The 56,285-nt window shown below is 43.3% G+C and overlaps 2 protein-coding genes, 1 long non-coding RNA gene and 1 other non-coding gene across 11 annotated transcripts in view; 3 read left to right on the forward strand and 1 right to left on the reverse strand.

Moving 5' to 3' along the window:
• LOC115178530 (uncharacterized) overlaps positions 1-2,207 on the reverse strand; it is a 10,776-nt gene extending 8,569 nt beyond the window's left edge. Inside the window, exon 1 of the long non-coding RNA XR_003872643.1 lies at positions 1,954-2,207. This is a non-coding gene — a long non-coding RNA (uncharacterized LOC115178530). The remainder of the gene's footprint in view (positions 1-1,953) is intronic.
• Positions 2,208-5,708: 3,501 nt separating this feature from the next.
• LOC115178526 (homeobox protein MSH-C) lies at positions 5,709-8,566 on the forward strand. The gene is made up of 2 exons (XM_029739773.1): positions 5,709-6,366; positions 7,010-8,566. The coding sequence occupies exons 1-2, from the start codon at positions 5,931-5,933 to the stop codon at positions 7,423-7,425; spliced, it is 852 nt and encodes a 283-aa protein (XP_029595633.1). The 5' UTR covers positions 5,709-5,930; the 3' UTR covers positions 7,426-8,566.
• A 405-nt stretch (positions 8,567-8,971) lies between these two features.
• Positions 8,972-9,044, forward strand: trnaa-ugc (transfer RNA alanine (anticodon UGC)). The gene has a single exon. It is a non-coding gene; the product is annotated as a tRNA-Ala (tRNA).
• An 8,127-nt stretch (positions 9,045-17,171) lies between these two features.
• Positions 17,172-54,241, forward strand: LOC115178520 (neuropathy target esterase-like). 8 transcript variants are annotated; one of them, XM_029739751.1, is made up of 36 exons: positions 17,172-17,191; positions 25,075-25,172; positions 26,691-26,744; positions 26,900-26,987; positions 32,651-32,733; positions 32,848-32,939; positions 33,080-33,220; positions 33,513-33,672; positions 34,305-34,385; positions 35,188-35,316; positions 35,414-35,494; positions 35,817-36,024; positions 36,269-36,369; positions 36,652-36,831; positions 37,295-37,372; positions 37,793-37,998; positions 38,645-38,776; positions 39,051-39,174; positions 39,430-39,619; positions 39,762-39,911; positions 40,159-40,222; positions 40,312-40,480; positions 40,760-40,942; positions 41,089-41,130; positions 41,567-41,685; positions 42,031-42,187; positions 42,454-42,570; positions 42,805-42,874; positions 46,796-46,912; positions 49,156-49,272; positions 51,218-51,366; positions 51,455-51,607; positions 51,923-52,042; positions 52,302-52,404; positions 53,100-53,269; positions 53,367-54,241. In XM_029739751.1, the coding sequence occupies exons 2-36, from the start codon at positions 25,116-25,118 to the stop codon at positions 53,442-53,444; spliced, it is 4,263 nt and encodes a 1,420-aa protein (XP_029595611.1). In that variant the 5' UTR covers positions 17,172-17,191; positions 25,075-25,115; the 3' UTR covers positions 53,445-54,241. The 8 variants fall into 8 exon arrangements, with proteins under 8 accessions (XP_029595611.1, XP_029595610.1, XP_029595613.1 ...); XM_029739750.1 differs by lacking the exon at positions 17,172-17,191 and adding an exon at positions 19,720-19,812; XM_029739753.1 differs by lacking the exon at positions 17,172-17,191 and adding an exon at positions 19,720-19,812 and having other exon boundaries at positions 41,095-41,130.
• The last annotated feature ends 2,044 nt before the right edge of the window (positions 54,242-56,285 follow it).

Consider the following 56,285-nt stretch of genomic DNA (forward strand, 5'->3'; position numbering starts at 1 on the left):
TTGTAGTTGGAGTAGCAGTAGTACTGTTATCATTGTTGTTGTACACTGCTAGATCAAATGATGCTGTATAGAACCTAAAAGGATTCAATGGCTCATTTAATTTATGGTGCTCAGAAATGTCATAGAAGTAATGGTAGAAAAGCCAGACTAGTTCATTTCACTTTTGTGCATTCTGCGACAACATTGATCTTATTACCCAGCATGCATTCAGCGACCAGGACCAGTTCTCACTGACTGATGCCACTGTTGCCACAAGGAGGGAAGTGGCTTTGGCATAAAAATGTTAACCAGCATTTAACTGCAAGCTTGAAGCCGGTCTGATGTGGATAGATTCGACTTGTTAAGTCAAATGAAAGGTCAAGAGATTTTCCACGGATATCCTGCAACCCAAGGCAATGCTATTTAAACCACTTTAATTTAAATGGGAGAGAACTCTTGCCTGGCTTCCTGATGTTAGAGTTAAATGAAGATGGATGCAAATGAAGCAAGGCAAGGAACTTTTAAGATAAAAACACACTCAAAATATTTTCTCATAGTTATGTGAAATGTATGAGGATGCCTCTCAATTCTGCTCACGTACTGTTTAAGCCATGCAGTTCTTGGTCCCTATCTCTGACACGTAATAAGAATTGATAAAACTGAAGACTAAGTAACTGACTTTGGCAGATCCACCCCCAAAATCCCTCTCTAGTGTGTACTTAATTTGCATGATCAGAATCCACACCATTCTGGACGGCTGATTCTCCACTTCTCTCCTCATACAGACTCATGTGAGAGCAGAGCGGTGAGAGAGTGGCGTGATTGGATGGCGATGGCCAACGAATGTGTCCCCTCGCTCCATCCTCCTGTGTGGTGTCAGCAAGTGTGTCCGTCTCCCTCTGTTTCATTACCCATCAGCCATTGTGTTTCTGTCTGTCAAGCCCATCTCACACGTATTGGGTTCCAGTTGTCCCTCACTTTCTAAATGATCGGTTTGTTTGTCACTGTACAGGGCCTCACCACGGCACGGACACCACCACATCAGGGAATTCACAGTTCACTGGTTGACAGCTCAGCTCTGCACCTTTCACCCCAGGTTGAAATTCAGCTTTGCTGTACAGTGCACAACGCTTACGGCGAATGCGGTTGTAGTGATCAACTGCTAAGTGATCATATAGTCATCTAAGGATGTAATCACTGTCTGCTGAGTGCACTGTATTAGATTGGAATTCCCAAATTCTCTGTCTGGTTCCAAGCTATACAGCTGCAGTACCTTCCTTGTCTAACACACAAATCCAACTGCGCATGAAATCTAATTTGATTTTGATTGTGTTTAATTACTTTTATGGGTTTCCTTAGTCATTATATAGGGTCAGGGGTCATTCCAACTGTCTGTGAGAGAAATAGGCCTAAGTCACGCTTTCATTCAGCAGTAAAAACCTATTAATTGAGCTAGGAGTTAGATTAGGGGTCATCTACTATATAGGTTTCCATAACACTCATTTTGAACCTTATATAGATGATCTAACTTAGTCTTCTCACATTGTCTAAATTCGCTGCCCAAACTTGGCCCCTGCTTTTACGAACAGGCTGAGTGGTTCCATCGAAGCATGAGAATGTTGGAAAAGACCCCATATGAGAGTCCTAAATGGCACCCTATTCCCTTCGTGGAAGTAGAGCACTACATAGGGAATAGGGTGCCATTTGTGACAAAGACAAAGTTCTCATTTCAGGTGCCGAAGGAAAGTGTTTCCCATCGAACGTGTCGACCTTGGGGGACAGATCTGCTTTCAAACTCGGTAATGACATCTGACACAGTTCACTCGCCTGCATGCTGTTACAGAAATTCATTTTGGGGATCTAGGAGAGAAGGGCTCTGAAAGTCTGAAACCAAAGACCCCGGCCGTACATCAGGGGCAAAAGTTTTACTGTAACTTGGTGTAAATTCACGTGTAGATTTATTATGGGTAGTACCTGTATCGGGTGAATCTCTGCATGGATTTGTGTTGCTCTATGATTCGCCTCTCATCCTCGTCTAGCACGACAGTTGGGAGATTAGATTGACTGAAGGGTACATGGTTGCTGGGATCTCAAACCTAAAACAGCTGGGCTAGGAGATTGTGGAGAGTGCCTGTTGAGTCAGAGAGAGAGGAGACAGAGAGGCAGATTGTTAGATATGAAAATGCAGGGGTGGACTCCCAAATTAGGCCCTGATTTTTTTTTAAATGAGAAACTGTCACAGTGGTTCAGATATTGATAATGACAGACTCATTTGGAAGGAGTGTAAATGATTGTAACTATTCATTCAGGTATTTTGAAATGTATTTGAATGATATGTGAGATTGGAAGCCTAGATATCCAGGCACTTTGAAATGACTAAAAAAATCTAGAACCCTACATAGGGTTCTAGATAAAAAACACTTTTTTCCCAGACTCAGATTAAGCCTAGTCCTTGACGAAATAACATTCTCAATGGAGAATTTCCATTGAAAGTCCAGGATTAGGTTTAATCTGAGTCTGGAAAAAAAGTGGTTTTATCTATAACCCTCTATGTAGGGTTCTTCAAAGAACCCCCTACCTACAAGAACCACTTCCAAGAGGTTCTACCAAGAACCACTTTATCATCGAAAGGTTCTTCCTAGAATGTCTATGAAGGGTTCTACTGAGAACCCGTTTATCTTTGGACGGTTCTTCCTAGAACCCTCGATGAACAATATATTACATATATCATAAGGCCTTTCTTTGAGGGCCAAGTTACTCACAAACACAGTGGTGTTAGGAATATCCTGGTTTACAGGCCACATCAGGCCTTCAAGTCACATTATGCTTGCAAAGTGATGTGTAATTCCTATTGGAATCCAGCCAGAGTTAGGATTTCCATCAAGTGGAATTGTTAATCACCTGCAACCTGCATTCAGAATGACTGCCAGGGTAGGGAAGATTGAATACTGAGACTACCAAAATCATCTAAACTGGAACAACCATCTCAGTAACGGGTACAATAAATCCAACAGATTGGGTGTTTAGAAAACTGTATGTTATTTATCTTTGTGTAGCATAAAATGTATCAACCAATCAATGTACATGCAAAAGCACAGATAAAGTAAAACAAACAATTCTGAAAATCTCCCTTCAACAGAGCATGCTGGGAAATATTATATATGGTTCTATGTAGAACCCTTCTTGCCTTCCAAAGAATCATCAAAGAATCTTTTCTTCCTTAGGATGTTAAAGGTTCAAGGTAGAACACTTTGCCTTACAAAGAACCCTTGTGTGAAAGCGAAGTCGTGCATCTCGCTCATCGCAATATCTGCAGTGCTGCTCGAGGCAACGTCATTTCGCTGAGTTAACCAATCAATCAATCTTTCTTGTCCTTGTGTAGCTTTGAGAAAAAGCCTGATTGCCCACAGAACTACGTCAGTTTGGTAAGTTGTCCAACCATGACAGTCATGTAATTTGACATAAATCATGTAAGGTCATAAACCAAATATGACTTGTTGTCAAATGAAGTGGACCAATTACACTTAATGTGTGACACAAGTTCATTCATAGTGTGACTTAAAGATGCACTCCGGGATCTTAAGCACAACAAATTCAAATCATATTGCACTAATTGGATTTGTAACATATCACACAAATTGCAAAAATCATACGATATCATAAAAATTGCTACATTCGTAACATATCACACAAAATGGATGAGGTAGTACACAATTGGATGACGAAGCACACAAAAAACGGGGACCACTTTTGGCTCGTGAGCCCCACTTTCAAAACTAGTGGCTGAAATGATACAACATTTTGAGAGTGCATCTTTAAGGAGTTAAGGACACATAAGGTCATAAACCAAATATGACTGACTGGCAGTCAAGTAATGTGAACCAATCACACGTGCCTTCTCATGAATGGCCAGATTCAAATATGGATTTATTCACCCTTTAATCCGACTAAACTGTTAATTGAAGTGTGAAGAGTAACAAAGACAATCCAGAGAGGGCTGAGTGGGTCTCCAGTGTATTGGAGTGACCATGCACTCTCTCTAAGTGTCTTCCTTGCCAGAATATTAACCTAAGAGCGATGGTGCTAAGGCAATTCAATTAAGACAACACCCCCCCCCCCCCCCCCCCACACACTTGTGGCCTACTAGGCGGCCATTTTGCACTTTACCAAGTCTTAATTGTGTATTTGATCATGCTGATGACTGTTGGAAGTCAAACAGGCTTTCAGTGGGGTCCTGAGATAGGTGGGGTTGGCCATGCCAGGGAGGCCATCTTGGATTATATGGTGTTATTTACTGTGGTATCATGTTGGGAGTGCAGAAGGGCAACGCTTTGGGATGATACACGCCATGAAAGATAGTTGACATCAATGACACTGGGGCGAAGTGATGATTTTAGTGAAGGAGAATGTCAGAGAATCCTTATGTTACAAAGCCCCTGAAGGAAATGAGAGACTAAACTTTAAGAGCTTATTTTGCGTACTGCTGACACTTCAATCAAAGGCATTAATGTTAAAATAATATGTGGTCACATAAGGCCTATGCTGCCACTTTAAAGTGCTACCAAATGATGTTTTGTGATAAAAGATAACTAGGTCTACACATATGAAATCAGGCCATGACACCACAGATATTCCAAACTGTCAAGTAAATGTTTTATTTTTTATAATATTTAAAGTATTTTTAAAAAGCTGTTAATTGTCCCTTTAAAATGTATGTTTTTTTAACTTTACTTTGTGGAAGGTATTTGATGGCAAATGCCAAATATTCCACATTTGTTATAAAGATTAATAGGCTTTATTTTATTTTTTTAATCGAAATCAATATTCATTGCATTGTCTTTTTTACCTGATGTTTTGTATTTTAGTTTTTATTCCTCATTGTTCATTTGACCATTTTAATGTCAATGTTGCTCGATGTGTATTCTTTCTGTGGAAATATGATCATTTTCAAAAACATTTTTGAAATACTGCCCCTCTTATCATCCGATCAAGTTGTTTGTTCTCTTCTTCCAAGAAGTGAAACAGGCTAACCGTCTTTAATGCCAGTGGCTGTGCCTCCTTCCTGCAGCTATGCACTGGACTATGAAATATTCCGAGTACAATTGGTTAAGTGGAGTTAACCGTTCCCTTTTCTCCCCGAGGTAGCTTCCTTTTTGATCCCGCCGAGGCTGGCGCCTTCCAAAACACAACTTGTCTGGCTTATTAAATAGTTTGACCTGAAGAAAAAACGCCTGTTGCTTCTCAACCGAGCCTATTGTAAACTTTAAAAAGTCCATGACAGCATTTAAATTGGCGTAATGCTGTGTGACCAACAATCATAGCATCTCGATTTATTTATTCAATATGTCTCTTCATAAATTTTTACATGACTTTTAATATTCGAGTTTCAATTCCTTTGTGTATTTTCATATTTTTTGTCCTTTCTATTGTTTTATTTTAGCCTATTTAATACTTGAGAAGGATTCCTGTATAACCTTGCATTCTTCTACATCTTATCACAGCGTTCTCGGGTGTGAAATGTATTAATTAAAAGGTTCCAATAAGTGCTCAACTAATGGATGTAAATACTCATGAGGCCTCCCCACTGGTTAATTGCGCTAAAATTGGTCTACTTTGTGTTCCGCGGAGACAAAACCCCCTTGAGCTATCAATGCACCAGCTCCGCACGGGGTCTGTATGATTAAAACTTCTCGTCGCTTTCAAAGGGCCTCTTGATGTCTCTTGGAAGGCAGAGGGCCAATGAGGACGGAGGAAAGGAGCGCTGGGGACGTCACGATGCCGAGTTGAGACGATGATTGGACGGCGCGGAGAGGGGAACAGTTACTGCCCTTTTATAGACGACCCCATCTAGTGAGTTGAGCTACTGGGCAATATTCTGACAGCGAGGACAGCACAAGACTCTATACTCTCGATCGCGATTCGATTTTCCTGAGCTGGCCAGGCGGAGGTGTATGGCCCCGTACCCCTTTGAGATGAATCCCGTTGGCCTATCGGGGTCTCCGTCCCACGAGATTAAACTCCACCAGAAAGAAGAGTCGGATACGGAGTGTGAAGAGCTGCAACCCAAAGATATGACAACCGACAAAGGATACAAAAGTAAGACGAGCAGTCTTCCATTCAGCGTCGAATCATTGATTTCCAAGAAAACAACCTGCAGGACTTACTATTCTTCTCCCTCCTCGGATTCGGGTCTCGTTCAACCGAAGCCTGTGGCGGCGGCGGTGCAGATCACGGAACCGTTTTCTCCAAGGAATTTTTACGTGGAGAGGAAAGTTTCCCCGGAAAGCTCGCAGAGCGTGTCGGACTGTCAGAATGACGACAATCAAGATTTTTGTGAGAAAGACCAGAGCACTTGGTTCCAGACTACATCTTTCTCGACTCCCCCTCGTAAGTCCCCGCTTCCAGAGTTATTGGCTGTCTAAATGTTGGTCAACTAATTAGGCCAACTATTCCCTATTGTTTGTCTATTATAATAATAATAATAACAATAATAATAATAATAACAATAATAAAGTAGTAGTAGTCATATTATTAGCAGTAGTATTATTTCTAGTTTGTCTATTATTAGTCTGTTATTGATGTTATCGTATTTATGAGATCGTTATTACCTCACATAAAAGATCGTCATAAGCCTACCTCACATATGTTGTCATCACTGTGGTCGCGCCTGTCTATCCAAAATCGACAGAATTTGCCTCGAAATGTCCCTATATCAGTCTAATAATACAATGTTATTTCAGAGTAGCCCGATTGTCTAATTGTGCACAGTTTAGACCTAAGTTTCTGTATGTTCCCGAAGTTTGTCATAGGCCTATTTTGGAATTGGGAAATTGGTAGGCCTATCCATTAAAAGCCACGGTGCAGGAATAAACCTTATGCTAATGTCCTTAAATGCATACCTTGTTTGGTGAGACTAATTATGACTAATTTATTGTCACATAGGCGCAGTGAAATGTGTTGTTTTAAAGGGTCAGCCGTTCTTGAGTTTTCCATTTAATAACAATACCTTTTCATTTATTTGTCCCTCCAGGAAGCTTAAGTCCACCTCCATGTCCTTTAAGGAAACATAAAAACAACAGAAAACCTCGAACGCCCTTCACTACCTCCCAGCTGCTCGCTCTGGAAAGGAAGTTCCGACAAAAGCAGTACCTCTCCATTGCGGAGCGAGCCGAATTCTCCAACTCCCTCAATTTGACCGAGACCCAGGTCAAAATCTGGTTCCAAAACAGGAGGGCTAAAGCCAAGAGACTTCAGGAGGCCGAGTTGGAAAAGTACAAACTGGCGTCGAAACCCATGCTACCTGCCTTTGCTCTGCCATTCCCCCTGGGAGCGCACATGGGCTCTCCATCTCTCTACGGACATTCTAACGCCTACCCCAGGCCCACTTTACCTGTTCCGGGACTCTTCGGTGGACCTGTCACCTATGGAATGTATTATTTGTCTTGACTTAGATTGTGCATTTACATTTCAGATAAAAAATTATATGTCATTTATATGTCTTCAAACATGGTTGCAACATTTAACTTTATCCCCGGTCTGAAACATGGATATATTTTTCCAGAAAGCCATCATTTCCCAGAAACCCCATAGGCCTATATTTGTCTACGCGACATAGATCATTTTTAGATATATGTTGTATATGCTCATTAAAGTCAAATAGGCCAATACTTGTGGGACATGTTCTCATGCCTAGATATTCTTAGCCAAATGTTGGCCACATTGTTGATTGCAAGATCATTTTCTTTCAAAGGCCTATAGGCCTTATTTTGTATATTTCTAATAGCGATTTCTGATAGTTGAGCAGTTATCATTGGCCAAGTTGTTAATTAATGCACGTGAGGCCTTAAAACACAACCCGTTTGCCACTTGCAACTAACAGCGTGTGTAATTGATCACTAGACCTATACATTTTTGTATCCATTTCGATTATACACAAAGGGGGGCATTAACATTAAGTTTATGTAATTTAACAGGCCTAGACAACGTCAATATCCTCGTGCGTAATATATAGCCCTGTGCGCCATGCAACGAAAAAGTACTTAAAACAGCCTTATTGAAAGTGCCTTAAAATACCAACTAGGCCTATTTTGAGCTCTCGAAAAGCTTACTTGAACTGTAAAATGTCTGTCATTTGTTCAATATTGACGATTTTTCACATTCAATTGTCCGTCCACACAATTATGGAAAATCATGACCAACAGAATTATGCATGTGTACATTTGCCGAATTTCTTTCCAGTTGCAAGCTCTGTAAATCCGGTTTCTTTTCATGGAGTGAAATATTACTTTAGAAAACAAATGTGCATAAATAATTTGTACTTTTTTTACTATGAGAGGCCTTAAGACCAATTACAAATGGGATATTTGTATGATAAAAAAATTGATTTTATTTTCAAGAAATATAAATAATATCATTGTAAATAATAGTGTTCACGTGTCCTGCAACTCTGATGGAAGAAGACGCAGGAATATTGATATTTATTAAATATCTCTGTATCTGTACTGTGTACATGCATGGTCTTATTTTAATTATTCACTCATACCTGTAAAAACTGAGCTCAGTAAATAAACATTATAATTTAAACTTCTGTTGAAATGTTTTTGTCTCGTCAATGAACACAGATGACACGTATTACACCACACGGGGAACATCAAGATTGAAAGGGGAAATGGTCTTGACAGGAACCAATGTAGGCCTACATTTTCTCTTCATTAGAAATGTAAAAACAATTTCTAATTTCAAGGTTCAGTATTTAACCTCCATCTATTCTGAATAATAGTTGTATAAGTCGTTCATCTACGACGACTGGAATGGTAAATTGCTGCAACAAAAACTGCAAATGTTTTCTTGATACTTGCAATTTTTAAACGAAAAATATCCTTAGGCTATATATGTTTCTTAACAATTTAATAGTTGTGCGAATTAGGCCTACTTTGACAAGAAAAACTGAATTTATAGGCTACCTTGACAAGACTAGACTTGTGCGGCTCTCGTCCGTGTGGCTCAGTTGGTAGAGCATGGTGTTTGCAACGCCAGGGTTGTGGGTTCGATTCCCACGGGGGACCAGTATGGGAAAAAAAAATCTGAAATGTATGCATTCACTACTGTAAGTCGCTCTGGATAAGAGCGTCTGCTAAATGACTAAAATGTAAAAACATGTAATATGCCCATCACTACCACTAATAGCCGTACTCCTAATGATGCATATTTATTAAAATGTTAATAATAATTATGATCATGCACTTTCATAAGATTTTCCCTTGATATATTGTTTTATTTGTGTCTTGTTGTTAAGCTAAACGGTAGTTGAAACGACCACTGACGTTTGGATGCTATGATTTGGATTTATTAATCTCTGTCATATTAAACACAAAAACAGTAGATTTCAACCAGTATTATTCAATCTATCTAGTAATTTCTTAATTCCACATGAACCGTTTGTATCATCCATCACCAAGCGTTTCGTATAGGCCTACTCAACAAGTAACAATGTGTCTTCATTTCTCCCATGGTTGTTTAGGCTACAGTTTTGGAATGATATGGCATTTTTCACCACCAAGTAGCCTAGGGAGCTTTAGCGTAATTGGGAGGATGTTCAGTATTTTTGAAATATGACAATCTCCAAGAAACCCGTCTTGATTTTGGAGTGGTGCGCAAGGGTCCTCATGTTAGAACCACTTCACACTCCAACACCGTAGTGGGCGATATACACTCATTATTTGTTTCCCGACCAATGGATGCACCAAAGAAATAGAAGCACTTCCGCAGTTGCGCAGTGTGGGTAAAAGTTTGGACGTAACGAGGTATTTTGTCAATTAAAGTTTTGTAAGTAAAACGTTTTGGTAGCCATGTCAGTTATGGAAATATTATACAATGCAACGTGTGCTTGTCCTGCACATGCACGGCATATAGTTATTATTGTTACCCTTCCCACACGTAGGCGTTCGTCTGAAATCTCATGTGTTTTGCATTCCGACCTTGGCTGTAATATTGGTGCTAACAACTTGCAAGGTTGTCAAACGTTTAGTTTGCAGAGTTAGCATTAAAAAATGCAGTTAAGTTTTACATTAGTGCTTGCAATGATTAAACAGCGTTTTGCTCATCTGCAGAAGCAAAGTAGAAGCATTGGCATGCTTGCATAATTCAAGACATGTGACTGTTTCAAGTGTCACCACATTGTTTCTTGACAGCAGGGATGAAATGGCAGTTTAGCAAACCCAATAGCAATACCCAAGTGCATCCATCATGTGTCTTGGCATTTCTCCTGGGTAAATCCATTTGAATTCAATCACTTTTTGACAGCATCCCTTGATTTAAACAAAACTTTCCATACATGTTTGTCCATGGAAGACTTGGTCAGAAAGTGACTTTTTGGACCTGAATGCCAAAACAGTCACGAGATAAAGGTGCTCAAAGTTGACTCATTTTGCATACCCTACCAAAAATATAAACGGTTGAGTTTAATATAATTTAAAAGCTTGCAAACAGGGTTGACATATTTTAACCTTCAAAACACCAGTCTCAAAGTCAACAGTGAAGAGGTGACTCCGGGATGCTGGCCTTCTATGCAGAGTTCCTCTGTCCAGTGTCTGTGTTCTTTTGCCTATCTTAATCTTTTCTTTTTATTGGCCAGTCTGAGATATGGATTTTTCTTTGCAACTCTGCCTAGAAGGCCAACATCCCGGAGTTCTCTTCACTGTTGACGTTGAGACTGGTGTTTTGCCGGTACTATTTAATGAAGCTGCCAGTTGAGGACTCGTGAGCAGGGGCGAAAATCTGATATCAACTTTGGGGGGGACAATTACGTGAAATTTTCTCAAGAGCAATTCCTGAGGGGGACACCAAAAGTATTGCTGTAACACATAGCCTACATTGTAATATGGTAAATGTATATTGAGGAACCAAAGAAATAAGGTGTTTGCCGTACTCCTAACTACCGGTACCCAAAACTACACAACTACTCACAACAGCAATACCATTGCCTTTAACAAATCTTAGTTCAGTCACCAGTTTAAGTTGAGAGTGGGGGTATCCATGGCATTCACATCAATCATCTCCAATCCAAAGTTAAATCTAGAATTGGCTTCCTATTTCGCAACAAAGCATCCTTCACTCATGCTGCCAAACTTACCCTCGTAAAACTGACCATCCTACCAATCCTCGACTTCGGCGATGTCATTTACAAAATAGCCTCCAATACCCTACTCAACAAGCTGGATGCAGTCTATCACAGTACCATCCGTTTTGTCACCAAAGCCCCATATACTACCCACCACTGCGACCTGTACGCTCTCGTTGGCTGGCCTTCGCTTCATAATCGTCGCCAAATACATTGGCTCCAGGTCATCTACAAGACCCTGCTAGGTAAAGTCCCCCCTTATCTCCGCTCTCTGGTCACCATAGCAGCACCCACCTGTAGCACGCGCTCCAGCAGGTATATCTCTCTGGTCACCCCTAAAGCCAACTCTTCCTTTGGTCGTCTCTCCTTCCAGTTCTCTGCTGCCAATGACTGGAACGAACTACAAAAATCTCTGAAACTGAAAACACTTATCTCCCTCACTAGCTTTAAGCACCAGCTATCAGAGCAACTCCCAGATCACTGCACCTGTACATAGCCCATCTATAATTTAGCCCAAACTACTACCTCATCCCCTACTTTATTTATTTTATTTATTTTGCTCCTTTGCACCATATTATTTATATTTTAACTTTGAACTTTCTTCAAATAACAAATCTACCATTCCAGTGTTTTACTTGCTATACTTTATTTACTCTGCCACCATGGCCTTTTTTGTCTTTACCTCCCTTATCTCACATCATTTGCTCACATTGTATATAGTCTTATTTTTTTCTACTGTATCATTGATTGTGTTGTTTTACTCCATGTGTAACTCTGTGTTTTTGTATGTTGTCGAACTGCTTTGCTTTATCTTGGCCAGGTCGCAATTGTAAATGAGAACTTGTTCTCAACTTGCCTACCTGGTTAAATAAAGGTGAAATAAATAAATAAAATAAATTTTCCAATTATGTTCCTATTTTACAAGTCCAAAAAATTGAGAACCTTTCATAATGTTGCCAAACAAAGACTCAACAAACTTACCTGAGACTCCGTCTCTGCCAGTCTGTCCCTGCATATCTGTCCCCAACTCTGCTGTCTGTGTGCCATCTGTTGCCTGCTCTGCCTAATGACATCATTGTGAAACATTTTTTTACATTTTACATTTTAGTCATTTAGCAGACACTCTTATCCAGAGCGACTTACAGTAGTGAATGCATACATTTCATTTCATAAATTATTATTATTATTTTTTTCTGTGCTGAATTTTCTTTCTTTTTCTTTCTTATGAACATTTTATCAACTAGTCTTTGCGACATTAGGCTACTAGGGTTCTTACTTTGCGTTTTGGTGTACTGAAAAATACTCTGATGTCCGTCTTTTATTTTTCTGCCATTTTTCTACCTGGCTGGCTGGCTACACACACACACAGTGTGTAGGTTATTTACAGTAGGAGATGGGCTTCTATCATCTTATCTTTTATCATTCTATTTGGGCTTCGATCTAAAAGGTAGCTAGCAAATGTGAAACGGATTAAAATGACAAGAGTTGACAGCTGTATGAGTTCACCATTTACACAATATATGCTGCAACCTTTTGTAATTTTAATAGTTTGTTTCATATTGGCTGGCTTCCAACAATAGCTGAATTTGCAAAGCAAGCGAGCACCAATTCCGTTTCAGTGGTGTTTGCTATAATCTTTGCTACCCGGGTTAAATAAAATAAATAAAAGTTCCCTTGCGACAATTTAGCTTTTGCAACGAGACCATTAAATATATTTAAGACAATGGTAGAAGAGAGTGTAGTTCTGTTCAGTTTGGACTTCAGTTTATCGCTAACCTTATCACAGGGACTTTGAAGCACTAACTTACATCATCTGCATGCTGATCTCGGAATAAATTGACGATAGCAAAGATTCCATCTTTGACGAGGCCACATAAATGGAATAGGTACTAGCTAGCCTAATAGTTAATATTTGCGCGCTAGCTCTGCATATTCAGCTAGTGTGTGTGCGCGATTGACTGGATTAACCTCACGTCAGTTACGTTCATTGAGTGCCTTTCAGACAGTAGAGACGACCTCTCTGTTACCTTGCCAGTGGATCAAACCATTGTGAGGCAAAGAGTGGGGGGGTCGCAATCTTTTGAAACTTAAAAATGCGCTATTAAGTGTCTATAATCAGTACAATTGCTTTCATTGCGTATTATTAATATTATTTAAATTACATAGTTATGTTTCAGTGATATATTGGGGGGGACAAATCATGTTTTTCCCAGGATGGGGGGGTCGTGTCCCCCTCGTCCCCCCCGGGATTTCCGCCCCTGCTTGTGAGGCGTCTGTTTCTCAAACTAGACACTAATGTACTTGTCCTCTTGCTCAGTCGTGCACCGGGGCCTCCCGCTCCTCTTTCTATTCTGGTTAGAGCCAGTTTGCGCTGTTCTGTGAAGGGAGTAGTACTCAGCGTTGAACAAGATCTACAGTTTCTTGGCAATTTCTCACATGGAATAGCCTTCATTTCTCAGAACAAGAATAGACTGACAAGTTTTTTGTTTCTGGCCATTTTGAGCCTGTAATCGAACCCACAAATGTTGACGTTCCAGATACTCAACTAGTCTAAAGAAGGCCAGTTTTATTGTTTCTTTAAATCAGGACAAAAGTTTTCAGCTGTGCTAACATAATTGCAAAAGGGTTTTCTAATATCAATTAGCCTTTTAAAATGATCAACTTGGATTAGCTAACACAATGTGCCATTGGAACACAGGAGTGATGGTTGCTGATAATGGCCCTCTGTATGCCTATGTAGATATTCCATTAAAAATCAGCCGTTTCCAGCTACAATTGTCATTTACAACATTAACAATGTCTACACTGTATTTCTGATCAATTTGATGTTATTTTAATGGACAAAAAATGTGCTTTTCTTTCAAGGACATTTCTAAGTGACTCCAAACTTTTGAACGATAGTGTACATGTACATATTACCGCAATTACCTCGAATAACATGTGCCCCCGCACATTAACTCTGTACCGGTACCCCTTGTAGATCGTCTCGCTACTGTTATTTTACTGCTGCTCTTTAATTATTTGTTATTTCATTTTTTACTTAACACTTATTTTTCTTAACTGCATTGTTGGTTAAAATTAAGGGGTGGTAAGTAAGCATTTCACTGTAAGTTCTACACACCTGTTGTATTCGGCGCATGTGACAAATACAATTGCATTTGATTTGACTCTCATAGTCATCACACCAAAGCCAGTGTTGCCAATATCAGACCTCTGCGCTATAGGAGCATGTCTGGAAAAAGCTATTTCCTTATCACTGGTGCAGAGGAATGGAATGGTGTGACAAACCATATATCCATTCCTACGCTAGGGAGTTTTAAGATTAACCTTGAGAAATGGTTTATGGGCAAAATGCTTATAACTGCACAGGCTTAAAGAAAGTATAATTGTTTTCAATAAATGTTACATGGTCATCTATTTAACTAATTTGACAGTTTCCTCCTATTGATGAGATGTATTTTGTTTCCATGTTATAATCTTGTTTATTTATTTTATTTTAATTTCACCTTTATTTAACCAGGTAGGCTAGTTGAGAACAAGTTCTCATTTGCAACTGCGACCTGGCCAAGATAAAGCATAGCTGTTCGACACATACAACAACACAGAGTTACACATGGAAGAAACAAAACTTACAGTCAATAATACAGTAGAACAAAAGAAAACAAAAAGTCTATATACAGTGAGTGCAAATGAGGTTAAGTTAAGGCAATAAATAGGCCATGGTGGCGAAGTAATGACAATATAGCAATTAAACACTGGAATGGTAGATGTGCAGAAGATGAATGTGCAAGTAGAGATACTGGGGTGCAAAGGAGCAAAATAAATAAATAAATACAGTATGGGGATGAGGTAGGTAGATAGATGGGCTGTTTACAGATGGGCTATGTACAAGTGCAGTGATCTGTGAGCTGCTCTGACAGCTGGTGCTTAAAGCTAGTAAGGGAGATATGAGTCTCCAGCTTCAGAGATGTTTGCAGTTTGTTCCAGTCATTGGCAGCAGAGAACTGGAAGGAAAGACGACCAAAGGAGGAATTGGCTTTGGGGGGTGACCAGAGAGATATACCTGCTGGAGCACGTGCTACGAGTGGGTGCTGCTATGGTGACCAGTGATTATAATCTTGTGTATATTTTGTTTTCATGTATTTTCATGAGGACCACAATGGAAATACGTTTTCAAACTGTTTGTCATCCTCAATGATTTTAATGGCATGGTACTGTATCTACATGTGTGGTTGTATTGTGTTTTAAATACATCAATGGGAAAATATGTATGGACGGTTTCGTTCAAATTAAAAGGGGTGCGGGCAAAAAGTCGAATGGATTTACCCTCCTTTGAAGATTGCGTAGTTTAGATCGAGAACATTGAGTTATTACTTCTCTGTAATGTCTACGCTGCTGCAAATCTTTTTTTATTATCGATGCATTTCCACTTTAATAACTCTACCTACGTGTACATAATTACCTCAATTATCTCGATTGACACATTTACTCTGTACGGGCACACCCTGTATGTAGCCCCGCTATTGTCATTTACTGCTGCTCTTTAATTATTTGTTATTCTTATCTCTTACCTTTTTTTAGGTATTTTCTTAAAACTGCATTGTTGGTTAAGAGCTTGTAAGTAAGCATTTCACTGTAAGGTCTACACCTGTTGTATTCTGCGCATGTGACAAATAACATTTGATTTGATTTGAAGACGCGTAGCGATGCCATCTCTGCCAAGTCAGTGGCACTCATTTACCAAATACTTTCAAATACAATCTTTGACAAAGAATATCAACTCCCGCAATGATAAACTTTATACATGATCTAATAGCAATATATTTCATTTAATAGCAATATTGGACCAATGGGGCAATGGTGACTGGCTTGTAGGATCCGTCTGATTTCTCTCTATGTCTGTGTTCACGTAGGCTAAACTCTCTGCCAGAGAAGCCTGTTGTCATCGACTGGAGTTACTACAAGACTTCAGTGGCCAGCCAGAGCAGGGATGGTGGATGAGTTTGAGAAGAAGATGGAACCCTTCAGAAAATAGGGTTTTGCCAATGTGCACACGTGATGTGCTAATGTGATTGGTTCGTTGGATATAACTGCACTCATTTAGATGTTGCTTCCCCCCTACAGTTCAGAGCCTTGACTATTCCAGTGCCATCGATGCTCAGGAAGCAGAAGCAGTGAGTTACAAGTCATATGGGTAGGGTTAGGAGTTTTTTTCTGGGCAGGTTAGTACCATGAGAATGATAGAGGACTACTTTGTATCTGTTCCATTATGGCATCTGTGAGCGCACAGTCAATGTCATTGAGTCCACCTCCGTTTGAAGTTGTCCATTTTCTTCTACTACTTCTATGAGTTGGTAAACAAACAGAAAGGGTGCATACTGCCACCTGGATGTGTTGTTTGAACAGGTATAATGCCAAGGTTGGCGATTTACTGCCACCTGCAGTTATGGAATGTTTGCTAATGAGTAAAATTCATGGGCTGATTCCTCTTGATGACCCAGATGGAATTATGTGAGCCTTCCTTAACCCATAGGATGTTCCACCCAGTTAACTACTTCAAGATGTTGAAAGTCCTCAGTGGTGATGCCCAGGCTAAAACAGGATTTTGAGCACTAGAGTCCTCTATCTATGGGCAGTGCATGGTCAGGAAAAACTCATAGCCCTAAATGTTAGGCATATTTGACTTTATTTGACTCTGTTTATCTCTGAAATGTGTGTCTGTGCAGGCATTTTGCTCTGAGGTAATGGTATCTTCTTCTCCCTCAGAAAAGATGCCTACTTGGAGGCATCCAAGGCCCCCATCGCCCAGTATTCAACAGAGGTGACCATCCAATACATGCACAGAGTAGAAGACTCACTCACTTTCTCACTCTCTCTGACACACACATACTCCAGTTTGCAGTATGGAGTGAGAGTCCATACTGTCCTCACTGCTCTCCCTGTCTTTTCAGCTGGATAAGTTCCACAACATGATCCCGTTCGACCAGATGACCATCGACACGTTCCCCGAGACCAAGCTAGACATGGAGAAGCACCCGTACTGCCCACACAAACCCATTGCCGAGCTGTAACTTATCACTACTGGCCAGCCACGTAAGCCCATGGCAGACTTATCACCAGTCATATCACTCTGCCTCACAAAATAGATAATATACAGATCTGAGTACATTCTTTTATTGTCATGATTATTTTCAATTGGTTTTAGCGCCAAACATTTGTTTGTTGCTTCACTAATTTAGCTTTCTTATCATGCATTTTGTCAATTAAATATTACCACTCCAAAATAGAAATGTTGATGATGTAATGGCTGTTTCTAGATTGAGAACCTAATTCTCCTAAACCAGGGTTTCCCAAACTCGGTCCTGGGGCCCACCCTAGGTGCACATTTTGGTTTTTTGCCCTAGCACTACATGGCTATTTAAAATGACCAACTCATCATCAAGCTTTGAATCAGCTGTGTAGTGCTAGGGCAAAAACCAAAACGTGCACTGGGGGGGGGGGGGGGGGGGGCAGGACCGAGTTTGGGAAACCCTCTCCTAACCTGCCACGTTAGTTCTCCTAACCTGCTGTGTAAGTCTACCTAACCTGTTATGAAAGGTCACTTCTGCTTGTCAAAACCGGCAGCCTGCTTTGAGAACAGTGAGTTTCCACTAATGTGATACACATGTAAATGATATGTTCTAGGTAGAATATCCCAGATAATAAACGCTATGGTGTACTGACAAGTTAGTACCACTGGGTGGCAGTATATGCATGTACTTGGCTCCAGGTTGAATGTGGCACCTAGACTCACCTACCTAGTTACTTCTACTCACAGTACACTTCATACTTGCACAAATGTATGAAATTAGTATTGTGAATGATTTAAGTGTTGCTTGTTGTTAGCTGAATTTATTTATGTCAATGCGGAATTACTGTATGGATTACATTTGAGTCATTTAGCAGACGCTCTTATCCAGTGACTTACAATTAGTGCATTCATTTTAAAATAGCTAGGTGAGACAACACATCACAATCGTATAATGTTCCTTTTCCCTCAAAGTATTAATTAGCAAAGTCAGTGTTAGCGGGAAATGTGAAGTGCCTTTTTGGGGCGGGGTAGGGGGGTTTCAGACGGTTTCAAAAGATGGACAGGGACTTCGATGTGCTGACTTTAGGGGGGAAGCTTGTTCCACCATTGGGGTGCCAGGACAGAGAAGAGCTTTGACTGGGCTGAACGGGAGGTGACGACCCCCCCCCCCCCCCCCCTTAGGGATGGGAGGGTCAAGAGACCAGAGGTGGCAGAACGGAATGCTCGGTTTGAGGTGTAGGGTTTGAGCATAGCCTGAAGGTAAGGGGATGCAGTTCCCCTTGCTGCTCCGTAGGCAACCATCAGGGTCTTGAAGATGATATGAGCTTCGACTGGAAGCCAGTGGAGTATGCGGAGGAGCGGGGTGACATGGCAGAGCTTAGGAAGGTTGAACACCAGGCGGACTGCGGCATTCTGGATACGTTTCAGGGGTTTGATGGCACAAGCGGGGAGCTCAGCCAAAGCAGAGTTGCAGTAGTCTAGATGGGAGATGACAAGTGCCTGGATTAGGACCTGCGCAGCTTCATGTGTGAGGAAAGGTTGTACTCTATGGATGTTGTAGAGCATGAACCTGCAGGAACGAGTCACTGCTTTGATGTTTGCAGAGAATGGCAAGGTGTTGTCCAGGGTCACGCCAAGGTTCTTTGCACTCTGGGAGGGGAACATTGGATTTGTCAACCGTGATGGAGAGGTCTTGAAGCAGGCAAGCCTTTCCCGGGAGGAAAAACAGCTCCGTTTTGACGAGGTTGAGCTTGAGGTGGTGGGCCGACATCCAAGCTGAGATGTCTGCCAGGCTCACAGAGATGCGTGTCACCACCTGGGTGTCAGAAGGGGGGAAAGAGAAGAGCAGTTGAGTGTCATCCGCATAGGAGACCATGTGAGAAGCGAGTAACTTGGTGTACAGAGAAAAGAGGAGCGGGCCTAGCGTTTTGGACGTGGCGTTACCCTAATTATAGGGCCTTTAAACCACCACAATAATGACTGAATCAATCATCCCTCATTCAATACTAAATACTGATGAGCACTGAGGAATATCATTATATTTTATAAATTGCTGCCTTATCTTTCCTATCTAATATACACCTTGGTAGATGTCTGAAGATTCGGATTAAAAAAAAATTGTCATTTTTTTCCCTTCATAATGGCACCTGTAGAAAGTGGGCAATGTCGTGGACTACATACCCAGTTGATCAATATGTATTGTCATTAGTTTGTAGTCGGATTCAAGGATCCATCATAAATATTTTATTAGCAGCTAAAGTGAGTGTTCAGTTATCAAGATTAATTTACTAAAATCATGCATGATAAACTGTACAGTACATTTTTGGTTTGTTGTCTCTTGTTACTGGTTAGTGTAATCGTCAGTCATATACACCTCGCCAATCACAGGTCTATTTGTAGCGCCCCCTTCTCAACCTTGCGATTCGATTGGTCACTTCTCTCATATCTATCTAAAGATAGGCGGGCTATGTTGCAACATTTCATCCCTGGATGCAGATTGGATTAGATATCCACAATTTCAGATTTTGATTGGCCTGCGGCTCATGTAGAATAAAAAAATAGGAGGAGTTACGTTACAGATCATTTACCGCTATGTGTGTTATTTGACAGTACTGTAAAGATTGACGAGAAACACGCAGTTCAGGTAAGGGCGTTTATCGTTTTATTCACTTTACATGTAGATAAATATCATGACATTTCTAGTGAGAGGACTGTCTAGCTTAATAAATTGACATATGTATGTGTCTTTGTGGTAGAGATTGTGTCACCAAATGTCCAGATAGTGCGCGAGCTGTGCCGAGCATGTCAATCAATAAGCACTGTCCCTGCTGAGGTCAAAATCTTTGCATTAACCAGATTCTGGTGGCTTTTCTGTACTAGCCAACTTGGTGAAATTCGAAAGCGACTGTATTTGTACATTAAATTAGGTATTTTCTACGGCTGGTTGGTCTCATCGTAAACAACGACCTAACGTTAGCTGTTGTGTTGGCATTATCGGTCATCATATGCCAACGCTGACTAGAGGGGACGGTAGTTAACGGCTAGCTAGCGAGGTTTATGATGCTTGCCTGCTGTTTCAAAGCGTGTCAACTTAGCTAGCTACTGTAACTAGGCTACTGAATGTTGTGTGTGTAGCGGCACACATTGTAACTGTTAGCTATGTACCTAGCTAACTAGCTACAAAATAATGAGATGACTTAATTGAGTACAAGTTTCTAATGGTCTTTCCAGAACATGTTTGGCCCTGTAGTACTGCTAAGGTAGAGGACTGCCGAGACACGAAATTAGCATCACTTCACCAGTTTCATTACCGTACTCTGCGCAAAAACATACCCACGGTTTGCGCAGGTCCGAGCTAGAATGCGGCTACATTCTTGAACAACTCTTTCGACATAGACACCCGAGCTGACCTACTATTGCCACACTGTCCTGCTACCGTTCACAACTGCACACGACTCATGAGCTACTAATTCATGCCACAAAGGCTATACTGTAGTTAACCTACACATTTGAAAACGGTAATATGGTGCATGCTAATTGATAGACTTTAGGGAGCAAAGGTCAAGTTGGGCCATATGCTTATGTCTGGTTTCTGTTCTCTATGGCCCTAGTTATTGCACACCATAGAAAGTTGGCTCAGTCAGAGTTCATGTACTTTCTGTCCATAGTTCCCACAGCAGTTTGTCTGTTCTCTGGGGTCTGACAGGCTCACCCAGTACAAACATGCTATAGGCTGTTGGTCCCTGGCCCAGAATGGGCAGTGTACATAAATAAAACGGGTTTGGTGGTGCTATTATTGCTCCTGGTGTGAGAGAAGGAGGAATGACGAGAGAGGGAAAGAGAGTTTGCACATGCCTGGGCCTAGGGACATCAACACTGGCAGTATTGTTTTGAGGACAATGGGAATAGCCACCAAGCTATTACTGGAGAGTGGGAGAGAGAGACAGCTGCTTCTGCTAGAGGAGATTTCTGTAACATTTGACCCTTTTCACTGACAGTGATCTTATTACTCTGTAATAATTCTGCTAGCCTAAGCCTTGTAGTAGTAGTGTGCAATGAATGCAATAGTTAGCATAGGCCTACATGTTACACAATAGGATAAACACTGACAACACTTAATATTCACTGAGATGGCATGAAGGGACACGGCAACTCGCTCTTGGGATCAGTGGACACTCAGTACTTTAAGTTTGCACGATTGATTGTCTTTTATCCTTTGAGAGCAAATTCTTTCCACGACAAAAGCCTAGCACTGCAACTGTGAGTGAGGGGCAGGGAAAATGTAATGATGAGCAAATGGAAACATGTATGTTTTCCTTTCTATATGATTACCCTGGGCCTCCTTGTTGTCTATACAGCACAGACCAACAGAGCATGTGATGTTTCCAGAGCCAGACAGTACTGCTTGGCTGGGTGGAATCATTGCTAGGCCTAGTTTACCATGGTATTTCATTCAAATGGGCATTTATGAACATAGGGATATTCAGTAGTTTGGGTACTTACAGTTTTGCTTCAGGAGTTGGTTAAATGACTAAAACACGAATGGTGGAGGATGAGAATAGACCTTGATGCTACACATCCTGTTTCAGGTCTGTTTGTGACAGGCTATGCAATATGACAGTCCACTGTCAGCCGCTCTCTCTGATTTGATTTCATACAATGCAGCTCTTGGCCTCTGGTTCCTAGACCATGATGTCATGGATTATCCCTTTAGCTGGGGTTCAAAAGTACATACAGAGCATTCAAAAAGTATTCAGACCCCTTCACTTTTCCACATTTTGTTGGTTAGCCTTATTCTGAAATTGATTTTTTTTTTAAATCTCAATTTATACACATAATGACAAAGCAAAAACAGGTTTAGAAATTAGTATTCAGACCCTTTACTCAGTACTTTGTTGAAGCACCTTTGGCATCGATTACAGCCTTGAGTCTTCTTGCATATGATGCTACACACTTGGCACACCTGTATTTGGGAGTTTCTCCCATTCTTCTCTGCAAAGCCTCTGAAGCTCTGTCAGGTTGGATGGGGAGCGTTGGTGCACAGCTATTTTCAGGTCTCTCCAGAGATGTTCGATCAGGTTCAAGTCTGGGGTCTGGCTGGGCCACTCAAGTACATTCAGAGACTTGTCCCACAGCCACTCCCACTTTGTGCTTAGGGTCAATGTCCTGTTGGAAGGTGAACCTTTGCCCCAATCTGAGGTCTTGAGCAAGTTATCATAAAGGATCTCTGTACTTTGCTCTGTTAATCTTTTCCTCGATCCTGACTAGTCTCCCAGTCCCTGAAAAACATCCCCAAAGCATGATGCTGCCACCACAATGCTCCACCATAGGGATGGTGGCCACTCTACCATAAAAGCCTGATTGGTAGAGTGCTGCAGAGATGGTTGTTCTTCTGGAAGGTTCTCCCATCTTCACAGAGGAACTCTTTCAGAGTGACCATCAAGTTGGTCACCTCCCTGACTAAGGTCCTTCTCACCCGATTGCTCAGTTTGACCTCATGGCTTGGTTTTTGCTCTGACATGCACTGTCATCTGTGGGACCTTTTTATATAGACAGGTGTATACCTTTCCAAATCATGTCCAATCAATTGAATTTACCACAGGTGGACTCCAATCAAGTTGTAGAAACATCTCAAGGATGATCAATGGAAACAGGATGCACCTGAGCTCAATTTCGAGTCTCATTGCAAAGGGTCTGAATAATTATTTAAATAAGGTATTTCATTTTTTATACATTTGCAACATTTTTAAAAACCTGTTTTTTTCCACTGTGTCATTATGAGGTATTGTGTGTAGATTGAGGATTTCTTCAAATTTGATCTATTTTAGAATAAAACTGTAACGTAACAAAATGTGGAAAAAGGGAAGGGGTCTGAACACTTTCCGAATGCACTGTAGTAGGCCTTAACCATATCACATTAGCTTGTATGGCTAAATATCTTTCTGTTAGCCTAGCTAGGGTATGTCAGTGGCAGTCAATGGAGGATTGAATGCTAAGCTAGCTGCTTGTTTGTCTGTGCTCAGTGTGTAGTCTATAAAGACTTTGTTTGGGTTGCATACTTGCATTTGTCTATGTCAACAAATGGGTTAGGAGAGATGGTGGGGGGTCTGGAATGTCTGCTGTGATGATGTGATAAATGGATGGAGTGGGAGGAAGGAAAGTAAAGAGGCGAGATGATGAAGGGAACAGATGGGGGTGGAGTTTCATTGGTCAGTGCTCGGCCTAAATTCCAGGAGTAATCAAATCAAAGTTTATTTGTCACGTGCGCCGAATACAACAACCTTACAGTGAAATGCTTACTTACAGGCTCTAACCAATAGCGCAAAAAAGGTATTAGGTGAACAATCGGTAAGTAAAGAATGGCTATATACAGTAGCGAGGCTACATACAGACACCGGTTAGTCAGGCTGATTGAAGTAGTATGTACATGTAGATATGGTTAAAGTGACTATGCATATATGATAGAGAGTAGCAGTAGCTACGGGACACAATGCAGATTGCCCGGTTAGCCAATGTGAGGGAGCACTGGCTGGTCGGCCCAGATGAGGTAGTATGTACATGATTGTATAATTAAAGTAATTATGCATATATGATAAACAGAGAGTAGCAGCAGCAGCGTAAAAAGAGGGGTTGGGGTGGGGGGGCACACAATGCAAATAGTCCGGATAGCCATTTGATTACCTGTTCAGGAGTCTTATGGCTTGGGGGTAAAAACTGTTGAGAAGCCTTTTTGTCCTAGACTTGGCACTCCGGTACCGCTTGCCATGCGGTGGTAGAGAGAACAGTCTGTGACTGGGGTGGCTGGGGTCTTTGACAATTTTTAGAGCCTTCCTCTGACACCGCCTGGTGTAGAGGTCCTGGATGGCAGGCAGCTTAGCCCCAGTGATGTACTGGGCCGTACGCACTACCCTCTGTAGCACCTTGCGGTCAAAGGCCGAGCAATTGCCGTCAGTGATGCAACCAGTCAGGATGCTCTCGATGTTGCAGCTGTAGAACCTTTTGAGAATCTCAGGACCCATACCAAATCTTTTTAGTTTCCTGAGGGGGAATAGGCTTTGTCGTGCCCTCTTCACGACTGTCCTGGTGTGTTTGGACCATTCTAGTTTGTTGTTGATGTGGACACCAAGGAACTTGAATAACCCAAATAGGGATGGGGGTAAACCCTCTTAGAGGACCAGCCCTCAGGGAGATGGTCATGGGAAGAGGGGGGGGTATTAGTACCATGCCATGCCATCTGGGCACAGTAGGATTGTCTGTCTCTGGATCATGTGTTCCAAATGCCACTGTATTCACTATATAGTACACTACTTTTGACTAGGGCTCTGTTCAAAAGTAGTGCACTGTGTAGGGAATAGGATTCCCTTTGGGACGTTACATGTGTGTCATTGGAGCACTGTTATTATCTCTAACTCGGTTTGGGACTGGGATATGATCATGTTGCCAGTTTCAGTGGGGGAGGGGACGGATGGGGATTGGCTGAGAGGCTCTGCTGTTCATGCATAAACACATATACAGTATGTATCTATAAACAGCAGTACCTTTCAGAAACCTGGATAGGTGTCTTTCCCAAAGTTCCCAGGTTTTCCAGGAATTCTGGTTGGAGTATTCTGCTTGTTGCCTCCTGATTCAGGGAATTTTCCAACCTGGGACTTCTGGAAAACCTGGACATTTTCAGGAAAGTAACCAGAATTTTGCAACCCTAAACCTGGACAACCTTTACAAAGAGCAATGAGTCATAAAGACATACTAGATAGTATTTAGTATAATTTTGTTAGTAATTGCTCTTTGTAAAAGTCCAGGTTTCTCTTCCATGCTACTAAAAAGCTATTTGCTTTACTACTTGAGTGAGTGTGAGACGTAAACAGTAGCCTGCGTCTGATGCCAACATCCTGTTTTGTCTCCTTAGAGGCCGTTGATGGACCAGCCTGGTGAAGAGGCGGGGTTAGAATGGGACAGAGCACCTCGGAACAAGAGGGCCAAGAACATGCAGATGCCCATCTGGAAGTAAGAACACACACGGACACACACACACACACGCAATCCTCTCCTATAGCACTTACTCTGGCCCCATTGACCTCACCAACTACTACAGTACCGCTCCCATAGAGAGAGAGAGTGTGTGTGTGGATACCTAGTCGGTTGCACAACTGTATGAATTTAACCAAAATGTCTTCTGCAGTATGTACAGTATCCACCATCTGTCAGACCAGAACCAACTTCTCACCAATAACTGCAGCTGAGTCCTTCTTTCTTTCGTTTCTTCTCCTGATCAATAAGCACTGACCGCTCTCCCCCTCCAGCTCTGTCACTGATTGGCTGAGAGCCAGAGTACTAAAAGCCAGTTGGCCTTGCCCCATAGTTATACACTATCTGATTGGTTATGTGACCAGTAGTCAGCTCAGCCATCTCCTTCTCTCTCTCTCTCTCACACACACACACACACACACACACACACACACACACACACACACACACACACACACACACACACACACACACACACACACACACACACACACACACACTTTCTATTGCAGCAACACTGTAAATAAGCTTATCTCTGAGCTAGGATCTCCACTCCTTCAATGAGTCATATAGGGCCTAGTCTTAATCAGTGAAGGGATTAGAACAGGGAAGGTCCTTTTGGCAGGACATCACTCAATTTCTACGATATCCTCCTGGAGAGAAGTGTCCTATTGATTTAGAGTTAGAGAGACCTCAAAAGATAAGACTCTCACTGTAATTTCTCTGCTTTGGTCCCCAACTGTGTCGGTGTGTATGGCATAGGAGTTAGACATCTCTCTTGGCTCTCTCTCACTTGTTCCCTCTCCCTTTCAGTCAGTCACTCACTCATTCACATACAGCTGTGTACAGTACAGTCAGCTGATCACAGCCAAATTGCATCATATCTCAATGAGCTCTGTGTTATTGTCTGGTGCAGCAGAGTAAAGCAGCAGACAGTCACTGTTCCTATTGTTGGTCTCAGAGCCAGGCTGACATGGGCGCACGGCAACTCAATCCATATTGACAGAAGGCAATTAGGCTTACTGTATAATAATAATCATCATCATCATCATCATTAAAACTATTGTTAGTGAGTTATGTTGTCCCATTATTTATATGGAGCTTTTTGAGTTAAGCTGGGTAAGAAGGGACTGAGAGAAGGAGGGATGAACAAAGGAAAGAACAAGTGGGGTGGGGTGCTGACAAAAGAGGATGTTGATAAATAGTTAGGCCAAACTAAACACATTGGGTGACTGGATGTGTTTAAGATCCCTCCTGGAAATTGTCATCCAGACCTGATTCAACCCAGATGAAACATTTTTACGTCATCATTCCTCCTTCTCTGACATTCTTTTCCCCGGGCATGGCAAATCCTAAGCCCTGAATTCCTTTATAAGTCAGTTAACTCAGTAACGGAACTTTCCCAGCTCTGGAAAAAGTTCCCTGTCTACAGTACATAGTGTGTATATATAGGCTATTTTATACAGTTGTTCACTTGTCTTTTTTGTCTACCAACAGGAAGGGTTTAACAATATCAAGGCGTTTGTGGAGGAAGAGCTACAGACTAGCATGGTTAGTTCGTATGTTGTAGTCTGGTGTGCAGTGTTTCATTCCATGAAGCTGTTGTAATTATGTTCTAATCAGCTGCTGCACACCTCTCTCTCTCCACATCTCCCTCTGTCTGTCTCTCTACATCTCTGTCCGTCTCTGTCCATGTCTCTCTCTAGATGATGGGGATGGTGATTGGTGCGGGCATCGCCATAATCCTCATCGCCATCCTCATCTTCTTCATGCTGCGGAGGATCCAGCTCAGAAGTACGTGTCACATTCTCTCCAATGCGTTTTCTCCGATAACTATAAAATGAAATAAATGCTAGCTTCAGTTACACTAGCGATTGCCCTTCACTTACACCTAAAAGCTTTCTAGCGCTGTCCCTGACCCCCCCCCAATTTTTTTTTTGTCAGACTGAGTGTATTTTTCCAATACACGTTATGGCCATAAATATGTGGACACCCCTTCAAATTAGTATATTCAGCTATTTCAGCAACACCCATTGCTGACAGGTGTATAAAATCAAGCACACATCCATGTACTGTCCATAGACAAACATTGGCAGTAGAATGTCCCGTATTGAAGAGCTTAGTGACTTTCAATGTGGCACTATCATAGGATGCCACCTTTCCAACAAGTCAGTTAATCAAATTTGTACCCTGTTAGAGCTGCAGCGGTCAACTGTAAGTGCTGTTATTGTAGAGTGGAAACGTCTAGGAGCAACAACAGCTCAGCCGCGAAGTAGTATGCCACACAAACTCACAGAACGGGACCGCTGAATGTTGTAGCACGTAAAAATCGTCTGTCCTTGGTTGCAACACTCCCTACCGAGTTCCAAACTACCTCTGGAAGCAACGTCAGCACAAGAACTGCTCATCGGGAGCTTCATGAAATGGGTTTCCATGGCCGAGCAGCCGCACACAAACCTAAGATCAGCATGCACAATGCGAACACGGAACCCAAACCGACTGCACTCTTGCGCCATCGTGCATAAATGTATTTTGTCCCCCCACACCAAACGCGATCACGACACGCAGGTTAAAATATCAAAACAAACTCTGAACCAATTACATTAATTTGGGGACAGGTCGAAAAGCATTAAACATTTGTCTATTTAGCTAGCTAGCTTGCACTTGCTAGATAATTTGACCTATTTAGCTAGGTTGCTGTTGCTAGCTAATTTGTCCTGGGATATAAATATTGAGTTGTTATTTTACCTGAAAGGCACAAGGTTCCTCTACTCCGACAATTAATCCACACATAACGGTCAACAAAATCGTTTCTAGTCATGTCCTCCTAGGCTTTTTCATCTCTTGACTTTATATTGTGATTGGCAACATTCATAAATTAGGTGCATTACCGCCACTGACCTCGTTCATCTTTCAGTCACCCACGTGGGCATAACCAATGAGGAGATGGCACGTGGGTACCTGCTTCTATAAACCAATGAGGAGATGGGAGAGGTAGGACTTGCACCGCGAGCTGCCTCACAAATAGAACTGACTTCTATTTTATCCCTTGGCAACGCAGATGCTCGTTGGCGCACAATAATTGAATATAGATTTCAAAATGTATTTTGCAACGCTCACGCACGCGACTTGAGTGGTGTAGTCAGCTTGTAAGCGTCGGCTGGAGTGGTTAAAGGTCGCTGCTATTGGGGCAGTGGAAACGTGTTCTCTGGAGTGATATCACACTTCACCGTTTGGCAGATGCCAGGTGTGGAAGAACTTGACTGGCCTGCACAGAGCCCTGACGTCAACTCCATCAAACACCTTTAGAATGAATTGGAACGCCGACTGCGAACCAGGCCTAATCGCACAACCTCACATTCTCTTATGGCTGAATGGAAGGAAGATCTGGCAGCAATGTTCCAACATCTAGTGGAAAACCTTCCCAGAAGAGTGCAGCAAAAGGAGGACCAACTCCATATTAATGCCCATGATTATGAAATGAGATGTTCGACGAGCAGGTGTCCACATACTTTTGGTCATGTAGTGTATAGACACCCTATGTGTTTTAATAAAATCAACTATATGTACTGAGCTTGTCTGATGCTTTAAGCACGCTGTTTGAATGAAATAATTAAGACCCATGACTCAAGAGGAAGCCAGAGATCAAGATAGCCTAAATCTTTTCCTGACCCTCCCGCTCACCTTCGCAGATTCTGCCGTTAAGCTCCTGAAGTTGTCGGCAACCTTTTCCACTTGGAGTACCAATTTATCTTACCATTTCTACCGATCTGCGTGCACATTTTAATGACAGTTGCATTTAATTTAAAATAGTCTTTATCTCAAAATCATTGTCATGTGGTTAATTTAAATTCTAAATGATACAAATCTAAAAGTAACTTCTATTGCCAACTATGTACAAGTTGCCTACATAAAGCCAAGAAATAAAAACTTTGCATCCTGCAGGTAGAAAGTATCCTATCCATTACACTGGCAATGCACGGCCTGTCTGCAACGAACTTGAAACATTGTATCAACTGGTTCCAGCCTGAAGCTCCTGCTAGCAAACTTGTAGCATTGTATAAAATATTCTGGGTCCTCAGTTTCCCGCTCCAGTGAGCTATGGACAGCTGTAGGCTATTTGTGCAAGTGTTACGAACCGGCTCAGAGTTCGCAACAAAAGGGAGACAATGTGGAGACAAGGAGTATCAATATATATTTATTAAATAAAGTAACTAAGTAATTAACAATGTGTGTAATCAGTAGTGTAAGTGAGTTTTGCATACCTGAATGTTATAATGCAGAGTGTTGAAAGGTGCCAAAGCAAACAACCAAAATACCACAACTACCAAAAACAACAAGGTGTCTGCATGGAGAGAGTCTCCCAATGACTGTGGAAGAGGTCTCTTTATCCTGGGACACACCCGAGCCCAGGTGTTTCCCATGTAGCTGACGACCCTCCCAACTCCGCCCACCGGCATCCTAATAAGGAACAAGAGCAAAGAGAGAAAATACGGCAGACAGAGTGGGAGGGTCGTCACACACCCCCCCATAAAACCGGGGACCAACAAGGGCCCCGGAACAACATACCAGCCTCTGCGTCCCAAATTGACACAGCCTCTGCGTCCCAAATTGACACAGCCTCTGCGTCCCAAATTGACACAGCCTCTGCGTCCCAAATTGACACAGCCTCTGCGTCCCAAATTGACACAGCCTCTGCGTCCCAAATTGATGAGGGGTTACATGTTCACCTTCCACTTGCCCCAGCCAAACTCCTTCTCCCCAGACCTCAGCAACCTTTGTGCACAGGAAGCAACGTTTAAGAGGAAAGAAGAACAAGACCAGGAGGGAACAGACAGGAAAGTTAGAACATGAAAAAACCAAACAATGGTCAGTCACATAACACTCAGGAACAGGGCACACGAGACCGTATCATCTACAAACGCAAACATCTCCCAACGGTTCATAGTCACTCCAACGGTTCATAGTCACTCCAACGGTTCATAGTCACTCCAACGGTTCATAGTCACTCCAACGGTTCATAGTCACTCCAACGGTTCATAGTCACTCCAACGGTTCATAGTCACTCCAACGGTTCATAGTCACTCCAACGGTTCATAGTCACTCCAACGGTTCATAGTCACTCCAACGGTTCATAGTCACTCCAACGGTTCATAGTCACTCCAACGGTTCATAGTCACTCCAACGGTTCATAGTCACTCCAACGGTTCATAGTCACTCCAACGGTTCATAGTCACTCCAACGGTTCATAGTCACTCCAACGGTTCATAGTCACTCCAACGGTTCATAGTCACTCCAACGGTTCATAGTCACTCCAACGGTTCATAGTCACTCCAACAGTTCTGCTGAGCGCGCCAGACCACAACAAGAGAAAATACAATCACACCGGGCACCACAGAAAAGAGATGAGATATGGAGCTTCCCCAAAACCTACAATAACTCAACCCTAGTCTTCATGCAGATTTGCAGTGGGTAATTATGCACTGTAGCTCGCTGGCAAGGAAGTAACCCCCCAGCACGCTGGTAGATTCCACCAAGCCACGGATGTGTCCCCGAGACAACTGCTCAGTCCACAGACACCACACAAAAATAACAAACATTAACAATGCCCAACATATTCCAAAATGAAGCACGTCGCTAAGCCTATCAGGGGAAAAAGGCTATAGCTCCGGGTAGTAAGTTTCATTACCCTATCCAAATCTCCCACTGAGGTACACAGCTGATTGCACTCACCTCAGACCAATGTCCCAACAGCGAGTAGAACAAGCGTTTCCAGGCTAGGCAGGGGCCTGGAAACTAACCAATGTACTCTCTCCAACACAGCACACAAACCAAACAAACAAAGGCAACCAGTACTGAGTACCAAACTAACAAAATATACAAACAAAACACCTACAGAATTTAACATACCTCCACGTTTTCTCCCAAACACAATCCGTTCAAAATCCCGGATGAGTCCCCACTTGTTACGAACCAGCTCAGAGTTCGCAACAAAAGGGAGACAAGGAGTATCAAAATATATATTTATTAAATAAAGTAATTAACAATGGTGTGTAATCAGTAATGTGAGTGTTTTGCATACCTGAATGTAATAATGCAGAGTGTTGAAAGGTGCCAAAGAGGGGGGAAAAAAAAAAAAAAAACCCCACAACTACCAAAAACAACAAGGTGTCTGCATGGAGAGAGTCTCCCAATGACTGTGGAAGAGGTCTCTTTATCCTGGGACACACCCGAGCCCAGGTGTTTCCCATGTAGCTGACGACCCTCCCAACTCCGCCCACCGGCATCCTAATAAGGAACAAGAGCAAAGAGAGAAAATACGGCAGACAGAGTGGGAGGGTCGTCACACAAGGGATAAGAAATAATCCAGGTATTTTATGACATTTCCACTCGATCAGAGCATTAGATGTTTCCCTTTCATGCCGAGTGGTTATCGAAAGGGAGAGCCCTGGAAATATTTTTCAAATGCATTGACAAACTATTGTCATTCTCTATGGATTCTTGTTAACGTTCTGTTTGAGGTGAAGAAAGCATTTCTTTGAGAAGCTCTACAGCTTATTAGTACTGGTGAGCGAAGACAATCAGAAATACTATCAGACATCCCCAAATGGGCACATTTTATAGGCCTACATTAGCGCACGCCAGGTAGCCTAGGCCTACTTCTATATGCGTAAAAGGTGCACGTCCTTACTTAACATTCACAGGAGTGTTCCAAACAAAAGACAATTAATCAATTGACAACTCGGAAATGGAATGAAATTAACCAAAACTTTTTCTCAGAAGTGTAGCATAGGCTGTGAGCACTGCGAACAACGTGCCCACTCCAACAATGAGAACGGTAAACGACTGTAGACCTAATAATAATATTTGAACAGAAATTACCATAACCAAACAAACATTGTAGATTGGGAATTAACGGTAAATGTAGGTTACTACTGTTGATATATGTAATGGGGAATTGATTGACACAATCAAAGGGCAAAGAATTCACACAATTAAGTTATGAAACAATGAATTTATATGAAATGGCGGGAGAGAGCCCATTCTGGAGAGAGACATGAATTTTAGCCACACCCCCTTTCATCTTGGACCGTGGCATCCCCGCGGCCTCCTCAATGGGTTAGTCCACTGAGACAGGCGTCAATCAGACCGGTGTCTCATGTGCCATGGAATTTTTTTTAATCCATTTGCGACTGCTCGACAAAAAAAAAATCTTGGTCGATCAACAGCCTATTGACCAAACAATCGTCCAGTCAACTAAATGGGGTCAGCCCTAGAACTTTCTTTTTTTCCCTCAGTTCATTTCAGTTTTGCTAGTGAATATATGGTTTTAGCTTGCTATACAATGCTATAATGTATCTTAAAATGTTCATACTGGTACTTTATCTTGTTCACATTGTCATACTGTTTGTGTTTGTGCTCTAGTATCTCCATATATGTATGTTTTAACCTCACAGACCTGCAAGCCCAGGAGGCCCCCAAGTATCGATTCCGCAAGAGGGACAAGGTCATGTTCTATGGGCGAAAGATCATGCGCAAGGTTAGTGGCTGTGGTGGGATGCGTTTTGGGGTTTCCAGCAAAGTAAAATGGTACCCTTTTGTTTGACAATGCGTTTTTTTGCCCTAGTTGACCTTTGACCTCTTGCTCTCACAGGTGTCCCAGTCCACCTCTTCCCTGGTGGGCACAGCCTCTTCCACACGCCCACGACTTAAAAAGAAGCAGAAAATGCTCAACATTGCCAAAAAGTGTGTGAACACGGTTTACCCTGTCTACTCTAATTCATGATGCTAACGAACTTAGTGACTACAGAATAGAGAACAATAGTCTCTTATACATTTGTCCTCCCGCTCTCTCATCCTGCTCTCCATCCCTCTCCTCCCTCCAGGATTCTGCGTTTTAAGAAGGAAGTGCCCACCCTGGTAGCTAAGGAGCCTCCTCCCTCAGTGCTGGAGGCCGACCTTACAGAGTTTGACGTGGCCAACTCCCACCTGCCCTCCGAGGTGCTCTACATGCTCAAGAACGTCCGGTACGTAGGGAGTTCTCCGAGTTTGTGTGTAGAGTGTAGAGTGTACTCTGTGTGCGTTAAGATGTTGTGGAGTCCTTATCTATATGGAGGAGACGTGTGTGTGTGTGTGTGTGTGTGTGTGTGTTCGAGTATCAAAACACCATGTATCATGGGTAAATTGTGACTCACTGATCTTCAGATAATATTGAGTAGTTATTAATGATGCAAGGTGATACGTAGGTCAGTCAGTCACCTTTTTTGTGTGTGCGCAAATGTGTGTGTAGTAATCTCTCCATCTCTATCCCCCTTGCAGTGTGCTGGGCCACTTTGAGAAGCCTCTGTTCCTGGAGCTGTGTAAACACATGGTGTTCCTGCAGTTCCAACAGGGAGAGTACGTCTTCAGACCGGGCCAGCCTGACAGCAGCATCTACGTGGTGCAGGACGGAAAACTAGAACTGTGCCTTACTGGAATGGTGAGGGAGAGTGTGTGTGTGTGTATGCGTGTCTGTGCACCTGTGTGTGTTTCTCATATACACAAATGGCCAGACATTTACATTTTAGTTTTTTTGTTGTTGCCTTCTGTACAATTGTGCCTCCATCCATGCTAACGAGTAAACAGGAACTCATAAAGGGCTTACAGTTCTCTAACAATTAACTCTCTTGTAGGTCATTAAATAATGATTAGCACCTATTAGTGTTTGAGTCAGATTATCCCAATATGGAGGAAAAGGATCAAATGGAATGATCTCTGAATTTAGATAGTTATGGCCACGATGAACTTGCATTTGGGCAAAGATTGGAATGACTTAACATGAACTGAATGTTTTCAAGATAACTGTCAATTGTACTGTTTGCCTGTGTTTTTCAGTGCTTTTTTTTTTGAAACACAAAAATGTATGTGCCTTTTTGTTTTACATTTACATTTGTCATTTAGCAGACGCTCTTATCCAGAGCGACTTACAGTAGTGAATGCATACATTTTCATACATTTTGTTTTTCCTCCGTACTGGCCCCCCGTGGGAATCGAACCCACAACCCTGGCGTTGCAAACACCATGCTCTATCAACTGAGCCACATACTCTGTTTTACCCCTGTGTGTTTTTAGGACGGCAAGGACGGTGTGGTGAAGGAGGTGTACCCCGGAGACAGTGTCCACAGCCTCCTCAGCATCCTGGACGTCATCACCGTAAGACACGCCCACTTCCTGTCCCGCATTCCACACTCCCTAAATCACCATGCACGTGTCGTTTCTTGTTTGAGTCACCCCTTTGTCTGTCCCTATCACGTTTCAGTCAGAACTTTGAACTTAGTCAAGGAACAAGTCAGGGAAATCTAGCGTTGAATCATAGCCTCCAAAGTTGAATCATATCAAAGTCATGATGATTTCGCAATTTAATGTTTATCATGCAGCACTATGATATGACAAGTGTGGCTTAAGTGCGCTTTTACTCTTGGTGGATTTTTTTTTTTTCTATAAGTATACAGTGAACTATTAAACACATGACCCTTTTAGAGTCAAGAGGATTTGGTAGCTGGCATGTAACTCCTATATTTAGACTTTAGACAGGAAAACTACCTGACACACATATCCTGGAGCCCTTGCTTTACGGCTGACAAAAGGAAGTGGAAAACGTCTCTAAAGCAATGGTTTCTGCTGGTGGGTTCTGCTAGTTCCCTCTTCTTGGCTTGTGACTATAAACATTTTTTTGAGTAGTTCAGTTTTTTTGTTAGTGCGTGGGTCACAGGGACATTTTTAAAAAGGCTTCACCCAAGTCACTGCAATGGCCGGGATAGGCCGGCATTGTAAAATAAGAATTTGTTCCTAGTTACCTAGTTAAATAAATAGGACAGTGATGAAAGAGCCTTGTCGTTGTGTTTGTTTCAGGTACACCTAGCTAGCATGTGAAAACCACTCCCAACACAGTATATTACAGTATATTCTAAGAGCGTGTGTGTGAGTGAACCTTATCACTGTGTGTGTGTTTCAGGGACACCAGAAGCCGTACAGAACGGTGTCGGCGCGGGCGGCTGAGGTGTCCACCGTACTGCGTCTACCTGTTGAGGCTTTCCTCTCCATCTTTGAGAAGTACCCTGAGAGCCTGGTGCGGGTTGTCCAGGTAAGCTGGTGTGTGTTTGTGTTTGTCACCAGGTGTGGATGTGCGTTTTTCTCTAGATGTTCACGGGACCTTTTCCTCCCTCTGTCTTCTCATGCAGATCATCATGGTTCGTCTCCAAAGAGTAACCGTTCTGGCGCTGCACAACTACTTAGGGCTCACCAACGAGCTCTTTAGCCATGTGAGTCAAGCGCCCCACACACACTCACACACACACACACAGCGCCACGATTCATCATACCACCCAGATCCTCAAACATACACGCACCCACACATGAACATTCTGTTTGTTACTTCATCTACCAGGAATGCTACTTCATTAGCTGAAGCTACATCAGACATGCTGTTTTCATGACGATTGAGTCATTCAACGCTAACGCTAATCACTTTTCAATGCTGACCTGGTAATTATAACGATGGTAATTCAACGCTAGCCTGTCTTCATTGACCCTAACCTCTTCTCTCTCTCTTTCTCCCATGCCTCTGTCCTCCCCTCCCTATAGGAGATGCAGCTCCTGCGCCTGCTGCCCCTGTCCCCCCACCCCGTGCCCCGCACCAGCCCCCAGCGCCACGGCAAGCGTTTCGGTAGCCTGACCGTGCCCGTGGAGGACCGCGAGGCCGCCGTGAAGGACGCACCAGATCCTGGGAAGGATGGAGCCACAGTCCCACCAACCCTCAGCAGGACCATCTCCATGCCTGTAGACATCGCCGGTGAGTACCTCTTTCTGTCGGTCTCTCGATCCCTCTCTCTGTCGGTCTCTCGATCCCTCTCTCTGTCCTCTCCCATTCTTTTCTCTCTGTCCGTATGGTAACATCTGCATTCTTAGTATGTAACTTCATCTCTGTTGCTTCTCAGGTTTTTGACAGTGGCATTTACACGTGTTTGTGTTAACATGATTTCTGTGGTGTGTGTGTGTGTGTGTGTGTGTGTGTGTGTGTGTGTGTGTACACACAGGCATGCAGAAGAATCTGCGGTCGGATTTCGATATGGCCTACGAGAGGGGACGGGTCTCCGTTTCCGCTGAGGACGGCAACACACCACCCACCTATTCACGGGTCAGTATACACGCGTGCTCACACACACAAGATTGGATGTTAGTGACATCTTAGAATATGTATTTACATTTGAAATAAAATCAAAACAGACATTTTTTTGTAATTCAACAGTTTATCTATTCACTAACAGTCATCCTAGTGCACTAAAATACACATTTGCACTTCAAAGTAGACCACTAACTCTTATCTTTGTACATCACAGATCTGCACTTCAAAGTAGACCAGGCACAGTGTACTGTAATTGACATTCATGTCCCTCCATGTTTTCTGTTCCTTTCCCAGGACCAGCGGGAGAGGAGGGTGACCGTAGACGAGGTGCCGTCGGGGGTGTACCTGTACCCCGAGGAGGAAGGGGGTCCGGACAACCAGTTCTCACCAGGACCAGGACCCGTCCCCGGTCGCCCCAGCCCTGCCTTGTTCGAGGAGGCCCTGAAGGAGCTCCTCAAACTCATGAGGATCGAGGTTAGTACTAACTACTGCTTAGTGACCTTAGCAACCATCTACTGACCATGTACTATCTACTTTGTCCTTTGGGCTAATGTACCATGTCTAGACAATATATTTTGAAATGCAAAGCCTGAAGTATTCTTATTGGACAAGTTCAAGTAGCACTTCCCCCTTTTCAAAACATGTCTCCATACTGGACATCAAGCAGCACTTTCTTCCTCTGACTGCTTTTATCTAAAATGATTACAGTTCCATTTCACAATCTACTGTTATGGTTGGAACCGAGCATCTGAAATGTACCATATCGAAAGTTCTGTCTCCGTCCGTATATTTGCCAACCCTCTTGCTTTGCAGCCCAGGAGAGCAAAAGGGGAATCCAGACGTTGTTTCACCACCAAGAGCGTTTCCTCATTCCCTCCCTCTATCGCTGTCTCACTCTTTCTTTCTCTCGTTCTGTTCTTTTTCCTTCTTTTGCCAGGACCCTGCTCTGCTGAATGGGAGAGTGACTCTGCACCACGCCAAGGCAGGAACTGTGCTGGCTAGACAAGGAGACCAGGTACTTTTCTGAGGCTTGGAGAGATGTCTTCCCTCTGTCCTCTCCTCTGTTTTAATTCAGGTTGACGTTTATCATAAATCTTGCCATGGAGGCAGAACTGAGCGATTTCCGCTAGATGGGCCAGCTGCAAAGTCAAAATTGTCTACATCGTCATGACAATACATGCCAACCTGACTGTTTAATCCCCCAATTTTATGAGGGAGACGTCTCCAAAACATTATAGATTTTTGATATCTCAGATTCCTATCATACCTTAATGTTTTCCTTGACTTCTTTCCCCTCTAAATCCCTCTCTTTTCCATACACTTTATTCTCCCCTCCCCAGCTCCTTACCCCCTCTACTCTCCTCTCTTCAACCCCTCTAAACACACAAAAACAAAACATGAGACCTGAAATCTGAACTCCCTCTTCTCCTCTCAGGATGTAAGTCTCCACTTCGTCCTGTCCGGCTGCCTCCACGTGTACCAGCGGATGATCGGCAAGCAGGATGCGGTGTGTCTGTTTGTCACCCAGCCGGGTGAGATGGTGGGCCAGCTGGCCGTGTTGACTGGAGAACCCCTCATCTTCACCATCAAGGCCAACAGAGACTGCACCTTCCTCAAGATCTCCAAGTCTGACTTCTACGAGTGGGTGTCTAGTAGAGACCAGACTAGAGAGAGACTAAAGCGGGGGGGTAGGCAAGCCTGGTCTTGGAGCGCCGCAGGCACTTCCTGTTTTTGATTTAACCGGCCTGGAAGACCAGCTGTGTTGAATTTAGGCGCTGAACTGATCAATTCGCTCAGTTGGTCAGGTGTGGTACCTGGTTGGAACAACATCCTGCTGTACCCGTGGCACTCCAGGAACAGGCTAACCCCTTTCACACAGGCTTCTGTGTGAAAGGGGTATAGTTCACAGTCTGGGCATTAAGCTGGAACATTTAGTATAAGCCTAACTCGGGTTTAGAAGTAGAGGAATCCAGGTTGTTGAATGATTACGTGAAATTTAAATATACCAGTAGTCACTGACTGTTGACTATTAAACCATCTGTTACAAGTAGGTTGGCTTCAGTTCCAAACATGCATTTCTCGTTCTATGTCACAACTGTCTCACTGTTGATAAGATGCTGGTTATTACTATCTATCTGGTCATGGTAGAAAAGACGAAGGTGGCAAACACTTCTCCTAACCCTAGCTTTGTTTATCATTTCCTGTGATATTTAAGCATAGTGACTGCCTCTCCATGTCTGTATGTTTTTCCTAATCTGGTGTGCTCTGTGCTGCCCCCTGTCTTTAGGATCATGAGAGAACAGCCCAGTGTGGTTCTGAGTGCAGCCCACACCGTAGCCATCCGCATGTCCCCCTTCGTCAGACAGATGGACTTCGCCATAGACTGGATGGCTGTGGAGGCCGGCAGAGCCCTCTATAGGTATCTGGACAAATCTTCTCTTATGACGGTATTTTTAATTTGACCAGAAAATCTGTATTAGTGAGTTTGTTCTTATTACAAGCAGGCAAACTTTTTCTGACTGACAATATCCCCTATCTGAGGGTATTTTTCTTTGACACGTTTCAAACTCTAGCCTTGCACAGACACGCTCAAATGTACACTGTCCTGAAACCAAACAACTCTTTTTTGGGGGGGGTGGGGGGGTCTGATAACTGAAGTGGCTGTTCTCCACCTCCTCTCGTCCTATCTCCAGGCAGGATGACCAGTCGGACTGCACCTACATAGTTCTGAATGGACGGCTACGTTCTGTTATACGTAAAGCTAACGGGAAGAAGGAGCTGGTAGGAGAGTATGGTCGAGGAGACCTCATAGGAGTGGTGAGACTTTGGCCCATTTCTACAGCTGTCATCGTTCTGGTCTTCTATGTGAAGGCAGAATATGTTGTTACTATATTAGTTTATAAAGCTAATATTCAGAATAAAGTCAACCTAATTTATTTATATTAGACGTGTGTGTGTGTGTGTGTGTGTGTGTGTGTGTGTGTGTGGATTGTATTAGATCATTGGGGACGCTATACCTTTTTTAAATCAAATGATTTTGGAGCTCTTACTATCTCCTCCTGTTTTCTCCAGGTTGAGGCTCTGACCCGACAGCCCAGAGCCACCACGGTCCACGCCGTCAGAGACACAGAGCTGGTCAAGCTACCAGAGGGAACGCTCAACAACATCAAGAGGAGGTACCCACAGGTGGTCACCAGGTTGATCCACCTGCTGGGACAGAAGATCCTGGGGAACCTGCAACAGGCCCGCGGACCATTCTCAGGTGAGTGTGTGTGTGTGTGTGAGACACACACCCACAAGTACACAGGCATGTACTGTATGCACACACACACTTGCCCTCTTTGTCCTCTAGATATAGCCATGTATTACACTCTCTCTCTCTCTCTCACCCCGTACTTCTCCAGGTTCTGCCCTCGGCCTGTCCAGCGTAGCATCCAGCCCTGACGTCACCAACCCGGCCAGTAACCTGTCCACTGTGGCCGTACTGCCCATCTGTGACGAGGTGCCAATCAACGCCTTCAACCTGGAGCTCAGCCATGCCCTCAGCGCCATAGGTACACACCTCTAGAGACTAGCATAGCAACTGTCAATCAAACCTTACTATGACTTGAAGGTCTTGTAATCACTACTGACTAATATGAAACATCTGCCTAATGTGAGTAGATTCTGTGGACAATAAAGTTGTTCTATACTGTTCCTTAACTAAATTGTTACATTGAGCGACTGTGCTATTCTGTTTTATATACATAAATTGTTCTCTCTGAAAAATTAAACATATTTCTATGTGTCCTTGATGTGTAGGACCTACCCTGCTGCTGACCAGTGACATCATCAGAGAGCGACTGGGGGCCTCCGCTCTGGATAAGTCCGTTTTTATCCTCTCTTCTTCCTCTCTTCCTCTGCAGTATCCATATCAGTTGGTTGTTGTTTACTCTCGTTCTCCCCTCGTAACAGTATCCATGAGTACCGTCTGTCTGGCTGGCTGGCCCAGCAGGAGGACATCAACAGGATAGTCCTGTACCAGACAGACAGCAGTATGACCCCCTGGACCCAGCGCTGCATCAGACAGGCTGACTGCATCCTCATCGTGGGTCTGGGTGAACAGGAACCTGCACTGGGACAGGTAGGAGGGACAGGGGTGAAGAGCTGGAGGTTGATTTGGGTGGGGCTCAATTGGAGGATGTGTTGCTAGTATTTGGAGGATTGGTTGACCTATGAAGCTACTCTACTTACAAGCTGCCTAGTTACATTTATTTGTGGAGATTTTTTTTTTTAAAGCAGTCTAGTTATGACTGCATCTTATCTTCAGTACTGTATCTAACCATCCCTCTCTCTCTCTCTCCCTCTCTCTCTCTCCCTCTCTCTCTCTCCCTCTCTCTCTCTCTCTCTCTCCCTCCTCTAGTTAGAGCAGATGTTGGAGAACACCGCGGTGAGGGCTCTGAAACAGCTGGTGCTGCTCCATAAAGAGGACGGCTCGGGGCCCTCCAGGACCGTAGAGTGGCTCAACATGAGGAGCTGGTGCTCTGGACACCTCCACCTCCGCTGCCCCCGCCGGGTCTTCTCACGACGCAGCCCCTCAAAACTGGTGCGACTCCCCGGGGAGATGCCATGACTTCTTTTTTTACTTCTTCTCTTTCTAACTTTCGTTTGTTTTTTTGTTGTTTTTCTTTCATTCGTTTATTCATTCGTTACACACCGACCTTTGCTCACATCTGATTGTTCCTCCATTAGATTGAGGATGAGGACAGTTGTAAAGAGAGCTCTGACGATGTGGTAAGATAGGAGGCTAGTCTGTTTGCAAGAAAAGGTTTTATGGATACTTTAATAGCCTGTTGAGCATGTCCTCTTAATCCAATCGATATCTTTTTTAGTTTTATCTTGCACGGAGTGACGGTTCAAATTGAAGCACTTTGCTGTTCTACGAGTAACATGAGTTTTGGTTTTCAAGAGGAATAACATAGTGCTTTAGCTACAAAGGCTTTGGGAAACCCAGCCTGGGTCGTTTTAGGGAAATGATCCATTGACAAGCTTACCAACCACTTACAGCGCTTTGGTGGATAGCAACTGTCGCTAACCAGGCCCAAGTCTGAATTGTTGGACAAGCTCTAGTTTCAAGTGTGTGGAAGCCTACAAATTGCTCAGGTTATCATCTGAAATCGACGTGTGTGTGTGTGTGTGTGTGTGTGTGTGTGTTTGGGGGGGGGGGCAGAGGGAGGTGTATGAGAAGGTGTTTGAGAAGACAGCGGACAGACACAGTGATTTCTCTCGGCTGGCCCGGGTACTGACTGGGAACAGCATCGCTCTGGTACTGGGAGGAGGAGGAGCCAGGTCAGTGGAGTTAGTTTTTATAGGAACACCTCTCTTTTGTGCTAGACTCTCGTTTGTAGATGATCAAGTAGTACATGCTTTACTCCACACTATCGACATCATCAAAGGCATGTTTTCAATGACAGTCATGGGACCACAGCTCTTTGCATGAGAAGTCCTGTCTTCTGTTGATTATTATCAAGATTTCTTGTAACATTAATGTCCTTCAGTGTATCTGTAGTCTCGAATTAGTCAAGTTCTTTCAGATCTTTTCAAATTAATGAAAGAAGTGGAAGAAATGGAGTCCTCAAACAGACAGTGAATTTCCTCCTCTCTGATTGGTTGTTGTCTCTGTCACTCTTGCAGAGGCTGCTCCCACGTGGGAGTGATCAAGGCCATGGAGGAGGCAGGGATTCCCATCGATATCGTGGGCGGGACGTCCATCGGGTCGTTCATCGGGGCGCTGTACGCCGAGGAGAGGAGTGCGGTGCGCACCAAGCAGAGAGCCCGAGAGTGGTCCAAGGTCTGATCCTCCCTCCGCTATACCATCATGCACTTCTCTTGTTCCTATATCTGACCATTTGGCACATTCCTTTGTCAGGTGACATGTAGTGTATTAGAGGGGATCAGTTTGAGCATGGCGAGACACAGAATCACTCGTGTTGATCACATAATGAGTGGTCATGTGGGACGCAAGGTGATTTGTGGATCAGGGATTCTGTGCAGTTCCGACTGAAATGTCGATCTCAGACACGCTCATTATTAACCTCCTTCCCTCCCTCCCTACAGGCGATGAACTCCGTGTTCAAAACCATCCTTGACCTGACCTATCCCATCACCTCAATGTTCACCGGCGCCGCCTTCAACACCAGCATCTCCAAAGTGTTCCAGGACAAGCAGGCTGAGGTGAGAGGTCACACTGTCTGTCAGTGCTACTAGAGATGTCTGTCTGTGAAGGAAACTGGGCCACGTTCAGTAGGCAAACCTTGTGAACTGTTGAAGATAGAAATGTCTTGAATAGAGCAGACGTTGATACCTACTCCACATTTTGAAGAGGCATATTTGTTCTACATAATATATATCCTTCTGACCGTTCCTTATTCCAATTCATATGGAATGTGTGGTCTATGTAACCATCAGGACCTGTGGTTGCCCTACTTCAACGTGACTACTGACATCACGGCGTCCGCCATGCGTGTGCACCAAGACGGTGAGTGACAGGCAGCTAACCGCTGGCCCCTCCCTATCTCTGCTCTATCGCTGTTTAGAAATGGACGACTAGATTTCGAAGTTGTCTTGACCCCACTACAGAAGTAATTGTCCTAGTTCTGCGGGATTTTGAGTAGAAATTGGATAGCTGTTAGGATAACTCTCAAGCAGTCAGACAAACACATGTTAGATTTGTATTTTATTTAGATATATACTCCATATGTAACACTATTTAACTCAATCCACTCACGCTGGTATGGTCCAATATGACCGAGAACTAACGTGGGATTGACATGATCATGCATTCCTAATGTCATTCGGCGTTTGATGATGACAGCTAGATCATTTAGATTAGAACACCCTGGTTTAACTGAATCAGAGTATAGGTTATGGGACTAAAATCCCAGCCCTTAATTGTACATATACATTTTTATTTATTTTAGTCATTTAGCAGACTCTTATCCAGAGTGACTTACAGTTAGTGCATTCATCTTAAGATACCTAGGTGTTGTTATAATTTGGCGTTTTAGATAAATTGGTTAGATTCTGCATGCGTTTCAGCTGTATAATACTAATAGGGAGGTCATACAGCTGGTATGCTAGAGCAAAATCCTCTTTTCCCTGCTTGTTTAATATGTTCCTCCGTTGACTGACTGACACTTAATATATGGATTGTTTATGTATGTGATGACTGAGTGAGAAATGCACAACCACTAACTGTAGCTAGAATAGTCCTAGAGGCTGGGGGTATGACCCCTGCTGACCTCTTGGGGTCAAAGGCCACACCTTTTGACTTGTGGAAGGAAACCTACCCCCCCAAATCCAGTCTTAGTACATGTTGCATGCATTCGTTATCACCGGTAATGTCCACTAGTTTGTAAGAGCAAAGGCATTTAAAGAAAGTAATCTATATTATTTCATGTTATGTATGTACTGATTTTAGGCCACATAGGCAAATGTAGCAAATGAGTCCTCCTTGATCCTGGATTTGGGGTGTCATAAGATTGTGGGGTCCTCCAGTTATATCTTCAATGCCTGTCTGCACTTGGCATGTTTACTAACGGCGAGAGCAAAGCTTTATGACACTCTCTCTCTTTAGCGACCACCTTCCTCCTCCCTAGTGTGATGTCACTTCCTGTTGACGCAGCCTAGTACACTCGCACTACTCATCTCTATTGCTCTCTTTCTCAGGTTATTCCTCCTACCTTTCTCACATCTGTTTTATGTTTAAAACGTGTCTTTAAAACAACAACAAACCATGCCACAGTGACTTCCCTAATGTTCATTTGCTTATATGGGGACACTTTCACCATCTACTGTATAGGCTTACTATTAGCCTGGTCCCAGATGTGTTTTGCCATCTTGCCATCTCCTATGGTCATTGTTGGGTAGATGGCACAAACAGATCTGGGGCCAGGCTAGTGTACTATAGACGTAGTGTGCTAGTCGCTGATCCTTCCACCCCTGTCCGCGTCAACAAGTAGGATCCAGAACACTCTTCATTTGCTTTACCCCTCCGCACCCTAACGCCTCTCCCTCCATCCCTCCCTCGCTTCCCGTAGTTTCTCCCAATGTGCTTTTCTTTCATACAGCTCTAAATTTCCATTACTGGAGGCTTACACACAGAAATAGAGTGAAGTTGCCCCTAGACGCTGATCTTGGGTCAGTTATGTATTTCCCCCAATAATGGTTAAGTTTAGTATTGGGGGAGGGGAAGCTGATCCTAGATCTGTACCTAGAGAACTTCACCCGTAGCCTACACCACACATGGCCAGAGCGCAATGTCTGAAGCTCAGAGTAAGTGGGCAGATTTTTTTAACACCAACCTCAGGGTTTTCCAACATAGGAAGTTACACCGTTGGCGCATTCGTAACACAAGGACTTTATGTGTTCGTGGTGGCACTATTTGGTTTATGCAACACCCCATGTTTCCATAAGCCAACCAATGAATGTTAGTCTCTTTGACGTTGTGTAAATGTAGCATCATTTAGTCTTTTATTTTTTTATGTTACGCTAATTGCAAGACCTGTAGCTTAATTTCAATATGGCGGCTTTTAGAGTATGGTCATAGCCATCAAGTTTATAGGTCCTGCGTTGTGTGTGTGTGTGTGTGTGTGCTAGCTAACTCTCCCTGGCTTGTAGATGGATCTTCCTTTTGTTCTTTTTCTAACTCTTACTTCTCTCTTTCACTGGTCTCCTCTCTTTCACTGGTCTCCTCTCTTTCTCTCTTTCTCGATCCCTTTCTCCGTAGTAATTTTCTTGTTTGTTGTCGGCTGCTATCTATCTAACCAAGCTAATAATAGCTCTTACGCTCTAAACAAAACACCAAACAGGATGACTGTGGCTGTTGATAAGTGCCTGTTGATAGCCTGGGAAAGAGTAGAAATACACTGAGTGTACAAAACATTAGGAACACCTTTTGCCTTTAGAACAGCCTCAATTTGTCGAGTCATGGACTCTACAGGGTGTTGAAAGCGTTCCGCAGGGACGTTGGCCCATGTTGACTCCATTGCTTCCCTTAGTTGTGTCAAGTTAGCTGAATGTCCTTTGAGTGGTGGACAATTCTTGATACACACGGGAAACTGTTTAGCATGAAACCCAGCACCGTTGCAGTTTTTGTCACAAACCGGTGCGCCTGGCACCTACTACCATACCCCGTTCAAAGGCACTTACATACACAATCCATGTCTCAGCTGTCTCAAGGCTTAAAAATCCTTCTCTAACTTGTCTCGTCCCCTTCATCTACACTGATTGAAGTGGATTTAACAAGTGACATCAATAAGGGGTCATAGCTTTCACCTGGATTCACCTGGTCAGTCTATGTCATGGAAAGAGCAGGTGTTCTTAATGTCTTGTGCACTCAGTGTATGAAGGTCTCCATTTTCCAATGAGGTTTCTGAACTAATACATGGTACCGGTGTTCATGGTTACTTTTGAGTGGTTTAGGAGAGTAAATGGTTGACACCATTTTAACTATTAGTTTGAAATTCAGTGTAATATTAATGCTGTGACAATATTTAGTTATTTTTATTTCTGTATTTAAAAAAAATGTAATTGTCATCTACAGTCCTGTCTGTGCTATCTGTTTTACTTCTAGAACTGGCCTCTTTTTGGTTATTTACTTCTAGAACTGGCCTCTCTGGTTATTTGGTTCCAAAACTGGCCTCTGGTTATTTGGTTCCAAAACTGGCCTCTCTGGTTATTTGGTTCCAAAACTGGCCTCTCTGGTTATTTGGTTCCAAAACTGGCCTCTCTGGTTATTTGGTTCCAAAACTGGCCTCTCTGGTTATTTGGTTCCAAAACTGGCCTCTCTGGTTATTTAGTTCTAGAACTGGCCTCTCTGGTTATTTAGTTCTAGAACTGGCCTCTCTGGTTATTTAGTTCTAGAACTGGCCTCTCTGGTTATTTAGTTCTAGAACTGGCCTCTCTGGTTATTTAGTTCTAGAAACAATGCGTTATGTTACCTGACCATGTTCACTGAGGGTTTTATATTGTATACGTCAGATACAATTTCAGGTCATTTTACGTTTTTAGATTGAATACGTCGAGAGCTCTGGACATGTTTTGCCCCTTTGTCTCCTGCTCTTTTCGGTCCCTCACTCTCTCTATATATCTGGCCATCTCTAGCTCTGTCTTGCTCCTAGGTTTTACAAAATTACGGACACTTTCCAAAGTTCTCAAGTTTTTTGAAATCCCGGTTGGAGGATTCCCAGAATCAACTGGGAATTCTTCAACTGGAATTTCCCCAACAAATACGGGAACTTTGGGAACGTTTCTGACAATTTGGAACCCTCCTCTCTCCTCTCTCCTTTGTCTCACTCCTTATCTCTCTTTCTCTGGCTCTGTCTCTCTCTCTGTCTGTGTGTGACGTGGGGCTATCTGTCCATGTTTGATGTCCCTTCTCCATCTTCCATTCTGACAGGCTCGCTGTGGCGCTATGTTAGAGCGAGTGCCTCCTACACCCCCTATTTACCTCCCCTCTGCGACCCCAAGGATGGCCACCTGCTTGTGGATGGTTGCTATGTTAACAATGTCCCAGGTCAGAGTTCAAAGTTCAAACCCCGACCCGTCTCAACCCCAAAAGGAGTTGTAGAAGTTGCTCCTGGCCACTGATACAGGGTCATATTATTTTCACCCACCTGATGGTTAATGTTAGGATTGGGGTTATGTCATCTGATCCCAGATCTGGGGTTAGGGGCAACTTCTACCTTAAGCTCCTTGAAACAACCGACAATCAACCACTCCCTCCCCCTCATGTTCCGTCTCACCTTAACCCCACCTGACCAGTCGGACATTGGGAACCCATGGTTTGGAAGGAAAGTTAGGCTAATAATACAGTGTATATTTCGGTATGTGAGTGGAGGGGATGCAATGTTTCGCTCCCCTACACCCAGAACCACCCATTCTTAACACCAATACTTCTCTATTCAATTTGGCTTCAATAGTTCACACTCATACACACGTCAGTTACGAATTGGCTTTGTCCTGCCCCCCAGTGTCAGTAAGCCCCTCCCCATTCCTCTGGATTGGCAGTGAGGCTTTGCTCATGCAGGTACATATCCATGGGTCAGACAGAGAGGTGCATGATGGTCCTGCTTTTGGTGCCCCGCCCCCTCCCTGTTTTTGGTTCTCCATGCTGCTCCACTTCATCTCCCAAGTTCTCCTGCACTTGGCTGGTATACTACACACCAAGTGTACACTCACTCGCCTGCTTTTTCCTGAGCATGGCACACAGGCTTTTCCCTAAGGCCTTTCCATGCAGCTTGCTGCTTGTCGTTTCCCACTTCCTAAAGCTTGGTTCTCAGTCACTCGTTTGTCAGTGCAGGTCCATAGGTTCTAGGTTTTTGCGTATCGACCTAGCTATAGGAACACAACATGTAGCGTTCTCTTCCGGGTTTGAAGCTGATCCTATGGTGTCGGGAAATAAAGCTTTTGTGTTGAGGTCAGAGAAGATCACCATGTAGGCTAATTTCATGTTTGTTTTTTTGATTGTGGTCTGTAGTCGTTTTTTTTCTGTGTCCGTTTGTCTGTCCGTTCGTCCATCGCTTGATCCCATGTCGTCATACCGAGCAGTGCTTATGAATGGCTTCTGTCAACCATTTGCACCCCCCCCCCCCCCCCCCAGCAGCTACACCTCCCCCTGCCCATGTATGTGCATGTGTCTGTGTACTGTACACATCTATATATTTACTCTTACATATATATTGATGACTGTGTTGCTGATGCTACCCGTTTCCCTTTAGCTTTTTCTAGCGAGTTGCCAAAAGTGTTCTGGATCCTACCAATGCCCATAGACGAACATACAGTTCCATCACTCTTGTCAGTGAAAGGATTGATTGAAGCCTCAAATTAAATGTGGGCTGAAAATGGTGACTATGCGTTTTGATAGTACTTATAAGTCCAGAACTAGTTCAGTTCAATGATTCCACACTCAAATTCTTCAGTCTCGTATGTCACCTTCAAACTCCACACACAGCGGCATCCTTCTGGTGCTCCTTCTCCTTCCAATCCATGCAGTGCCCAGCCTCCCCCTGCCCTCTGGTGGTCCGGAGTGGTATTACAGGACTACAGCTCTGGGCAGGGATGGCTGGTTGCCCCTAACATGTTCACTAGTGTCTGAGAGATCTCCAACTGCTGTGACCAGACTACCAACCTCCAGTGCTTCTTGTGTCTAGTTGGAGAGTCAGGGAACTGAAGGCTAGGTTTTAAAAAGGTTCCTCATACCTATATTTTTGGTGATTTTGTTTTCTTCCCCTTTTTGTACGTTTTCACCAAGTGCTGTAAAACACACTACTTTTTATAAATGGTTCAAAAAGCAAAAGCTTCACTTGGGCTCAATAACCTTTCACAAGGGTTAACTCACAAGGAGCATAAGGTTGTGGTTGGGGACAGAGTCTGGAGATCGAACCAACCCTCGATACTCTGTGGCTGTACCCTTACCCCTGTACCCTGTGCCTAGACCTGACACACACACACACACACACACACACACACACACACACACACACACACACACACACACACACACACACACACACACAGGTCTCTGTGCATGGTAAGGTGTTTCAGGGGATGCAGAAGCAATTTAAGAGGTTGGGCAGCACCACATTCACATCCCGTGGCTAACCCTTTGGCGGTTACCCACCTCTGGGTTAACCAATTGGGATTGCATCCCTTTGGTTTGGGGCCGTATTCTGCTGCCAAAACACATGACTAACCTGAGAAGTTACGCCAACATTATTGAGATGTTATCCCCTCCCTCCCCCTGGGTGTGGCTCACAGGGTCACTGTGGCGCTATGTGAGGGCGAGCATGACCCTCTCAGGGTACCTGCCGCCCCTCTGCGACCCCAAAGATGGCAACTTGCTAATGGACGGGGGCTACATCAACAACCTGCCAGGCAAGTAGATGAGGAGGAGAACAGGAAAGAGGGCAGAGGGAAGGGGTAGTAGGACATTTTCAGAGTTATTTTAGTTGGGGGGGGGTGTTGAGAGATCATCCATGGGTAGGGGCTGTCATTGACGATAGTGGAGATGACAGTTTGACAGAATTCAGTTGCTTTTTCTACCATCTGAGCAGTGGGAATGAGCGTTCAAATCATTTCCATTGTCAAAATGTTCAAATTTAATTTGCCAACAATCTTTTCAAAATATAGCCATAGAGGCAATTGACTGAGAGGGAAAACAAATATGTAAATGAACCCTGTAGTGTATTTGAAATTGGTCTGTAACATGCTTTCAGCTCGGGATCAATCTTTCCTATCAGATGGGAGAAAATACAACACAGAGCGTCAAGTGTGTTAGTGATGGTGGACACTGGCGGTACAAAGTATCCCATTGTCCAGTATCCACAAGCTTTTTAAATCAGCACTAAATCAACAGAGTTTCACAATTCTATGTGTCTGTCAGTCAGGCTTCCTGGTGTCTTACTGGCTGAGAACATCTAAAGATGCGGGGCATACCGTATTCCTCAAATTATTGGGGTGTTGTTAGAGTTGTGATTTAGGAAACATAAAAACAATATATAGTTAGCTTTCTCAATTCCATAAAACAAAACAATAGCCCATGCTTCTAAATCAGTGACTTATAGACACCAGTCGGCTCTGACAGTACATTCCCTTCCAGTTTGAATACGAAACGCAGTATCATGCCCCTCAACAAACTGGTATTCAATAGGATGTTACCAATTTGGGAGTTCTACCAAATGGGTGTATTGATTGCCTGTTGCATTCCAACTGGAAAAAAATAAAAATAAATCAATTCTGCATGCTACTCAAATGTCTCTCTTCTACTATGCTACTGTTATCTCCTCTTGGAAGTCGGCATTGCAGCGAGCAGAAGAAAAATAATGAAACACAAAACCATGTTTCACAAACCTGATGAAGTTGAACATCATCCTTCTCTATTTAGGTTCATTTAGATGTGGAATCTCCTTGTGGTTTGTGCCACATGGTTGGGTGGCTTAGAAGTCTACGATACGTGTGATTATTTGATGATTTGGGTGGACACATCCACAGAGTTGGACCCAGTGTCTATCAGGCTAAAGCAATGACTAGTCTCTCACTCTAATAGGCAGAAGAGGCGCAATGCCATAGTAACCATCTAGTGTTTATAATGGATTTAGATAGCTAGTACCCATAGAATTAACGCTAATGATATAAGTTTAAACTCTTCAAAATTTAGGCTTGGTTCATTTTTTAACATTTTTGTAATTTAGCAGATGCTGTTTTCCAGAGCAACTTACAGTAGAATTTAGGGTTAAGTGCCTTGCTCAAGGACACATTGACTGATTTTTCTCTGGCTCGGGGATTCGAACCGGCGACCTTTGGGTTACTAGACCAACACTCTAAACAGCTAGGCTGCCTGCCAGTTCCTTGAACACATTGGGTCAACACTGTGGAGTGGACTGGTGAGACCTGCACCCTTCACAGGGTACTTGGTCTCAAACCCTCTCTGGGACTCGCACCATAAACACACACACCAAGGCTGCATTATCAACAATGCAGGAACGAACAAAAGGTGGAGATAAGAATTCACCCAAACATTGGGACCATCAAAAAAAAAAAAAAAAAATTCTGGTGTAGTAGGGCGATATGAGTAGATGCACTGTATAAAACTGGAAATTAAATGAAGTTTGATGTGATTATCTAGTTGGTGATCATCCAGCCAATTGGGATGTCTGTTTCTGGTGGAGTGAGTTTGAATATGGTAATAAAGTATATGAAGGACAACGTTCCTATTATGGAGATAACCACAATAACCCCAGACTGGGTTTTCCTTATCGTCCCTGCTGCCGGCTCGTGTGTGTGTGTGTGCGTGTGTGTGTCACAACGTGACGTCCCACAGCGGACATCGCGAGGAACATGGGCGCCAAGACTGTCATCGCCATCGACGTAGGTAGCCAGGACGAGACGGACCTCTGTAACTACGGCGACAGCCTGTCGGGCTGGTGGTTGCTGTGGAAACGGATCAACCCCTGGGCAGAGAAAGTGAAGGTATGATGATCAACGCACATGACCCCACACACCGACACGCGCACACACTCACACACATTCTCACACCCTATCGTCTATACCCACCCAGGTTCCAGACATGGCAGAGATCCAGTCCAGGCTGGCCTATGTGTCGTGTGTACGTCAGCTGGAAGTGGTTAAGAAGAGTGCCTACTGTGAGTACATCAGACCACCCATCGACCGCTTCAAGACAATGGACTTCGGCAAGTTTGATGAGATCTACGTGAGTTCCACAATTCCTTCTCAACTCCCCTCTCTCTCTCTGTCTCGTCTCATTATGCAGGCTCTGGGATATGTTCAAAGTCTATTTACATTCATGATCACTTTTTTTGTTATGTAATTGTTAGAGAAAATAAAATGTTAGATAACAGCTGACATTAAGTTTGGTAAAATACAGTCTCCTGTTCATAGCTAACAAATCGCACGGTAAAAGACCATCTTCGTAGCTTGGTCTCCACCAGACTCTATTGCTACGGTAGCTTGTTACTGTACCACATGGTCTGTAACCCCAGGCTAACCTGTCCTCTCTGTCTGTCAGGATGTGGGCTACCAGCACGGCAAGCTGCTCTTCACTGGCTGGGCCCGTGGTGACATCATCGACAACATGCTCAAGGACCACCGCTCGGCAGACTACAACGACAGCAAGACCAAGACGGACGTGAGTCACTCACACACACGTCACAAACCTTACATTCAGCATCTCACAGCTGCTCCACTTTACATTAACACATAGTTACATTTCTATAACGTTATTATAACCGTCTTCACATTATGACATTCTCCTAACATAATATTTACCTAACGTTATTATAACATTCCCATGACATTCTCTTGTTTTAAGCTGTGTTTGTTATTACATTTTACACGAATTCTAACATTCTCGTTAACACAATGACATTATCTTGTTTGTATTCCAGTCCTGTACGTGTCCAGGGTCAGACTTCACTGACCTGGCTGAGATAGTGTCCAGGATTGAGCCGGTCCAGACCTACGTCGATCCCGACGCTGATGCTGCTGAGGGTAAGAGGCTATTATAAAGTGGAAAATGTACCGAAGTCTGGTCGAGCAGTAACCCTACTGCCAACGTCGATAAGGGTTTGAGCGTTTCCCCTTCCTCTCCGTCTCCCTCTTTACCGTGTCCTGACTCTTCCAAGTGTCCTGCAATAAAATAATAGTCAGCGCTCCAGAGCCAGTGTCCATGAAGCCTGTCAGAGTAGGATTACTGATCTACAATCAGGTTTGCCTTTCAGATCATAATGAAAAAGATGTATATGGAAAGATCCTAGATCAGCACTCCTACTCTGAGACTATTTGTGAATACGGGCCTGGTCACCTTTAAAAAATATATTGAATGTATCTTTACTTAAATTGTAGCTCCTTTACGATAGAATATACATGGAGAGAGACACTATATATACAAAAGTATGTGGACACCTCGTCAAATTAGTGGATTTGGCTATTTCAGCCAAACTCGTTGCTGACAGGTGGATAAAATCTCCAGACAAACATTGGCAGTAGAATGTCCTTACTAAAGAGCTCAGTGACTTTCAACTCCATATTAATGCCCATGATTTTTGAATGAGATCTTTGACGAGCAGGTGTCCACATACTTTTGGTCATGTAGTGCATCACATGGCAATCTTGAGTCTTGTTGCTTGTGCTACAGTATAGCTGGTCTCTTTCATAGTGCATAAGTGTGTCTGTGTCCCCCACAGCGGGGGACGAGTCGGACTGCCTGACGGAGTATGAGGAGGACGGGATGGACACGGTGAGAGAAGAGGAGGAGGAGGGGGAGGAAGAGGAGGAGGAGGAAGAGGAAGAGGGGGAACAGGAACTCGATGACCTCTCCCCAGGAGAGTGGGGCCAGAACGGAGTCTTCCAGGCGGTACGTGTAACACAGACCCCATATCAACATCATAGACTCTCACTCACACACTCACACCCTACTGTTAGTAGTGACTGTCTGTGTGTTGTTCCTCTAGGATGAGGAGAAGTCAGTCCGCCAGCGGAGGAAAACGGAAGGTGACTCGAACACCTACTCCGAGCTCTCCGACTGCTGACAGGAGGAGAGGGAAAATGATAAAGAGACAGACTTTGGGTCCAAGAACTATGAGGAAGGGAGGAAAGGAGAGAGAAGAGTCAGGCTCTGGGTCCAAAAACTAAGAGGAGGTGGAAGATGAGAGTTGGATGTCGGGCAATTTCTGCAGCTACTGTAGCTTAAATACTTATTTTCCCAACCCTAATCTACCATGCTTGATTCTAATAATTAGCTGGTTTATCAAATAAATCAGGATAGTTACATCAAGGGTTGAAAACCTACAGGAAAGCTCTCCAGGAACAGTGTTGGAGAGCCCCGCTCTAACCCCTGACCCTTAACCCGTAACTTGGACCACTGGTGCCCAGTGGGACTTGGACCATGAATGGGCCCTCTCCAATCTGAAGATGGACTCAACTGGGACCCCACCACTCTGTTTCCCTCCCACCACTCCACTCCTGCCAAAGCTGAAATACTTTTATTGGGGTGACTAAAGGGTGTCCCTCATACCACAGGGAACACATTAGTACTTGGTTGAAGTTAAACACCTAGTCTCTTTAAGCTTTCAGCTCCAATGCTTTGGCCCAATTCAGACTGTCTGTCTGCATGTCCTGTCTGTCCATAATCAGGAGAGATTATCATTGATGGTATACTGTTCTCTGTTAAGACACAGATGGGTATTACGTGGATGGAAGTTGGAGAGAGGTGTGTGTCATTACGATTTATTTGCTAGTAGTAGTATTGATGTTGAATGGAGAGAGAGAGAGACGTAAAAGACTGCTAAAGAAATTAAAGAGGTGCAAAACCGCTGCTGCTCACAAACTGTAGAAAGACGGATGTATACTGAACAAAAATATAAACACAACATGCAACAATTTCAAAAGTGTTACAGAGTTAGTTCATATGGAAATCCGTCAATTGAAATTCATTAGGCCCTAATCTATGGATTTCACATGACTGGGCAGGGGAGCAGCCATGGGTGGGCCTGGGAGGGCATAGGTCCACCCACTGGGGGGCCAGGACCAGCCAATCAGAATAAGTTCTTCCCCACAAAAGGGCTTTATACAAACAGAAATACTCCTCAGTTTCACTAGCTGTCAGGGTGTCTGGTCTCAAACAGTCCCGCAGTTGAAGAAGCCGGATGTTCAGGTCCTTGACTGGCGTGGTCTGCGGTTGTGAGGCCGGTTGGACGTACTGCCAAATTCTCAAAAACAACATTGGAGGTGGCTTATGGTACAGAAATGAACATTTAAATTCTCTGGCAACAGCTCTGGTGGACATTCCTGCAGTCAGCATGCCAATTGCACTCTCCCTCAAAACGTGAGACATCTGTGGCATTGTGTTTTGTAATAAAACCGCACATTTTAGTGGCCTTTTTTTTTTGTCCCCAGCACAAGGTGCACCTGTGTAGTGATCATGCTTTTTAATCAGCTTCTTGATATGCCACACCTATCAGGTGGATGGATTATCTTGGCAAAGGAGAAATGCTCACTAGAAGAGATTTTAAACCAATTTCTGCACAAAATTTGAGAAGCTTTTTGTGCGTATTAAGAATGTCTGGGATATTTTATTTCAGCTCATGAAACATGGGACCAACACTTTACATGTTGCATTTTATATTTTTGTTCAGTGTACATTATTGGATGTTGAAGTAGGAAGATGAAAATGTGTAGAGGAGAGGTGTGTGTCAATGGTTTCCACCATGCTTGCTACTACTTTATTCTGCTTGTTCCAAGCAGAGGATAACAATGCCTTTTTAACCAGAATTTAACCATTTAAAAACGATGGAGGGGAGACTTTGCCAATGGACCTTTTAGTATAGAAACCCCCCTCCTCTCCCTACTTGCCTAATGCTTGCATGGGGTCCTGTGTACTCCCTAACCAACAAGTGTCAAACTCATTCCACGAAGGGCCAAGTGTCTGTGGGTTTTCGCTCCTTCCTTTTACTTGATGAATTAAGGTCACTAATTTAGTAAAGAACTCCCTTCACCTGGTTGTCTAGGTCTTAATTGAAAGGAAAAACCAAAAGCCTGCAGACACTAGGCCCTCCATGGAATGAGTTTGACACCCCTGCCCTCAAATGGTCACAGAATAATTTAGTCTAATCTTAGTAATAAATATATATATATATACGCGATACATACTTTACACCTGTTAATACTCAGAAATATGTATATAATAAATCATTTCTATGTCAATGTTTTTCTGCTGCAAAACTTGGACTCTTTACGCCTGAGATGTCCTTCCTAAATCCATTCAAATGTGCACTGAATGTTTTTTTTTGCCAATTTAGTTTTATTTATTTGTTTTGTTTTACCACTGGCTTTTTTTTAAATAGCCTTTTTTTTTATATATATAATTTTTTTTTTTTACACTGAACAAAAAGGGGAAAAAATCCTAATGGAGAATTCTAATTACAGACATGAATAATGAACTGTACTGTCCTTTCTTATTAGCTTGGGTTTCGCTATTTTGCACTGATGAATATAAAGAATAATTCCTTGGTTGGAAAGGAGATTTGTTTTATTTGCATCTTCCTTAAGATGCCCTATGGAGACAGGATGGTATGGGATTTCAATTTAAAGAAATGTTAAAATGCATACTGAATAATAAATCCAAATTATAATGCAAACATTTAGTTTTTATTTTAGAACAGGTAGAGGAGAGGATTTCTCCTGTAACTTTACTTTTACTGTACCTGTAGTTTCTGAAGTCGTCCACAGGAGGGAGGCCTGTTCATTCAACGTGATGAGAACCCCAACACTACAACACTACTCTACTGAATCATCATAGTTTGCCAGCGCCACGCCTCCCTTTCTCTACACAGCAGAGGTGGATGTGCAGAAACACGTCCAGAAGCGGCTTC

The sequence above is a fragment of the Salmo trutta genome, chromosome 38, assembly GCF_901001165.1.
Source record: "Salmo trutta chromosome 38, fSalTru1.1, whole genome shotgun sequence".
Lineage (NCBI taxonomy): Eukaryota > Metazoa > Chordata > Actinopteri > Salmoniformes > Salmonidae > Salmo > Salmo trutta.

Bases quoted from the DNA above. Each gene is read 5' to 3' on its own strand.
- LOC115178526 (XM_029739773.1), top strand. From the start codon at position 5,931: ATGGCCCCGTACCCCTTTGAGATGAATCCCGTTGGCCTATCGGGGTCT. The intron at 6,367-7,009 runs GTAAGTCCCCGC...TTGTCCCTCCAG, and splicing joins ATCTTTCTCGACTCCCCCTC to GAAGCTTAAGTCCACCTCCA.
- LOC115178520 (XM_029739751.1), top strand. From the start codon at position 25,116: ATGGGACAGAGCACCTCGGAACAAGAGGGCCAAGAACATGCAGATGCC. The intron at 32,734-32,847 runs GTTAGTGGCTGT...TTGCTCTCACAG, and splicing joins GGCGAAAGATCATGCGCAAG to GTGTCCCAGTCCACCTCTTC. The intron at 39,175-39,429 runs GTGAGACTTTGG...TGTTTTCTCCAG, and splicing joins GAGGAGACCTCATAGGAGTG to GTTGAGGCTCTGACCCGACA.